Genomic DNA, 72,089 nt, shown 5'->3' on the forward strand with positions numbered 1-72,089 from the left:
TCACGATACTGGAATCCATTTTTAGGGCTTCATGCACCGTATGAAATATGCAATGCCTCTTCCAAGAAGAGTCAAGTCCTCATTGAGCACTTTCATAAGTCTTCTCTCAACTATGAATTCTTGATGTAAAGGAAGAGAAGATCTCTAGCTGTGGACCTTCCCAACTGAGTCCTAAGAGGCCTTGCTCAGAAGGTGAAATTTCTTTTATTTAATCAGATGCTTTATTAACTTCTAATTTACATCATTCATTTCCACAAGATTTTGAGTTACAAATTTTCTCCATTTTTCCCCTACCCACTACCCCCTAACAGCAATCCCACAGGATATCCCCTCCTCCAATCTGCTCTCTCCCATATCTTCTCCCATACCCCCTCCGAATTTCCAGTAGGGCATGGTGGATCTCTGTGCCCCAGTGGCCTGTGTATCTTATTTACCAGTTACATGTAAAATATTAATAGTATATATATATATATATATATGTATATATATATATATAGTAAAAGACTGACTATTTCCCTCCCTCCTATCCCACCCCCAACTTGTTCTATTCTCTACTTTGATCCTGTCCATTTTCAAAAGTGGGTGCTTCCAAATTCCCTCCCCCCCCACCCTGCCCCCCCTTCCATCCTCCCCCCCCCCATCCCCTTTCCCCCTAGTCTCCTGTAGGGTGAAATACCCTATTTAGTGTGTATGTCATTCCCTCCCTAAGACAAATTCAATGAGAATAAGGTTGAACCATTCCCTTTTGCCTTCCTGTTCTTCCCTACCATTGTGACCATTTTTTCTTGCCTCTTCTATATGACATAGTTTACCCCATTCTCTTTCCCCATCTCCTCTCATTATATTCCCCTCTCACCTCTTAATTTCACCTTTTAAGTATCATCCCTTCCCATTAAATTGGTCCTGTGCCCTCTATCTATATATACCTGTACACACATTCACATATGTATTAATTCACCCATATACCCTCCTCCACACACACACACACACACACACACACACACACACACACACACACACTTCTATTCCCGTCAACTATTCTCATACTGAAAAAAGTTTCATCAGTTACAATTATCGTTTTTCCATGTAGGAATGTAAATAGTTCAACTTTGATAAGTTCCTTATGATTTCTTTTCCCTGTTTATCTTCTGATGCTTCTTTTGCTTCTTGTATCTGAATGTCAAATTTTCTATTCAACTCTGGTTTTTTCATCAAGAATGCTTGAAAGTCCTCTATTCCACTGAATGATCATATTTTCCCCTGAAACCTAATACTCAGTTTTGCTGGGTAGGAGATTCTTAGTTTTAATCCCAGCTCCTTTGCCCTCTGGAATATCATATTCCAAGCCCTTCGATCCCTCAGTGTAGAAGCTGCCAGATCCTGTGTTATACTGATTATGTTTCCACAATATTCAAATTGTTTCTTGCTGGCTGCTTGTAATATTCTCTCCTTGATCTGGGAATTCTGGAACCTGGCTATAATATTCCTAGGAGTTTTCTTTTTGGGATTTTTTCAGGAGGTGATTGGTGGATTCTTTCAACCTCTATTTTGCCCTCTGGTTCTAAACATCAGGGCAATTTTCCTTGAGAATTTCCTGAAGGATGATTTCTGGGTTCTTTTTTTTGATCATGGCTTTCAGGTAGTCCAATACTTTGTTGCTCTGCTTGCTTTGCCTGCTCATGTTGCCACTCAATTACTTGACTTTTGGTTTTGTTTTGTTTTGTTTTGTTTTGTTTTGCCACAGTAGGACTCTGTCACCAGACAGGGGAACTTTGTCCCAATCGCTGGGGTTTTCTCAGCTACCAAAGGTATTAGTTGGGTGCCCTCTCTGAAGCCTCCACACGCTATGGCAAGCTAGTTGCACACCGCAGAACCTCTACCTTAGACAGCAATCCAGATCCAAGCAGGTTAAAGCAAGAGAGATTGACACTCAGACTGGTTGATTTGTCCCCCAACAATCTGCAGGCCAGGAGCTGAAGAAGCCACGTGGCTGGAGCTGCACAGCCACTGCGCCTCAGCCGCTTCTTGACCTGGGGGCAAAGGCTAACCCCACTCACAACTACTGGATCCCAAAGTCCACGCTGCACTGACCTCTCACTTTGTCCTTAGCATCTATGTGTTGATAATTCTGGAAACCGCCACAGCTGCTGGTGATCTGAAGTCCCTCCAGCTAGTCAGACCCACCGTGAGGCTAAAACCTCTGGTTTGCTCGGGGCTGGTCTGGGCTCCCAGAGTGCTGCGCTGGCCACTTCTTGCCAGCCTGCTAGGCTGTCTTCAGTGGGAGATTACCTTCTGTCATTTTGTGGGTTCTATAGATCTAAAGTTTCTTCAGAGTCACCTTTTACATGAATTGGAGGATGTGGAAGCTGGAGCCGTGCGGAAGTGCTGTTTCTACTCCACCATCTTGATTCTACCCCAGAAGGTGAAATTTCTAATGTCTAACTATCCCTATAGTCCATTTGAATGTCTTTCCACATTCATTACAGGATTATGGTTTCTATATCATGTAAATTCTGATGGGAAATAAGGAATGAGTTTAGTCTTCACATGTTTCATATTGATTATATTAATGAAGTATGTCCTCTAGAATGGATTCCCTGATGAGAAAGTGATTGTCTTATAATAATAACCAATTATTGGGGTGGCTAGGTGGCACAGTGAATAGAGCATTGGCCCTGGAGTCAGGAGGACCTGAGTTCAAATCTGGCCTCAGACACTTAACACTAATCATGTGACCCTGGGCAAGTCACTTAACCCCAACTGTCCTCCCTTCCCCCTCCAAAAAGAATAAAAAATTACCAATTATTCAATAAGGACTAAGATTTTCCCCCTTCCTATTTCCTCAATTCAGAAATCAACCCCTAAGAAAATTAGGGACCAATTTCCCTAATGAATACAGATGAAAAAATTTTAAATAAAATATTAGAAAAAGATTACAGCAACTTATCACAAGAATAATATACTTTGATCAAGAAGGATTTATACCAGGAATGTAGGGCTGGTTCAGTATAGGAAAAATCAGCATAATTGATCATATCAACAACAAACCTAACAGAAACTTTATGATTATCTCAACTGATGCACAAAAAGCTTTTGACAAAATACAACACCTATTCCTATTAAAAAACATTACAAGGGGTGGCTAGGTAGCGAAGTGAATAGAGCACCACCCTAAAGTCAGGAAAGAGTATCTGAGTTCAAATCCAACCTCAGACACTTGACACTTACTAGCTGTGTGACCTTGGGCAAGTCACTTAACTCCAACTGACCTGCTTCAAAAAAAAAACACAGCAAAACACTAAGAGAGCATAGGAAAAAATAGAGCCTTCCTTAAAATGATAAGCAGCATCTACCTAAAACCATCAGCAAATATTATATGTAATGGGAATAAGCTAGATGCATTTCCAATAAGATTAGAGGTGAAACAAGGATGTCCATTATCACCGCTATTATTCAATATGGTACCGAAATGTTTGCTTCAGCAACAAGAAAAAGAAATTGAAGGAATTAGAATAGGCAAAGAAGAAACTATGATATGATGATATACTTTGAGAATCCTAGAGAATCAAGTAAAAAACTACTTGAAATAAATGATTTTAGCAAAGTTGCAGGATATAAAATAAACCAACACAAATCATCAGCATGTCTATATATTACTAGCAAAGCCTAACAGGAAAAGATAGAAAGAGAAATTCCACTTAAAGTTACTATAGACATTAAAAAATATTTGGGAGCCCACCTGACAAAACAAACCCAGGAACTATATGAACATAATTGCAATCACTTTTCCCAAAAATAAAGACATCTAAATAACTGGAAAAATACCAGTTGCTTGTGGTTAGTCTGAGCTAATATAATAAAAATGACAATTCTACCTAAATTTACTTATTCCATGATATCCATGAATCAAACTACCAAAATTATAGTGCTACAAAAAATAGTTATCAAAATTCATCTAGAAGAACAAAAGGTCCAGAATATCTAGGGAATTAATGAAAAGAAATGCCAGGGAAGGTGGCCTAGCCATACAAGATCTTAAATTGTTTTTTTGAAGCAGCAATCATCAAAACTACTTGGTACTCACTATGGATAAAAGATCAAATCAGTGGAACATGTTACAAACAAAAGACACAGTAGTTAATGATAACAGCTATCTACTCTTTGGTAAACCCAAAGACCCCAGCTTCTGGGATAAAAACTCACTGATAAAAACTGCTGGGAAATGTGGATAATAGTATGGCAGAAACTGGGAATAAAACAAGGTCTGACACTATAAACAACTTAGGGGAGCAAACAATCCTTTATCTGTTAGATTTATAGAGAATGGAGGAATTTATGACCAAACAAGAGAGAGAACATTATGAAATGTAAAATCAATAATTTTCATTATATTAAATATTAAAATTTTTGGACAAAGCCGATGCAACCAAGATTAGGAGGGAAGCAAAAAAACAGGAAAAGAATTTTACAACTAGTGTCTCTGGTAAATGCCTCATTTCTAAAATATATAGAGAACTGACTCATTTGCAAGAATACAAGTCATTCCCCAATTGATAAATGGCCAAAGGATGTGAGCAAGCAGTTTTCAGAGGAAGAAATTAGAGGTATCCATAGTCATGCAAAAAAAAAAAATGCTCTAAATCACTGACTGGAGAAATGCAAGGCAAAACAACTCTGAGGTACCATATCACACCTATCAGATTGGCTAATATGGCAAAACAGAAAATGTTAAATGTGGAGAGGATGTGGGAAAGTTACAACACTAATGCATTGTTGGTGGAGTTGTGAACTGATCCAACCATTCTAGAAAGCAATTTGAAACTATGCCCAAAGGACTATAAAAATGTGTATACCCCTTGAGCCAGAAATACCACTTCTATAGGTCTGTATTCCAAAGAGATCATAAAAATGGGAAAAGGACCCATGCACAAAAATATTTATACCAGCTTTTTGTCAGGGCCAAGAACTGGAAATCAAGGGGATGCCCATCAACTGGGGAATGGCTAAACAAGCTGTGCCATATGAATATGAGAAATTATATATGTGTGTGTGTGTGTGTGTGTGTGTGTATAAAATAATACAGACTTCAGAAAAAACTAGAAAGACTTCAATGAACTAATGCTGAGTGAAGGGAGCAGAACCAGGAGAACATTGTACACTGTAAAAGCTAGTGTATGAGGACTGATTTTGATAGACTTAGCCCTTCCATCAAGGCAAGGACCTGAAACAATTCCAAAGGACACACATCATGGAAAATGCCCTCCACATCCAGAGAAAGAACCATAGAATCAGAATGCAGAGCAAAGCAGAATATTTTCTTTTTTGTTTTATTTTGTTATTTTTTTCCTTCTCATGGTTTTTCCCATTTGTTACAATTCTCCTATGCAACATGCCTCATGAAAAATTGTGTTTAATAGGAATGTATGTGTAGAGCCCATATCAGATTGCTAGCCATCTTGGGGGAGGGGGTGAAAATTTAAAACTTATGGAAGTAAATGTTGAAAGCAAAAAATAAATGGGGGAAAGGGCGCAGAGGGGGAAGAAATCAGCCCTCTAGGTGATTCAACCAGTCTTTGAAGGGCAGGGATGATGATATGAAATCTTGGGCAAGAATTAGACAACTGGGAAAATTTAGATCTGACCAAAAAGTAAAGTGCCTAGAAGAATTCTGGCCCATTGTATTTTAGTCAGGTCTGAGAGGAAGTGGATTTCCCATCTAGATTGCCCCCAGACAATGGTGATCTGGATAGAGATAAGTCTCTCTGTCCAAAATTGAGTCCGAAATCATGTCCTCCAGCTCCTCATTAGAACAAGTCCACCTCTCATAATATTCATTCTCATAAATTTTTAACCAATTAGAGTTGAACTATGCCTATTGGTAACACCTTTTTATCTAAGGGTACATAAAACTGTTAAGAGACCTCCATGATTCATCATTGGTTTATAAGAGATAGCTAAATGACTGTTCTTTTATTAATTACTCACTAGACATAATTAATTAAATGATTACCCAGAAATTATGTGTCTTGGATTGTTTTCAACAGATTTGCATAGTAATGTGAGAGTGTACATAAAAGGTTTTATCACATTAGGTTTCTCTCCAGTGTGGATTCTCTCATGTGCAGCAAGACTGGAGCTTTGTGTAAAAGCCTTTTCCACATTTATCACATTCATAAGATGTGGATTCTCTGATGTACAGCAAGATCAAAGGTCCTTTAAAAAGCTTTTCCAAAATGATTACATTTATAAGGTAAATGTAATCCCTCCACTGTGAATTCTCTGATGTACAGCAAGTCTGGAGTTCTCACTAAGTCTTTCCACATTGATAATGTTCTTATGGTTTCTCCCCAGTGTGGATTTTCTGATGTCGAACAAGTTTTGAGTTCAGACTGAAACCCTTTCCACATTGACTGCATTCATAAGGTTTCTCACCAGTGTGGATACTCCGATGTACAGCAAGTTGGGATTTTAGTCTGAAAGTCTTTCCACATTGATTACATTCATAAGGTTTCTCTCCAGTGTGGATTCTCTGATGTACAGCAAGATGAGAGTTCCTTCTAAAAGCCTTTCCACATTGATGACATTCATAAGGCTTTTCCCCACTGTGGATTCTCTGATGTACAAAAAGATTAGAGCTACTTCTAAAAGCCTTTCCACACTGATCACATTCATATGGTTTTTCCCCAGTATGTATTCTCTGATGTTCAGCTAAAGCATAGGTTAGTCTGAAAGTCTTTCCACACTGATAACATTCATATGGTTTCTCTCCAGTGTGGATTCTCTCATGGGCAGCAAGTTTGGAGTTTTCTCTGAAAGCCTTTCCACACTGATCACATTTATAAGGTTTCTCTCCAGTGTGGATTCTCTCATGGGCAGCAAGTTTGGAGTTCTCTCTGAAAGCCTTTCCACATTGATCACATTTATAAGGTTTTTCTCCAGTGTGGATTCTCTCATGTGCAGCAAGACTGGAAATCTCTCCAAAAGCCTTTCCACATTGATCGCATTCATAAAGTTTTTCAACAGTGTGAATTCTCTGATGTAAACCAAGTCTGGAGTTCTCTCTGAAAGCCTTTCCACATTGATTACATTTGTAAGGTTTCTCTCCTGTGTGTATTCTCTGATGTGCAGTAAGTTTGGAGCTGGAACTAAGAGTCTTTCCACATTGATTGCATTCATAAGTTTTCTTTCCTGGGTGGATACTCTGATGTCCAGCAAGTTGGGATTTTAGACTGAAAGTCTTTCCACATTGATTACATTCGTAAGGCTTCTCTCTCGTGTGGATTCTCTCATGTGCAGCAAGATTGGAGATCTTTCCAAAAGTCTTTCCACACTGATCACATTTATAAAGTTTCTTTCCAGTGTGGATTCTCTGATGTACAGCAAGATCAGAGGTCCTTCTAAAAGCCTTTCCACACTGATTACATTCATAAGGTTTCTCACCAGTGTGGATTCTCTGATGTATGACAAGATCAGAGGTCAATCTAAAAGCCTTTCCACATTGATTACATTCATAATGTTTCTCACCAGTGTGGATTTTCTGATGTACAAGAAGTTGGGAGTTTAGTCTGAAAGTCTTTCCACAATGATTACATTTATAAGATTTCTCTCCAGTGTGGATTCTCTGATGTGCAGCAAGATCAGAGGTAATTCTAAAAGCCTTTCCACATTGATTACATTCATAAGGTTTCTCTCCAGTGTGGATTCTCTGATGTACAGCAAGAATGTACCTAGAACTGAAAGCTTTTCCATCTAGATTACATTCATAAAGTTTCTTGCCAGTGGGGGTGCTTTCATGCTGAGTAAGGCTGGAGCTTTCTGTGAAAGTCTTTCTGCATTTATCACTTTCATAAGGTTTCTCTCCACTTTGGATGCTCTGATATACAGCAAGACTGCAGCTGCAACTCCAAGCCTTCCCACACTGATTACATTCATAAGGTTTCTTGTCACTGTGAATACTGTGATGAATAATGAATGATGAGTCTTTACCACATTCATGACACTCATGTGGTTTCTCTCCAGCATCAATTTTTTGATGGTAACTCAAGGATGATTGTTGACTCAAGTCTTTCCCAAAATGATGACAAGCATTAAGTTTCTCTCCTGTGTGGATTCTATGAAACACAGCACAGATTTGTCTCCCTGTGAAGTCACAAGGACCATCCCTCATGAAGATTTCCTGGTGAGTTTCTTTCATAGAAATGCTTAGCTTTTCAGTAGTCTCTTTCCTGTCAGGTCTAATCTCTCCTTCTGAAAGAAACAATAAAACATATACAGAGACACATGTACACACAGATAGAATTATCATCCCTTCCCTCCATTGTGAGAAAGTAAACTAACTGATATATATCCTACTTCCCCAGGCTAAGAAAAGTCTTTGAAGTTAAAAGGACAGAATCAATCACTTGAAACTGCCATTAGCCCACATCTGCAGGACAGCTTGTCTTACAAAGAACTTCACACACAATCACATCACATCTTCACAAACACCTGTGACACTGGCAGACCCAGCATTCTCAAGTCAGGCCATGACCTCAGAATGGCTGAGGGAGCTGAGTCCCAGCAGCTGAGACCAGAACTCCAACCCTGCAAGTGGACATGTTCTGTCCATGGAACTAGATGGCCTTTCTGTATTGTATTTACCTTTGTCTTGTTTTGTTTTTTTAGAAAAAAAAATTTTATTATTGGATGTTGACCTGTTCTCTCTCTAATTCAGTCTTCCTACTCCCTGAGACACACAATCTTGAAATAAGGCCAATCAATAACCCTACAGTGGGGCTTTAAGTTCAAGGGAAAAGAACGATCAATGTGGAAAACTTAACTGTTGGCTTATTTTAAGATATTGCCACAGCCACCACCAACCTTTAACAACCACTACCATGATCAGTCAGCAGCTATAACCATTGGGCCAGAGCCTCCACCAGTTAGAAGATTAAGACCCACTAAAGGCCAAGTTGATAGTTTCCTTTTATTAGCAATAAAACACTTTTATTGTTTTTTGTTAGTGATAAAACATTTTTAAATTACAGTATGTACATTTTTAAGACATAATAGTGTTCTACATGTAACAGACAACAGTATATTGTAGAAATAACTTATATTCACTGAGGTACCAAAAATTCAAGGGATTCCCTTGATATTCATGTTACTGCAGAGCTCTGGAACTGAACCTGCAATATCTCGGGGGTGTGCCTGGAATTCTCCTCTTTCTTGTTTTGACTCTGTCCTCCCTGATTCTACTCTCCCTCTTAAACTGTTACCAGCCTCACTCCTTGAGTTCCCTTATATCCTACTGAACTAGATTAAACACTCTGCTTTCCCTTTGCTCCTACTTCGATATGCCGAATGGAGAGAGAAAAGAAATCATAAAAACAGGCTGCCTGGGTCCACTACAAATTGAGGGTACATAATTTCAGTGTGGACCCCACTGTGGCAAGGCTATCCTTTGACATCTCCCTGACTCCCTTGGGGTAACTAGGTTGTGCAATGGATAAGAGTACTGGTTAGCAAGACTCAGGATGAACCCCCAACCTCAGACACTTACTAGCTGTGTCACCCTGGGCAAGTCACTTAGACCTCCTGCCCTTGGTTTCTTCATTTGTGAAATGAGCTTGAGATCTTTGCCAAGAAAATCTCCAATTGGATCATGAAGATTCAGAACTGACTGAAAACCACATAACTGACTCCCTTTCACATTCTCCAGAGGAGCTTTTCCAATTCTTTTGATTCTTTCCCTTATTGCTTGCTCCCATTGTCCAGCACCACACAACTTCTCAGCAGAGAAATGTGACTTCGATTTTTTCACTGAAAAAATTATCTCCTCATCTCCCATACATCAAGTGCCTTTTTTTTTCTTTTTGATACCACTACCAGATGAAATGGTCCTCATGCTGCTAGCCAAAGCAAAATCTGTTCCATGTGTAAATCATCCCATTCCAGGACGGCATCTTCCTCAGTACACTGCTTCTACAGCATCCCCCTCTTCACTACTTTCTAGTCTCTCCCACACTGATGACTCCTTCTCCACTGCCACAAATAAAACCATTGCTCTCTAATCCTCAAAACAGTCACTTGATCCATTCCATTGGAGATATTTTCTATTATCATTCTTCAATTTCAGGGCTAAACAGCTGGAAAAACCCATTTACAACAGGTGTCTCCAATTCCTTTCCTCTCCTTTCTCTGAAATTCTCTGCAGTCCAGGCTCCTGATTTCATTGTTCAACTGAAATTCCTCTCTCCAACATTACCAGAAATCTCAGAGTTGCTAAATCCACTGGTCATTTCTTCATCCTCATCCTTCTTGTCTTCTTTGACAGTCAATCACCCATCTCCAGCTCCTTCTCTCTCTCTCTCTCTCTCTCTCTCTCTCTCTCTCTCTCTCCCTCTCTGTCTCTCTCTCTCTCTGTCTGTCTCTCTCTCTCTGTCTCTCTCTCTCCCTCTCCCTTTGTTTTAGTGACACTCCTCTCATTGAGCCCCAAACCCAAATCATTCTCTTTCCCCCAACCCTCGCATTTTCCTACTTTGCTAATGTTCTCCAAGGCATCCTCCCAATAGTACGGACTCACAAATGTCATGCACTCCTCACTGACTTTCACACTCCTGATGCCCATATTCAATCTGCTGCAAAGTCCTGTGATAGGTGTACCTAGGTCACATGTCTCCCATCCACCCCCTTCTCTCCCAACACAGCCCCTGCCTTGGTTCAGGCCCCAAACACCTCACATCTGAGGTATTGCTAGAACCTGCCACTGGCTCCATTTGCCTCAAGTCTCCCCCCACTCCAGTCATTCCTCCACCCACTTATCAAAGATCATCTTCCTAAAGTCCTTGACTGACCATGTTACCATGAACTCAACAACCTCCTGAGGCTCCCTAGGAAAAGGACCAAATAGAAAATCCTCTCTAGGGCTATTAATCACCTATTCCTTCTTTACCTACCCCTCCCCTATCTTCTAATTGCCCCTCACCTCATATCCCCACTAACCATGCTATAATCCAGGGGCATGGGCCTCCCTTCTGCTCTGTGAACAGGGCACTCCACCTCCTGACTCTCTGGGCTCTCTATGCCATCTCCATGCCTACAGTGTTCACGCTGGCTTCCCTGAAGCCACAGCTACAGCACACCTTCCTCAATAAATCTTTCCAGTCCTGCTTCACTTTACTGCCTTCACACTCTCAATGAGCTCCCATTGTCTTGTCCATCACAGGTTTCTACATTGTTATTGACATGTCATCTACCAAGAAAGACATCTGCTAAGAAAGAGCCCATATTGGAAAGCTTAATTCCCTTTTGCACTTTCTATACCCTCAAATTCCAAACAATGACTTCTTTTAGCATCACAAATGTATCACTGGGAGGCTTAATTGCCATGGTGTCCAATTTCCTCATGTTACAGAAGGGGAAACTGAGACTCCATGGGGTTTGCTGACTTGTCCATGGACCCACTGCTAAAAGTGTCTAAAAGAGAATTCCAAGTCAGGGGTTCCTGTCCCCAAATCTAGCACCTGCTTTGCCACAAGGCCAAGAATCACAGCTCTCATATACCTGCTTTCACCTCACTCACCTGGACAGCTGATCCTCAGGTCTTCTTGTTCCAGTATACATGGTGCTTCCCTTTCCTCAAAATAAGAAATTGAATATTCTCTGGGAACTGGAAGCCCTGAGCATGGGGAATCAGGGATGAGCATGGAGAAAAACATGGAATTTAGTTCTCTTTAGGGGAAACAGTATACATATAAAGCTACTCCATTTTGAGAATCACTCCATCATGTTCACACAAAGCTGGTTTATTCTCCCATTAATGGTTGTAATGTAAGTACCAAATTGGGATATGCCAGATCAGCCTTGAGTTCCAGCAAATTAGACCTTGACAAATCAGCTTTGGCTCTTGTCTCCCACCTGACTCCTCGCTCCCTGAAACCTATAAAAACCTTGTTATTGTTCATTCAGGGAGTCATTGACTTTCTGGTGAGATTCTCCTGCTGGGGGACTCAATATAGCTGAGTTAGTCAAATTCTCATTCTTGGTTAGTCTGTTATTCCTGCCACTGATAGCGCATGCAAGCAAGGAGCACAGGATGGTTCCCAGAATCCTTAAGCATGGTTTCCATAACGTTTCTTTTGGGGAACTTTGGAGAGAGGTGGGGGAGAAGATCATGGAGCCAATTTGGAATCAGAAAACTTAATCTCAGTGCACCTTTTTCATAGGAGAATGAACTCATTGCAGAGTTTCTATTATCTAGAAATTAGAGGCAGCTGGTAGTGCAGTGGAGAGAGCCCTGGGCCTAGAGTCAGGAATGCCAGGGTTTAAATCTAGCCTCAGACAGTTTACTAGATGTGTACCTCTGGAAAAGTCAGTTAATCTGTTTCCTGCAGTTTTCTCAAATGTCAAACAGGGATAATAATATCACCTAAAAACATAATATTGTAAAGAAAGCACTTAGCACAGCAGCGAATGGAAAGCCTTATTCCCATTCTTCCTTTCCTACAATCTGTGCTGGAATGTGGAGGCAAAATGAAGGAAGATTAAGGACAAATGTGTCGCACCAGGCACAACTAAGAACTGTACATTATAAATGGATGTTTCAGGAAAATTAGAACATTCTAAATACTTAGCCCTTCCCAAAGAGGAAGGGGGTTACAAGGAAAGTAAAAGTTTTTTTTTTTTTTTAAAAAAAAAAAAACTGACTGAGCAGTTTTCAGAGATTTGGCAGAAGTAATTCATGTCCAGGGAGAGGCTGAACTAAATAATCCATGGGATTAGTTCTGTATCTGAGATGTTTCAACACTGATCTCATCTTTGACCTCAAGCTGCCTAGCATTGGCAAGAGACAGCTTCAGGCGTAACAAGGAAACCTTCATATTATCTTCACACAATGTACTGACCTTATACAGGAAAACCATGCAGTAGGAGGGACCCTGTCTCTTGGAAACAGGAACCCTGAACTTTTCATTTTCTATTAACTGATAAATACTCTAAAGCCAGCACACTGAGGCATCAGGATATTCCCTTTGATAGCAGACTTAGAGTGGCCAGGGGAAATGTCCTTACCCAAGGAGAAAAGGTTCCAGGCATTCTCCAGCATGACCTCCTTGTACAACTTCTTCTGGTGATGGTCTAAGAGGCTCCACTCCTCTGGGGTGAAGTCCATAGACACATCCTGGAATGTCACCAACTCCTAAACCATCAAGAGTCACAAGATTTAGGCCTGGAAAAAGAACTCCAGAATTCATGCTGTCTAACCCTCATCAAGGGAGAAGAGGAAACTAAAGCACAGAAAGGGGATTTACCCAACAGTCATATCCTTGTTGAGTATCAGAGTCAACACTTGAAACCATACTCATTAAGAGCTTGATGAAATATTGAGAAAAGTATTTGATATGATCAGTTGGAATCAAGTTGAGGAATGTCTTACTATGGAATGTGTCTCTCTGTGGAATCTGGGACAAAGTATGTGTTTTATCTGTGAGGTAGAAGGATCTCTGGAGTAGAAAGAAGATAATGTGATATCTCTTACTTATCAGAACTGGTAAAAGCAATATGGAATAAATAAAATTCTGTGAATTTTGTGAGAAGCTGGCAAGTACAGAGTATGGAGGAGGCAGGAGGGGTGGAATGGTTGATTACAGAAATAAGAAGAAACAATCTAGTTAATTTCCTGAGAGTCTGAAACAAAGTCTTATCTAGACAAAGCAGGAAAGGGATTCATGAGACACTATTAATGACAATCTGCACTGAACTGAGGGATGTGACACTTTCTGGCCAAGTGAAGAAGAGTTATCTCTGGTTACACTGAGGGCTTGAGTCTGCCTGGGATATGATGTGTCATGGTCAAAACATCTCCTGCCTTTTCTTCATGACTGCTTTCATTTGGCAGTAACACCTATGTCCTTAGTTACATCGTTGGTCATTTCTGCTGTTCTTTGTGCTCAAAGCAGACAAAACGACATCACTATGTCAGGGTTAATGTGTCTGACCAGGGATGACCAGAAGGCTCCACAACAGGTTGGTAACAAATAATCCAGGTGAATGTTTGGGGTGGAGATGGCTCTGAATTTGCACATCTCATCATTCTTTTGAGCTACTGCACTTCTGCCTTGCTAGCACAGCACGTTCTTGGATGAGGCCAAGCTATGCTGGGTGGTCCTTTCCTGCATCTCCCATGTCCCACAATTGACTACAAAATTCTCCAGAGACCTTGGGAATGTCCTTGTATCCCTTCTTCTGACCACCTGGTGAGTGCCTTCTTTGCATGTGTTTTCTCTCAAACAGTCTTTTAGGCTTTCGAATTTCTGGCATTTGAATAGCATGGCCAGTCCATCAGGGTTGGGCTCTCTGCAGTAGAATGTGAATGCTTGTCGATCTAACTTGAGAAAGGACCTCAATGTCCAGTACCTAATCTTGCCAGGTGACCTTCAGAATCCTCCTAAGACAATTCAAATGGAAGTGATCCTGTTTTCTGGCATGGGGCTGGTAGACTGTTCAGCTTTCACAGGCACATAACAATGAGGTCAGCTCAATAGCTCAGTGGATCTTCAGCTTGGTGTGCAGCCTACAACCTCTTCTCTCCCATACTTTCCTTGGGAGCCTCTCAAACACTGAACTATCTCTGGCAGAGCAGTGTCAACTGTTCAGATTAGTTATCTGAAATTGAAAATAATCTCAGCTACAAAATTAGCTGGTAAACAATGATTTAATTTTAACAGTTGACAGCTTATCTTTAAATAAGGTCAAGTGATTTCTCAGTAGTTTCTGACAAAAGGGTGATTTACAGGGCTTATTTTTATAACAGACGAGGAAGAAAAAACTTACAATAATCTTAAGGAATACGTTTTGAGCATAATTCAATGGGACAAGGCAGGGTATAGAAATCTATTTCATCCTATAGGGAAGTAAAAAGTGACAGGGATAAGGGGAGGGTACTAATAGAAGGGCAGGTTGGGGGAGGCACTGTCAGAAGCAAAAGAGGTGAGGGGAAAGGAAGAGGAAGCAAGAAATAAGGGGAAATAGGATGGAGGGAAATACAGTTAACATAACTAAATATGGATGAAACGAACTTACCCATAAACTGCATTACTAGACATAAAATGGGTAATTTGGATTTTATTAAATTAAAAAGGTTTTTTGCAGAAACAAAATCAATGCAACCAAGATTAGAAGGAAAGCTGACAACCAGGAAAAAATTTACAAATATCTGATGAGGCCTCATTTCTCAAATATGTAGAGCTCTGAGTCAAATTTATAAGAATAAAAATCACAACTCAATTGATAAATGGTCAAATGATATAAATAGGCAGTCTTCAAAGAAATCAAAGCTATTTATAGTCATAAATATTCTCTAAATCACTACTGATTAGAGAAATGCACATTAAAACGACTCTAGGTTACCACTACCTCATGCCTATCGAATTGACTAATAAAAAGGAAAATGATAAATATTGGAGGGAAATAGGAAAACTGGGCACTAATGCACTATTCTTGGATTTGTGAACTGATTCTGCCATTATGAAGAGCAATATGGAACTACGTTCAAAAAGTTATAAAACTATGCATGTCCTCTGACCCAGCAATAACACTACTAAGTCAGTATTCACAAAAGATTTTTTTCAAAAACAGAGAAAAGGGCCTATGTATATGAGGGAACTTATAGCACACAAGAATGTGGTGGCAAAGAATTGGAAATTGAGGAGATGCCCATTAATAGGGGAATGCCTTCACAAGTTGTGGTATATGAATTCAATGGAATACTATTGTGGTATAGGAAATGAAAAGTTGGATGTTATTTCACCTAGAAAGACTTACATGAACTGATGCAGACTGACATGAGCAGAACCAGAAGAACATTGCACAAAGTAACAGTAATATTGTATGATGAATAACAATGACTAACTTAGCTCTTCTCAGCAATAACATGATCTAAGATAATCCCATAGAAATAATGATGAAAAATGCTATTCCCCCCCTCCATAGAAAGAACTGATTCAGAACATAGAGTTAAACCTACTATTTTTCACTTTCTTTCTTTTTGGTTCAAGTTTTCTTTCACAAAATGACTAATATGGAAATGCTTTACATGATTATATATATATACCCTGTTTCTGGTTGCTGACTATATGCAGGAGGGCTAAGAGGAAAGGGGGAGGTAGAGAACTGTGACCTCGAAATTTAGGAATAAAAAATGTTTTTATATGTAATTGGGGAAAAATGAACTTATCTTTAAAAAGTCTAATAGTCAATGGCAGCTTGGTGGCACAGTAGATAGAGCCGAGCACCAGGCCTGGAGTCAGGAGGCTCTGAGTTCAAATTCAGCCTCAGACACTAACTAGCAATGTGACCCTGGGCAAATCACCTCATCCTGTTTGCCTCAGTTCCTCCTATGTAAAATGTGCTAGAGAAAGAAATGACAAATCACTGCAATATCTCTGCCAAGAAAACCCCAATGGATGACAGTCAGACATGCCTGAAACAACTAAAAAAAAACAACAAAGAGCCGTTCCCAATAGATAGTCAAAGGATATAAACAAAAAATTATCAGAAAGAACTGCTAAGTATCCCCCACCATATGCAAAAATGCTCCAGACCATTAATAAGAGTAAAACAAAGCAAAACAATACTGAGGTTTCATCTCATACTTTACAAAATTGCCCAAAATGACAAAAAATAGCACCAGTCAACGTTGGAAGAGTTGAGGGAAGATGGGCACACTAATACAATGTTGATGGAGCTATGAAATGGTGTAAGATCATGAGGCTCTGAGTTCAAATCCAGCCTCAGACATTTACTATGTGACCCTGGTTGGTAAGTCAATGAACCTCTGTTTGGTTCAGTTTCCTGAACTGTGAAATAAAGAAAATAAGAACACCTACCCAATAGGGTTGTTGTGAAGATGGTCAAAAGTGGATTTGGGGGAGAAAGTCACTCCACTATATCTTTGCACAAAGGGCCTGAGGCCTCTTTGACAAAACTGAGTGTCTCCTTGAGTACCCCTCTTTCACCCATTTGAAAAGAAAATACCCAGAAGTTTGAATAGTTCCCCAAACTCAGCCCTTTCCCTACATCCCCTCTAACAAGGGAAGTACTAGGCCCTTAACAAATGCTAATTAACAAACAGCTAAAGAAGGTACTCTTTTCTTTGGCCTGGTCCAGATAGCTCTGGTAAGAGCCTTTGAACATGTGAATGTGACCCAGAAACCAGCTTAGTCTATTTTCTTCAGTGACCATATTTTCTAGAAGCACAGGACTAAAATATGTAGGAGGCCAGGAACACCCCCAACCTCTGCTCATAGTATTTGCTCCTTTCACCCATCACTGGCCCCTCAGTGCGCCCTCGGGAGCCAAACCAGCTACAACACAAGGGCCAGTCAGTGTGCACCAGACAAAGCTAATTTGTGCAGCTCAGACCCTGGAGGATAAACAGAGCATCCTGTCTTCTAGGTCTGGCAGGGAGAGCTTGGTCAAAGAGGCAAAGGGGAGAGGGGAGCAATTCTACGGATATGTGAGGAAGGGGTGCCAGGCATAGATAAAGGAGGAAACACAAGACCTCTACAGAGCAGAGAGAAAACAGTAAGTGGTCTTCCTTGTGACTCAGGATTCATGAGGGAAAACTTAGAAAATGCACAGGAGAGGGCAGCAATTGGGGCAGGGGCAGGAGGTAGTTAGTGATTGTGATGTCAAAGTACCATGAATCAATTCAAAGTACAGAGAACAGGGTGGTACTGTCACTACTGTTTGCAATTTCCTGCCTATATTTTCAACGAAACAGTTCATAGGTAGGGGATTTCAAGCCTCATAGACAATCCTCTTTGTCTATGGAAATGCCTCTTCAGTTAATGTTGGTCGTCTGTAGACAAAGTGCACTCACCTGGGATGGGGGTCTACAGCTCCCAGGGGCCATTCCCTCTGGCTTTAGGTTCCTGGCGGGGACCAGACCTTAGTCTTCTGTAGACTCAGCAGGAGAGAGAAAAGGATCCCAGGGCAAGAGGCTGGCCTACAGAAATTTACAGGGGGTGAGGTCCTGCCCTGAGGACAGAGAATGAAACCCAGAGGTAGGGTCCAGCTGGGAAAAGAAGATGGTCCCACCCTTTCTTACTACTCTCTTTCCCCTTCCTTTCCCCTACTGTCCTTCAGAGAACCCAGAGTCAGAAGGGGTTTGGGATCCCAGATGGGATGAGACCAGTCACAGCCTCAATGGCTCCTGAATCAGAGATCGCCCTCTGACTGGGTATGGGACCTGGACCCCAAAAGATCAACCCAGCTCCTGAACTTTTCTACACATCCCCACCTACTCAATCCTTTCAATTCTCCTGGTATTGTGGCAGCCTAAGGAGCCCAGGAGCCCAGCCCTTCCATTGTCAGTTACCTCTGAACCACTCCAGGCTACTTCCAACCCTCCTGTAATCCCATTTAAACTCCTAGGTTACCTCCAGAACACCCTATTTGGCCCCCTCAATCCTATCCCAAATCTTCCCACAATATATTCCCTTATATAAAAAAGTCAGCTGTCACTTCCAAATGCACAGATCCGTAAAAAATTGCTTCTATTGGCAACACAATAAACCTTGTCTCTGACTAAAAGAAAGCTTGAGTAACCAAATTCTTCTGAGGCACACCCCAGTACCTTTACCCTTGCATTTCAAGATTCACTTAAGTCTCTCACTTGGCTTTCAATTAAGAGGGGATTCCTGGGTGTCTATGTGTAAGGTCTGAATTTTAGGAAAAGGTGACCCAATCTTAAATGTGGGGAGAGTGACCCTGGATTTTCGGGAAGAGAGTGGGAGTCTGGAAAAGTGTTAGCAGCAGGAAGCTTGTCCAGTAGCCAGGCTAGGGAGGGAGGACTGCTCCAGGTGCACCTAGAGCTGGACTCACCACATGGTCAGGAGGAGAAGGACACCCAATGGTATGGACAGCCAGCAGAAGCCAGCAGGTCTGTGAGAGGCTGGCTCAGACCTACCTGGGACCTGCACCCACAGAGCTGGCATCCACAAGGTAGAGATCTCAGGTCCAAATGAAAGCAGTGGGATCTCAGATCTGAAGGAAGAAGGCAGAGAGAGCTCAGCTGCAAGGGGAGAGGGCAGAGCAATCATAGCACAAAGTTCTAGTTTTCAGCCAGCCCACTCTGGGAGGGTCCTCCCACTCTCTGAGGCCCCCAGGAAGGGCTGTTTCCTCCAATCACACCTAGGGCCAGGTACTCAGGATCCTTTCTGCCTTTTCTCCCCAAGTCCTGCCCCCTATCACCCAGAATGCCTTGGCCACTGGGATGACCCCTCTTCTGCCCTACACACTCCTGCAGGGCCTCCTAACTCTACCCCAGTGGAGCTCCTATTCCACCTGGGCCACCACCCACCAGGCTGGTCATCTCTGAGGGCTCCTCCTCCTCGTGTGTGTGTGTGTGTGTGTGTGTGTGTATGTGTGTGTGTGTGTGTGTGTGTGTGTGTGTGTGTGTGTGTGTGTGTGTGTGAGAGAGAGGTCCCATTAGGGAATACACAAGTCCCCTTCTATGGAGAAGGATCTCTTCTCTCACTCCACAAACTGCAATCTTAATACTTTATAACAATTTATTCTTTGAGAAAAGTACAAAGGACCTGGTAAATTCTCCATTCAGGCTTTCACCCTGATTAAAAAGGCAAAACTTGGGACAAGAAGAATTAAAAGGAGTCTATCATACTATGTCAAGGTAACAACATATTGAGGGGTTGATCACCTTATGTCAGCAAGGGATTGTAATGCCAAGCACAAGCAACTTCCAGGGTTAAGATTACAAGCATAGTAAACCCCATTTATTCAGTGTCAGATTAAGGCAAAACATACACAGAAAATCAAAATACAGCATTCACCACGTGTAAGTCAATAATTTAATAAGTCCTCAATTCAATCACAAAATATTAAGGTCTAAGTACTCCACCCATGGAAAGTATATTCATTTAGTCGGTCATAAAGTCTTCTCCCTATTCAGCTGGAGATTAGTTTCCAACATAAACAAAGTACATTCATTTGGTCAGTCACAAAGCACAAAAAAATCAAAATACTCCACCCTTGGATCACAACTGAATTACAACTATCATCAGTTACCACCAAACTCCTTCTCATAGGGACATTGGAGAACATAAAGGCCATCTACCCCTAAGCCATAACAAGGTTATCCTCACAGCATTCAATACACAAGGAGCAGTCTTTACTTCATCTTGACCAGAGGCAAGTTCCCAGCAATCTCTGTTCCTGGAAAGGCAAAGCTTAACAAAGCCACGATATACATTGCCAGCATCCTCATCAATTCACTCTCTGCCTGCAGAACAAGTCTCAGGAGCCCTGAAAACATCAGCAAGATCCTCCTTCAGGGCTTCTGAACCAACAGCAAAGTGCCAGGACTTCTGCAACAACAGCAAAGTCCTCCATCAGGACAATTTGGCAAAGTAACATCAAAACAGACAGACCAAATACTGGCACCACAGTCATGCTTTCTCCCAGTGCAAGTCCTCAGTTCTCATTTCTCTCTCTCCAGCTATAACAGCAGCGTCCAGATGCTGGCTCCCAGAAGTTCTTCTGGCCTCTCTCTCTGCTTGGGACTCTCTATCCATGGCACCCGCTCCTCCCAGTTCAGCCCCTTCTCATCATGTCAACAAGTCCATCCCATTTGGGGGTTCAAATTCCATTACCATTACAGGAATTCATGATGGAACTGATGGTGTGCTCGGGTGGCTATGTTTGGATTCCAATTGCAAAATCACATCTGTCCCTAGCCTCAAAACACTGTCTCAGGCAGTTTCACTCCAGTCCAAGGACTGTATGCCCTAGTAAAACATTTCTCTTTCTGATACAATTGCCAGTTGCACCTAGAGAACTTACCAGTTTGAATCAATGTGTACTGCCTGAAAGGGCTGCATAGTGGGTCATAAAGGTATTTACTACTTACTGACCTATCAAATGTATCCTACACTTAGATATAATGTATACTCCCTTACTTTTATCAACCTACCAAGACACTGATGGAGGCAGCCTGAGTATTTCTCATTAAATCCTGACCCTTAGTTGACTTACTGACGTTTCACTCCTTACCCAGTCCCTAATCCTGCCCTGACTCACCTAGTTAGCATGAGAAAGGATTTTCCATTAGCATGATTAGGAGAATTAATAAAAGCCTGAGTCTGAAGATTCCATCCCTGGATATCAACAATGAAAGTCCCATTACAATAGATCTAATCCTCATTCATTGTGAATGAGATCTAGCCTAGCAGGCCTCTTTTTATACCCAAAAAGGCCTTCTCAGAATAAAGGAAAGTGGTAGATATGCTGATTTTGCAGGCACCAGCATCCCCCACTGCCCCCTACAGGCAGTTTTTTCTCTGACTTTAGCCATCAGTATGACTTCAAATCAGATTTCATATCATTTCTGTTCTTACCGGTATATACTTTCTGTGGAAATAAAATTCAGTCATACCTTATACGTTCTTGACATCCCAAGAGCCTATAAAGTGCTTGGTTCATACGAAGAGGTTACTCATAAAGAGGGTTAGGGTTGCTCTGAAGATCCCAAAATACCAACATGCCGGGTCCTGCCGAATGAATTCAACTCAAGTCTTTTCAACCAAAGAAAAGTAAAGTTCATTAAAAGTTCACTTGTATTAGACACAGTAAGTCTGTGCTAGGTCATTTTATGGCCCTCTCACACAAATGGAGGGAAGATGGGATCTTAAATACAGAAAGTTGTGGGAGGAATCTAGGGGTGGTCTAGAGGAGGAGTTTGGGGAAGATTTTCAGAAGTCAGATGATGTCAATGACAACTCAGATTATGGTTGGGAAGTTGCTGGAGGCTACCTGGAGACTACAAGACAATGGTGGGCTAGGCCAATTCAAGGGTGGACTGATATTTTGATAGGCTCAAAGGGTGGGAAGTCTAGTAACAGAGGTCTGGGACCAGCCACAAAGTAAGGCTTATGGCCTCAAATGGGATGATTTAATCAGAGTTCAAGGGGGGTTCCCAGAGCCTGTACCTCAAGGACTCAAGGAGAGGCCAAGGGGGCCTCCCAGAGTCCTTACCTTATCATTAGGGAAATTGTCTTTCCTCTATTCTTTTTTTGGTGCCTGTTTGGTCTTTGTTTGCTTAACCTCCTTGCCAGGTTTGTCTCCTCCAGGGTTCAAGCCATCAACCTCTGGATGACCACTAAATCTGTGCAAATCTCCAACTGAATCCAAGTTCTCCAGCCCACTGGACCTGTCATCATCCATCCGGAATCTTACCCCTTGGATGTGAAGTCTGACCCCCTTGAAAGGGACCTAGAGAGGAAGGGACAGCTCTATATCCCTTGTCAGCAGGAAGCACTTTCAGAAGCAGAGACCTTTGCCCTTTACCCCAAAGGAATTTGGGTCCCATTTGTTTGAGTGGGGAATGATAAGGTGCAGGCTCTGGGAATCCCCTTGAATCTTTGAGGTATAGGCTCTGGGAATCCCCCTTGAACTCTTGATTAAATTGTCCCATTTTCCCTCCATGTGTGTGAGAATGCCATAGAATGACCTAGCACAGACTTACTCTAACACAAGCGAACTTTTAATAAACTTTGTTTTTCTTTGGCTGAGAGAAGACTTGAGTTGAATTCAATCGCAGGACGTGGAATGTTAGTATTTTGGGGTCTCCAGAGCAACCCTAACCCTCTTTATGGGTAACCTCTTCAATATCAGATTCTTAATAAAGCTTGTTGACCTGTTACCTTGATTAAACCAATGAGATCAGTTTAGAAAGTGAGCTCTTTGAGGGCAGGGGCTGTTTCACCCCACTTTGCACCCGCAGCACTAAGCACAATGCCTGCCAAATAATCAATGCTTGTTTTACCACTGAATTACCATGAGTGAGTCCCAAGATCATAGGGATTGGGGGCATTTTCTTATTTTCTACATTCTAATATATGACAGTATCAATTGTATTCAAACAAGAGGTCCCAATTTTTTTTTTTTAATCAAAGCTGGGATCTCCTAAGACTGAGATGACTCAGTGTAACAGCAAGCACCCTAGCATACACAGGATGGCTGCTAGCATAGGTTCTTAGATCTGCTTTTCTAAAGGAAAGTAACTCAAAATGGGTTAGACAATCTTACTTTAATCAAACATATATCATTTACCTAGTTCAGGGGAAAAAGTCAGCACCCTGAACTTCAGAGAATACAAACAGAAGTTATAACAGAAAATAACACAACTCAGCAGACAGGGCTTCCAGCTGTCTGACCATTACACCCATACCTAGTCAGTTACCAGAAAGCACCAACATCTAGGTTTTCAAAGCTGGGGGAGGCTCAATGGCTGCCCATAGTCTCAACTGGCCAAATCACAAAACTCTTCCCAAAGTGAGCCCCAAAACAAAATCTCACATCAGGGTATATACAGCCTTCTCCTGGGTCAGAGAATGTCACAACCCTCTTGACCCACTGCCCAATCACAAAGTAACAAGATGTGGGCATTCCTGTAAAACAAGCATCCCACCACAGGCTTCATGTGACCTCATTCAGCCTATTAGGAGGAAGAGTGTATTTTCAAATCAGGGAAGGTTCTCAGAGTCACTTAAGCCTATCAAAGGCAGGGAAGATCTTCAGATTTCCATTCCTACAACAAACATGCAGCTGCCATGTGATATTCCAGGTGGAATTTAATGATTTTCCTATATCACTTCATTATTTTTTAGGTAATTTCTTTTCAAGGCTGATAAGATTTTCTGGCCTTGCCCCAAAAAATATCCCAGGGCACATGCCTTCTGAGTCCCCAAAGAACTTTCCAGATAAGGAGAATTTACAGGCTCCTTTTATCCTTTTCCCAAACAGAAAGTTCTTATTATTAATATTATTGATTTTGAAGCAAAACATACCTAACTGTATACATAAGGTTTTTTTTATTTATTTATTTTAAAGCAATCGGGGTTAAGTAACTTGCTCAAGGTTACATGGCCAGGTGTTTATGGGTGGGTGCTAAGTGTCTGAGCCAGGATTTGATCCCAGGTCATCCAGACACTGGAGCCAGTGCTCTTACTTGATGTGCTACCTGGCCGCCCCCTATACATAAGTTTTTAAACACTGTAGCCACATACTCTATCATCTTAATTCATGATTTAGCAGCATTGAGTTCAATAAAGGAATCAATTTCCTAAGGATATAATTGGATCAGCCTCCAGGAATTATTTTTCTAATTAGGAAATAATTACAATAAAAGAAACATGAGAAGCATAATACTAATATAAATAGTATAAACATCTATAACTCACTCCTGGAGTGTGTCCCACTATTGCGTGGATAAATAAACCACAGTTGACTGTCTGTACCCTATGCTCTCTTATTCTGGCTGGCCTTAGCAAGAACCCTGACAATTCTCACAATAGGACCAAATAAGATAATATTTATATGGCTCCTGGCACATAGCAGACACCATAAAACCAGGCCCTTAACCTTTCCATTCTTCTTACAACTTGGTCCTCTTCCCTCTGACCAGGGAAACTGACATCCTGGCCAGTATCCTTGACCTTTGGTCTTTCTGAAGAGGTTACCCATAAAGAGGGTTAGGGTTGCTCTGGAGACCACAAAATACCAACACGCCAGGTCCTGCTGAATGAATTTGACTCAAGTCTTCTCTCAGCCAAAGTGCTAGATCATTCTATGGTGCTCTCACAAAAATGGAAGGAAAATGGAGGGTCTTCAGGAAAAGTCAGATGAGATCAATGAGTGATTAAGGGTGGGAAGTTGCTGGAAGCTACCTGGAGACTACAAATAATGGTGGGTTAGGCCAGTTCAAGGGTGGATTGATTTTTTTTTTTTTTAAGCAATCAGGGTTAAGTAACTTGCTCAAAGTTACAAGGCCAGTTATTTCTGGGTGTGGTGCTGAGTGTCTGAGCCCGGGATTCGGATCTCCAGGTCTTCTTAACACTGGAGCCGGTGCTCACACTCGCTGTGCTACCTGGCCGCCCCGGTGGATTGATATTTTGATAGGCTCAAGAGTGGGAAGTAGATGGACAATGGAGCTAGGCTAGTAACAGAGGTCTGGGCTCAGCCACAATGTAAGCCACAATTATGGCCTCATGCAAATTCATCATCAAATGGGATGATTTAATCAGAGTTCAAGGAGGGGGGGCGGGGATTCCCAGAGCCTGCACTTAATCACTTCAAATGGCTGTCTCTCATGCTTAGAATGTTCTCTTCCCCTAGGTCTGCTGGCTTCCTTCCTTCACATCTCAGCTAAAATCTCACCTTCTGAAAACAAGCTTTTCCTGGTTCATGATAAAGTGCTAGAGCCGTCCATCTCAGGGTAGATAAGTAGCAGGGGCAATCCTGGGAGGCAGGGCTTGGAGGAAGGTCCACTCCTGGCCAAGCTGGAGGACACTCACCAAGAGGTCAGAGGGGGAAGAAGAGTTCTATGGAAATGGCAGCCAGCAGAAGAGAGGGAAGGGGAGGGGTCTTTGTTCAGACCAACCTGGCACCTGCATGTGCAGAGCTGGCTGCCAGAAGGCAGAGAGCTCTCAGCTCCTAGGGCTTCTGCTTCTGCTTCCAGCCAGACTGCTCAGGGTCCTCCTAATCCTAAGAGTCCCACCCTGCCCTGCCCTCCACCTTCTGGAATGACCTTTCTTCTCCCCTGTCCTCCTTCCAGGCTTCCAATCTTTTTTTTTTTACTTTAGTTTTTCATTTCTTTTCTTTTGGGGAGGAAAGGGGAGCTTTTGGAGGGCAGTTGGGATTAAGTGACTTGCCCAAGGTCACATGGCTAGTTTTTGTGTTAAGTGTCTGAGGCCACATTTGAACTCAGGTCCTCCTGACTCTAGGGTCGGTGCTCTATTCACTGCACCATCTAGCCACCCCTGAGTTTCTAATCTTGACCCCAGGGACAGAATTCCACCAGGACTGCCAGCCATCAGCCTAAGAATCTTTGAGAGCTCCCCTCCCCCATTGCTGTACCACCTCTCTCACTCCATACCTTACTCTGCTCTGAGACTTCCAAACCTCCTCAGCAGAATCTCCTGGTCTTTCATCTCTCCCCCTGCCACACTCATCTTCCCCACAACACTATGTCCATCCTACATCCCTCCAAATTCTCCCACCCCTTCCCCTTTCTGGATCCCCTTTCCCTTCAGCCCCCTCTTTCTTCTCTACAGCCTGGGCTCCAGACTTGCCCACTCCCACTTAATTCTCCTCCAAACTGAAGGCATTTACTACCTTTGCCCATCTCCTTTCTTGACCTTCCATACCCCAGTCATTACAATGAGGGGGTGTTTCCCTCTGCCTTGTTTTCATTTCTGAATAGATGTTCTCTTTCTCGAAGACAGCTGATTCTTAACGAGAGCTGAGATCAGGACACCAGGACATCTGGTTCCCAAATCCTAGGTTATAGGACATGTTATAAACCTTCTCTACCCACTTACATAAACCTTCACATCTGCCTCTAAGTCTAGAGGTTTAGCTGACACCTGAGTAAGCAACTGAAATCCATCCCCTGGGAGGTCCCACTATTTCCCTCTGCACCCCTCAAAACCCAGGTTCTAAGGGGAAGGGGAGATTGCAGAAAGCAGGACATGTTGGGCCTGGGGCACAAGAATAGCAGGAAATTAGACAAGAGGCCAGAGAAGGACTGAATGTGAGACTGCTGTTGGAGATGCAGGGAGCTCAATACCCCAGCACAGAATCCTTCAAGATCCTTCTGGCTTTGTTTAGAACAAAAGTAAGGACAGTCCCCACCCTCCTGGACCTTATCTGGCAATAGGCAGCGGTGGGCAGGGAGGGGCTCAAAGCCTGAAAAAGACACTGGGCTGGGTTATTGTAGCCCCAGTGCAATATCTACAGTGCCCAGGACCACGGGAAAGACCGTGACCATGAGTATCACATGACGTTCGATCACAAAATGTGCCAAACTTTCCAGGTAGGAAACGGAACTGAAACACTTCTTTAGACACCAGTAAACCCAGCCCCAAAACCAGTAAGCCGATTCCATCAGAGGACCAACGATATTCGGAAGCTATAATAACGCTGACAGCCACAGATCCTTCAGCCTTCCCACAAACCAATACAAGATCAATATTTACTCACCAACGTCTCCCTCCTTAACGAGCGAACTCTATCCCCCACCTTTCTCTGCCTCTGAACCAGCTTCCTGTGGGCTCAGCTTCCCTTCAGCAAAACTCCTCCCACAAAGGCTCCATGTGATTACATTCAGCCTATCAGGGGAAAGAGATTACTTCAGAGCAGAGAAGCTTCCTGTGTGCTCTGCTTCCCTCAGCAAAACTCTTCCCACCACAGGCTCCATGTGACCACATTCAGCCTATCAGAGGAAAGAGATTATCTTCGTCTCAGAGTAGCTTCCTGTGGGCCCGGCTTCCCTTCAGCAAACTCCGCCCAACACAGGTTCCATGTGACTCCATTCAGCCTATCAGGAGGAAGAGTTTATCTTCACCGTAGGAAAGCTTCAAACTCGTCTATTCAGGGGCAGGGGAGATCTTCAAATTCCCATTCCCATTCCCTGTATGGAGCCTCGGTCACAGGTTGACCCTCATCCTCCAAGTACTGGAGCAGAGTGAGATATCGCCTTGGTTCTTGTTACCCCGACTGGAGAGGAAAGGGCCTCTGGGAGTGTCTGCGTGTGTGTCTGTGTCTGCGTCTCTATGTGTGTGTCTGTGTGTCTGTGTGTGTACTTATACATCTGCTTGGCTTGGTGGTAAAGCTCCCTGCTCAGCTGAGAATTAAGAGCTTTCTTCGGGCTTTCCGGGGTAACTCAGAGATGCTAAGAGAGGGTGGCGTTCTGTCCATGGCAACAATCATGTGGGTCCTCTCCACCTCCACCAAGCAGAATGCCCAGCTTCTTTTGAAACCCAGCTCAGGTTCCGTCCCGTTGGTAAAGCCTCTGCTCCCCTCCTGTCTAAGTCTGTGACCTTTGAAGAATTACCCGCTCCCCAGAGCTGAGGGGCTGAGCAGCCCAGGGAGGCTTTTATTCGGGCTGCAGCACCGTGGGAGAGCAGCTGGCCTCCACAGCACTGATAGCACTCCCCACTTCGAGGGCACCAGGCAGGGTCCCCAGAATGCAGGTGAGAAGCTTCAGAGATCAGGAGTTTGGGCGACTGTCCTGGTTCTGCTGCTACCACGTTATCCCATCCTAACAGGGACTCTCTCCTGGCACCACAGACAGCAAGGCTGGAGACCGGGTCACCACGTTTAATACATGCTTTTTCTATCCTTTCATAATAAAATCTGCTTTGCCACTACTCCGCCCCAATACCCCCACTTACCATCCCCAAAGTGCTCTGCCTGAGCACCTATTAGTGCTATCTCCCTTCATTAGAATGGAAGCTTCTTGAGGGTATGAACTCTCTTTGCATCTGTATTTATATTTCCAAGACTTTGCACACTTTTTGACACATAGTAAACACTTAATAAAAGCAGCTAGGTGACACAGTGGGTAGACCGCTGGGCCTGGAATCAGAATCAGTTCAAATTTGACTTCAGATACTTGCTAACTTTGTGACCCTGGGCAAGTCACTTAACCTTATTTGACTTGGTTTCCTCATCTGTAAAATGAACTGGCAAAGGAAAGGACAAACCACTCCAATATCTTTGCCAGGAACATTCAGAGGTTAATTGATGACCTGCCCAGTGTCACAAGGCCAGTATCTGAGGCTAGATTTGAACTTGGGTCCCCTGACTCTGAGGTAAGTACACTTTCCACTATGCTACCTAATTGCCAGATATGGAAGCTACTTTCAATGTGCTTTCAAGCAAAATAGAAATTAGACTTGTTCTTCCTCTGGAAGGCAGAACTTGGAACAGAGGATTTAAATTGATAAAAAAAAAAAAAAGTATTTAGGTTTGATTCCAGGAAAAATTCCTAACAATTAGATCAAAAGTGTAATGGAATTGGAAGCACAAACATTTTCAAGCAGAGTCTTTATGATCATTACTGGCAAAATGTAAAAGCAAAAAAATAAAATTCTTATTCAAGAATGGATTAGAAAAAATTATCTCTGAGGTCCCTTTCTCCTTTGAAACCCTTTGCTTCTGTGAAATACTTGAAGACAGTTATCATATCTCCTGCTCTGCCACTGCCACTATTCTCTGGGCTAAACTTGTTCATTCACTAAAAAAGGCACTTTACAAACTCTGTGCCTCAGTTTCCTCATCTACAAAATAAGGGAATTGTGTGCTATGGCCTCAAAGTTCCCTTCCAGTTTTACATCTAGAATCCTATGGTCCTGCTCATATTACTAATGGTTTTAATTGATTTTGTCATTTGATGTCTAGGATTCTCTAAGTAAGCCATGTTATCATCAACAAAGATAATTTTGTCCATTTCCTTCATTTACTCCCTCATTTTTCTTGTCTTGTTGCTATAACTAGAGTTTCTAGAAGTGTATCAAATTACAGCCACAATAATGGACATTCTTGCCTTTCTTCAGTGTTTACTGGAGTTTCTCCATGTCAGCTCTTGGTTTTAGATAGCTATGGTTCACCATACCAAGGAAAGATTCATTTATCACTATGATTTTAAGACTGTTTTAACATGAAGGAATGCCATAGTTTTCAATGGCTCCTTCTGCATTTCTCTAATTGTCTCTTTTTTCCCTCCTTACCCTATTCCCAACAGGACCATGTTGAGCAGCAGCCAACTAGCCAGACTCCTCTGACAGGAGATACAATCTCGAAGAGCATTTGAAAGGAAAGGTCAGAATGTATCACTCAAGGATGAATGGCAACTCCACACCAAGGGAGTTCCATTGACCTCCAGTACCTTGGTGCTGCACTTATAATGGACAATGAAAGTTCACCTCTCTCCTCTTTTTCTGCTCAGGATTAGAACCAATACAATGGTAGATCCTAATTCCTGGAGCAGCCTGTAAAGATGAGACCTTTGAGGGTTTTCACATTCAGGACTTGCCCCAGCCCGGCTGTCCTAGAGAAGCTCTGGCTGATATATTGTCACTTGATCAAGCAGACAGATGTAAGTGGCAATGCAGAACATTGCAAAGTTATCAACACAGACAACCATGTATCTTTTTCAGGCAAAATTGTGACAGCTTAGTTTTATATGATGCTTAATAGATACAAAACACTTTCACATTCATTCTTTCATTTGATCCTTACAAGAATCCTAGGTGGCCCTGGAGTCAGGAGGACCTGAGTTCAAATCCAGCCTCAGACACTTAACACTTACTAGCTGTGTGACTTCGGGCAAGTCACTTAGCCCCAGTTGCCCTCAAAAAAAAAGAATCCTGTAAGATTGTTAGGGAACTCCCTTTTTCACCCATCCAGACATCATGGTGGAAGCTCGGCTGTCATCCCATCATCATGTCCTCTCATAAAACATTTAGAATCAAGAGGCTGTTGGCCAAGAAACAGAAGCAGAATCGTCCCATCCCTCAATGGATTCGAATGAAAACTGGTAACAAGATCAGGTACAATTCAAAAAGAAGACACTGGAGAAGGACCAAGCTCAGATTATAAAGAACTGCCAGCGCAATGAAAGACATTCAGCACCAAGACCACCTCCCCCCCCCCCCCCTTACCATGACATCCTTCCATTCATCAATCCATCTACCCATCATTCATCCATCAATCACTCAGTCACCTCATTGTCCCCAATAAGAAGAAAATGCCACTGTTGCCCTCCATTTGGGAAACCCTCTGCCAAGATGCAGACATCAAAAAAAGGCCCCAACAAACCATTAAAATTGTGTTGCCCTTAAATGTTTTCATAAATTTCATCCATGAGTTTGGGTATCATGTGTGTTGTGATATAGTTTAAATTAATGTTATATGCATCTCTGTAGCATTTGTATGTTTGAGGTTATGCTTAAAAGGCAGAGATCATAATGAAACAAGTTACTCCTGTCAAAAAGAACCAAGCTCTAGCCCTGCCTTGAACAAGCCATCACAATAACCTCTCTGTGTTTTGTTTTGTGTTTTAAGGAGTTATAAGACAGCACGTACCTCACAGGGTTGTGGGGGATCTTAAGATTTGCAAGCCTTCAGTGTAAGCCACCAGTGCTGCTAATCCTGAGCTGTCTCAGCCAAATTATGCTCAGTTGACTGTGTTAGATTATCAAACTCACAGTCAGAGAAGTAACCTTTTGACCCTCTGCTTATTTCATACAATAAGCCGTCTTTGTTCCTTGTTGGGAGGTGGTAAATTTAAGTATTGGCAACTTCTCAGTTGTCAGTTATTTGTGTGTTCGGGAAAGCCCAACCTTTTGTTAGGAACTAGACCTGGTCTGGGTGAATGGCTTCACAGTTTTCTGAAGATGCAATTCTGCTAATAAAGGGCTTCTACAAAAAAAAAAAAGATTGTTAGGGAAGTATCTTTGGCTTGAGACTTGTCCATACACAAGGGAACTATCAAGCTGGCTATAGCTCTTTTTAGTAATTATATCTCTTTAATGAGCACAGTTCAGTGGGCAGTTGGAGGAGCAGTATAAGTGAAAGTAGATGTGGTAAGCTGTAGCCTTTCCTATCATAGGCATGAAAAAGGTCAAGGAGAGGGGAGAATTTTCTGAAGGATCTGGATGATTCCTCCCTTAAGAGTCAGGTAGGCTGGTCTGGCAAAGCACGAAGTTCAAGGGAGCTCCCTTAATAATAGCCAGGTGGCAAAAAAGCTAAATACTCAGAAAGTATCCAAAAATTAGAAAATGGCTAGACAAATTGTCATATGTGAATACAGTGGAATACTAATGAATCACAAGAAGTCATAGGCATAGTTTCAGAGAAGCCTGGGAAGAATTTGTGAACTGATTCAGAGTGAAATGAGCAAAACCAGAAGTCACACAAATATTGTAAAGTGGAGGGAGGAGGTTGGGTTTTTTGACCTGTAATGTCCTCTTGAGTTCTAAATCTGTGATCCTATGATTTCCTCTAGACTCGACTGTCCTGAGGATTAACACTAGTAATAACAAAAAGTATATCAATCTTATCTCCCCGAGAAATGACATTAGCATCATGTCTTACTTAGCTGGCCTTCCAATAGGCTCAGAGACATCAGGGGAGCACAACAGAATTTTTATGTCCCTGGGATGGGATGCTGGAAGAGGGACTAATACTTTTGGAAAGACACATTGGGACACTGAGCACAGAAATTCACGTGAGCCACCAAGGAGCACAAGGGTTACAGTTGGTGAGGTAATTCTGGGTAAGTCAAACAGAAGCTAGAAAGGATGTTTTGTTCATAAGTTTAATCAAGACATGGATATAAACAGAATATGCCAGACTTTTTTTCCCTTTCTGTCATGGTCCCTAAGCTGATACATTAAGTATTACAGAATTTACCTAGAATTCAGAAAAGCATTGAGTTAAGCTTCTCACACTATTCTCATGGAGAAGTTGGAGAGCTGTGAGCTAAGAAGTTTCTTGAAAGGAAAAATTTAGTACCATATTCTGTATTTTAGATACAAGTCTGCCAGAAATGGTTTTTATTCAGTTAATATTATTTAAAATCTAAACATTTCTACTTAGAAAGAGAAATGTGCAAACCAGAAAAGTCATCTCAGGCATGTTTCTAATACAAGAGACATTTTGAGGCAACAATTATGGGAATGTGAAACTGGAAAAATTTCACTCTGTGACAAAGTTCAGGGATAAAATGCTTTTTCAGCTGGTAGAACAAGAGTCTTTGTTGTTCAAGGACTATTTCCATCACAGCATGTTGCTTCTTGATCAACGGGGTAAATACTAGTAAGGGGACCTAAGAACTCTCTCTTGAACATAGAACAGTGGCTGCTGTGAGTCTAGGCCTCTGAGCTGAGGGGCTGAATGTTTTTGTACAGGGCTGGAGACTGTGTAGGAGGTCAGTGAGTATCCTGTCTGCAATAGTACTCTGCAACATCCTCAGGTTCCACCTTGCTGATTGTAAGGGAGAAATTTGTCCCAGATTCACTGCCACTGAGTTGAGGACCCCAGAGAATAGACTGGAAACTATGAATCAGGATATTAACAGCTTGTCCTGATTTTTGTTGGTACCAGCATAAGTAAGTGTACCCACTGTATAAGAGTCTCTGACTGGTCTTTCAGTTGATAGTGACTCTCTCTCCCAGAACCACAGACAGGGAGGCTGGGGACTGACTCAGAATAACTAACTTCCTCTTGTGAACCTGAAATTAATCAAGAGATATCTGAGAACCAACATTATAGAACCAACATTGTTTGCTTTCCTTTCCCAAAATCTCCTATGTTCAATCTCTGATCACAAAAGTTGATTAATGCTTCTCACAAAAGGAATTTTTTTATAACTCTGATATCATATCTTAAAGACTTTTCTCATTGAGACAGAGAATGTTCATATTGCAAGTGACTTCTCCTGATGAGGTTTGAGAGGGGGATTCAGGGACCCCTCAAGGACTAGAGTGGCCTCAAGCATTCTTTAAGTCAAGTTGGCAAAGGTTTCTTGTAACACTAATATAGTGGGCAGAGCTCCTTAGGTGACTTGAGTTTATTAAGGAACTTACAACTTAACAGGAATGATACTAAAGCTTATGGAGGAAAAGTAGTGGATTATCTGGCAGATATGCTAATTAGGAGATAACTTACAACCTTTGTCACAGGCATCATTCCCTACTGGAAACCAGGGGAAGGGATTTCTCAGGGGTGTATTTTTGCTCTGTTATGTCTGTAGCAAGATAGCTTTGAAAGTCGAGGTCTGTAACTTGACCCCTGGATTGAATATGATAGCTTTGGGAATCAATATAAGATAACTCTGTGGTTACAAGATTGTCCTGTTTTTACAAGATAATTTTTTCGGAGGTGAACTTGTTCTTGTCGTGGGGAAACATAGTTTGTTTTACTGGGCCCACTCATGAGTTATTGATAGGCATAGTGTCCTTGGGCTAGGGAGAAAACTATGAGAGTGTTTTGAAGCTAGGGAGAAATGTGATCTTGCAATTGGGATCCAAGTACAAGCACCCAAGCACCTACCCATCACTCCCAGCCTCCTATCCTTCTGCATAATCTCCTCCCCACATTTTCCTTCCTCATGTGGGAGCCACAGGAGCAGAAGGCAGAGTATCTGAGCTGGGGACTCTATCTAAAGACTGAGCTCTGTCCAGTGCTGATCCCTTCCCCAGCAAAAAAGATGAGCCTATGGATAAAGACTTTGAGCAGCATGGAGGAGTTTGGGGGAAAGAGGAGTGCAAAACACCTGGTTGATGGGACAATCCTATAAAATCCACATCTCTGAACATATTCCACAGTTCTTCTCTGTGTCACCTGTCAGAAATCAGAGACACTTGCAGCCTTCAAACAGTGAGCCTCACTCAGGCGGTCAAATGACACAATCACTACATGATGAAGACTGCTTTTCCACTGGAACACTGCCTTCCACCAGCCCCTTCCATTCATTCCCTGAAAAACTGTCCCCTCCCTGTGTGACCCCAAGACATAGATTATAGAATCTCACTACACCTTCTTTTGTTTACTACACCTTCTTTTGACTTTGTTATTGGCCAGTTATGTAGCCTTTTGGTTTCCTAATCTGTGAAATGGAAAGGAAAATAATGTACAATGTACATAAGATAATTTGAAGGTAAGACTACTTTGTAAACTTTTAAGAACTATTAAAATAGGAGTGATCCTACTTGGCATTACTCTCATTTTTCTTATCTTGTTCTAATTAGTTCAGATAGAAATAGTCACAAGGCACATCACTATCCCACTGTTAATCCTTTCTACTTAGTGTTTTGAAGGTATACAAAATAATTGCCTTTTCTAGTTGAAATAAAGTGTTAAGATATAACATCCTCTGATCTACTGACATTGTCTTCTGGCAATAATAAGAATAGCTAACATTTATACAGCCATTTTAAATTTGCAAAAGTGATTAATATATTAGCTTATTAGCTTATTTGATCCTCACAATCTACCTGTTGTTATCCTCATTTTACAAATTAAGGAACTGAGTCTGTAAAAGATTTTACCCATCCCCGAAACAAGGGACCACTCTCAGCTCTGGCCACAGGTTCAGTCTCATGAGAAGATGGCCCCTCAATAGAAGAATTAAGCTCTTTCTTCAGTATCTGGTTCTTCACACACACACACACACACACACACACACACACACACACACAGAGTCCCTTAAAACTTAGGTTGAACTCACTTCTTGCATCTTCCCAACAGGGAACATGGAAACCTACTCAAGGTGCCATGTAAATCAGTTCTATGACAGTGATTGGATTACTATACCTAAAAGATGTGCTTAAAAGGAAAAATGCCCATGTCTGTTGATAAGAGACTTGAACAAGGAATAGCAGTAACACATCTACTATAGTACTCTCCCAAGGTAGTGGGAATTAAACATCAAAATATGAAAGAATTTGCAGGAAAAGGAATTCAACATTTGATCCCAGCACTGTACTCTGCAAACAATTCCTTTGAGGTCTATAGTTTTGGGCAAGCCTGACAGGTAGTTGGGCTGGCCCTCCCACTGGGTAGTTATCTTCTCCAAATGCAAGAGTTACAAAGCTCTCCTGCTACCAGTCAGCATTGTCTGAGGAAACCAGTGTCCCTTCTCAAATCCGAAGCCTACCTCAAAGGTTGAGAAATCTATCACAAGATTCCACTTCAGTTATCTATGCTCAGAAAAGAAAAAAAAACACCCATATTCAGACCACATAGGCAAGCTGTGTGTTTCGCCTGCAAATACAGAGTTGGTAAACTGCTAGGGTGAGGAAAAGGCCTCAACTTTTCCCCCTTTCCCTACAAGGAGGGGTCAAATAGGAACTTGCTGGATAGGTGGTGGGCAGAGAGTGAGAGTCAGGGGGATAGCAATTTCATGTACAAATTACAACATCCCTTCATCTCATGTTTTTACAGATGAATCAAATAAGAGTCAAGGAGCTTATTGAGTGGCTCCCCAAGATAACAGAGCTATTACATGACCAAGATAAGAGCTCTCTGGATTATAGTTGAGTAGCTTCATGCAGAGTTCAATCTTGCTACCAAAACCCATCTTTTTAATACCTATAATCTCCCAGAAATCCCAAGTGGTCATGGATCATGGAACACAGAAGTCTCAAAAAAAAAGACAAATTATACTTTACCCAAAGCAATGGAGAGAAACCCAAGATGCTTAAGATTAGCTGACATAAGTAGCCAATGGATCAGACTCCACTGAACTTCCAAAGTCATCTTTCCAAAATATCCCACTCTGCTACTGACTCCTCCAATATATTCCAACACAGTTCACCTCATTCCACAGTGCTCTGCCACACTCCTACATTGGAAGTCTCATGGGAGTCAGTGATGGTCATTCTCAATTATGATAGTCCTGTGCTCTGAAGAGATAAAATGAAGTATCCTAAAGAATGACAGAAATAGGAATGTAATCTTTATTGTAAACCTATAGGCAACTCCTCAGACAGGGGAATTGTTGGATGAACACAAAAGAATAAGCTGTCCCTCTGTATCCAGGCATTGATCCCCTATTGAGCATATGGCTAAGAGAGGAAGTCATGAGCCAATATTTGTATGAAACCAGGGAGCAGCATCCAGCAGTAATTAGCCCAGCATCTTTCTCTAAAATTTTTAGTCTTAATTCACTCCATGAGGTTCAGTCATTGGGTCAATCCCACAGCAGGAGGATGGAGATGGGAAGATTTGTCAATGGAACCAGTTTTATCGATTAGCATGCCTGGCAGGTTGATGATCTGAGGTTTGAATGTTAGACGCAAAATATTCCCCTTCTTTTTAATTTACAAAGTCAGGGAGATGAATTTCCATGAAGGATCACATACAGGTACAGAGAATATAATTCCACTGACTGAGGGTGTTATGGCCATGTCTGAGATGTCAGTCCCAGTGGATATACAGGACACTCATACACATACCACCTATCTGAAACATGTTTCTAGGGAAGGAAGCTTTTTTGCTCTGTAAAGAAGTATTAGCCTTTGAGGTGCCTAGATCTAGACAATGGGGTGTTGGACCAGGTAATGGATAGTAGACTGATGAAGACCAGTTTGGCTGCTGGAGTTTTAGCCCTCTACCACCATTTCAGCATCTTGCTGGGATGGTACCATTAGAATCAAGATTCCTAGTTCCTGATTCTTTCTTCTTCCCTCACTCTTCCTCATTGCTTCCTCCTTATTAGGTAATTTAGAAAATACTTTCATCTTACTAGACCAATAGATAACAGGGCAGTTCCCCCTCCCCCCACCACATCCTGCCTTAGAAAGTATCTATGTTTCAAATGGTATATAGAGTCAAGCCCTGAGGGTCTCTGGTCCTTTACCTCGAGCAGACATCTGACCATAGAACTCCCCAACACACCGTCCAGCACATAGAAGGTGCTTAATAAATGGTTTCTTTGGGTCTTTAGGATAAAATACAAACCACTGTGTCATTTAAAGCCTTTGTCATCAAGCTCAACATCCCTTTCCTTATTTCTTCTACAATCCAAAGAGTTGTCTTGCTCTCCATCACAAATGATATTTCACCTCCTGTCTCCATGCCTTTGCCTAGGCTGTGCCCTATTCCTGAAATACATTCTACATACCTCTGACTCTGAGAATCCCTAATCTTTTTTTAAATTTATTTTTAGTTTTCAACATTCATTTCCACAAGATTTTGAGTTACAAATCTTCTCCCTGTCTCTCCCCTACTCCCCACCCCAAGATAGTGAGCCTACTGAATATCCCTTCCCCCAATCTATTCTCTCATATCATTTCCTATCCCCCACTAACTTTCTTGTAGGGCTAGATAGATTACTATACCCCATTGTCTGTCTATGTTATTTCCTTGTTGCATGTAAAAGACAACTTTTTAACATTTGTTTTTAAAACTTTGAGTTCCAAATTCTTTCCCTTCTTCCCTCCTCACCCACCCACCTTAGGAAGACAAGCAATTCAATAGAGGTTGTACATGTGTACATGTGTACGCAAACATTTCCATAATAGTCATATTGTGAAAGACTAACTATATTTCCCTTCATCCTATCCCAGCCCCCATGTATTCTATTTTCTCCTTTGATACTGTCCCTTTTCAAAAGTGTGTGCTTCTAACTACCCTCCATCCCAAACTGCCCTCCCCTTCATCATCCCCCCTCTTATCCCCTTCCTCCTACTATCCTGTAGGGTAAGAACCCAATTTAGTGTATATGGTATTCCCTCATTAAGCCAAATTCAATGAGAGTAAGGTTGACCCCTTCCCTTTCACCTCCCTGTTCTTCCCCTCCATTGTAACAGATTTCTCTTGCCTCTTTTATACGAGATAAATTACCTTATTCTGTCTTTCCCTTTCTCCCTTAATATTCTTTAAAGTTGAACTCAAGTGCCTCCTCTTAGAGGAAATCTGATTTTTCCCTGACTGTTCATGTCTGACTTTCTTTATCAACTGAAATTACCTTTCTATAGACTTTACTGTGGCTTCATTTCATGTAAGAAAACTTTTAAATGTAAGAAAATTCATGTAAAGAAATTCAGTGTGGGCAAATGCTTGTACTTCATGCAAACTCCTGGGATTGTGTGCATGAGAGTGAATGAGTCTGGGAACATTGTGAGGATGGGGACCCAAGACCCCATTGAGATGAATCTAGGAGCAGAGACAATCCCCTCTTCTTATCAGGGAAAAAGGCAGGCTAGAAAGCCCTCAAGTAGTAGTAAAAACATTCCTGTGGTCTTGGTCCTAAAGAGAATGGATAGGGCCTTGAGCCCTCATACCACCAATAGATACTTTGGGTCAGAGGAAAGAGTCATAGACACCCAGCAGAAATGGGTGTGACCCTGCCACCTACTCTCCTAGGAACTCCCCTACTGGAGGTGCACCCCAACCCACACAGGTGCACACATTAGCCTGAGTCAGCTAATAAAGCCATTGTCCTCCAGATGCAAGAAGTGATGAGTGTCTAACTGGGCAGTGGCTGGGTGAGTCAGGGCATTCACCTTGACCCTTGACCAGGCCCAGGTCATAAGGAGCCCAGCCCTGTGAATCCAGTGTGAACAGGACTAGAGAAAAAGGAATCTAGTGTACATCATGGCAGGTAGGGGGCTCAGGGGATGGAGCACTGGGTCTGGAATCCAAAAGACTCATGTGCCAGAATTCAAATCTGACCTTAGACACTCACTGTATGACCCTGGGCATATCACTTAACCCTGTTTGCCTCAGTTTCCTCATCTGTGAAATGAGCTGGAGAAGGAAATGAAAAACCCCTCCAGGAACTCTGCCAAGAAAACCCCAGTGGGATCATGAAGAGTCAGCCACAACTGAACATTGGCAATCAACAAGTTTCTATCCTTTGCTACAGAGAACTAGAGTAAAGTCTCCTCAGCATGAACTTGGGCTCCCGCAAGAGAAACATTTTATGTCAAGGCAAAGAGATCGAGTGGACCTGAAGTGTCAGCATTTCCCCATTTTTTATTTCCCCCTTGCTTCCCGGGGGGCTGAGCCACCTCCACTTTGCCTCAGCTGGGCAGACAGGGTTTGTGATTGACAAAGTTTTCTAGGAGGGGACCTGGGGGAGCAGCAAAGGGAAGCCCTGGGAGATGAGAGGCTGCCCAGAGAGCAGGGGCTGCTCTGCCCAGGGGACCAGAGAGGAAGCAGCTGCTGCTCTGAGCTGACTCCCCTGAACAGCCTGGAGAGGTTTTTGTTCAGGGCTGAAGCACTGTGGGAGGCCAGTCATGACCCTGCTAACAGTAATAATCTCCAGCATTCTCAGGCTCCAGGCTGCTGCTGATGAGAGTGAAGTCTGTCCCAGACCCACTGCCACTGAACCAGACAGGCAATCCAGATGCCAGCCTGGTAGCTTGACTGGTTTCTCTGCTGGTACCAATGTAACAAGCTAGTACCGTGGCTATCTTTTATCTCTCACTGGCCTTGCAGATGATGGTGACTCTCTCTTCTGGAGATTTGGACAAGAAGGCTGGAGACTGAAGAGTGTCATTCATTTCTATATAATTGCTTCTGTCCTGGAAGATTGCAAGAACCCCCATTTGGTCCACCTGCCTCCAGCCTGTCCTCCCTCCATTCAAACAAATTTGAATACACATGTGAAAAGATTGCTTCTTAAGCTGGGTACAAAACAGAATACTAAATTCTGGCGACACAAGTTAAAAAGCAGAAGTCTATCCTCCCTAGGTGTTCTTATTCTAATGGAGATTGCAATCAAATAATAAAAATGATGATGATGATGATGATATAGATATCATTTATTGGTGCCTGCAAAGTTTACAAAGCACATTAAGATGCTATCTCATTTTGTGATTATAGTGGCACTAAGAGGTAGGTGCTATTGGGTAATAGCACTGATGGGGGTACTAAACCCATTTTACAGATGAGGAAATGGAGACTGAGGTAAAGTGACATGGTCAGGGCTTCACAGCTGGTAAAGATCTGAGGCAGGATTTGAAATCTGGTCTTCCTGACCAGGACTAGATTTTCTGTTCCTAGTGGAGAGCCTTAAGCCCTGGAGAGGGAAAAGATGGGGAGCAGAATCTCACACCTTGTAGGCTTTGAAGGTGCTTCACCAGACTCTGCTCATGCACTTGCCCCACTACCTCCCCCTACTGGAAAAGGGATGAATTCAAGGACACAGACAAGAGGACCTAGCTGAGGCTAGAAAGCCCCTACTTGGAGTCTTTGAGAAAAATGTAGGTGAATGGATCCAGTCAGTCACTAGAAGAGGTTACTGTAATTATTCTGAGCACTGGGGAGGAAAATTGTATGCCCACTCAAGTCCCCATTATGAAACATAATTTTTTTTAAAAATATTGAATATTGAGAATCAAATTGATTTGAGTGAAATTTTTCTGCCCAAGGTCTGATCAGTCAGGGGAACATGAGATAGCAAGATCTCTAGAGATTTCCAGTAGCCAAATGGAGAACAGCAATGCTTAGGTGAAGTTTGTCAGTGTGTTTAGGTATCAACATCCCTTTAATTGGTTAAAGAAATGAGAGAGAACAGCACAGGAGGTTATTTACCAGACAAGGAGAAGTCAATTTGAGAAGGTTGGTACCTGAAGCCTTTAAAGCTAGTGCCAGCAAGGAAACAGTGCAGTCACTGCCTCACAACTGTGTGTTTCTTTGATCCCTGCATCTATGTATTTGTGATTTTGTACCTTAAATATTTTGTGGCTGTTCCAACAAATCTCTCGGTATATCATCTGAACTATACTTTTTAGTTGTCTAAGTTTTCAGAATAATTCTCCCCTTTTCTTTACATTCCTGAGCTCAGGCTAAGTTTGGGAGTGCAGAGGGAAAGAGAGATAAGAAAAGGAATCTATTCCCTCAGATCATACAATTTTATGACATCATAAGCTAATTAGAAACATAAGCCAATCACAAACTGAGTTTGTGACTGCAATGTAAGATTTCTACTGTGAACCTCTAAATTGTAGTTTGAGAGGTTTTATAAATGCTGAAATAGTATAGTGAATTTGGAGTTAATTTTGGAATTTGTTTTCAAGAAATTAGGAACAAAACTGAATATTATAGACAGATTTACTGTCTTACAGCTAAGAGAGGAAGAACAATTCAATGATTAAAAAGAACCTAGTTTGAAAGTGGTATCAGTTGGGGCAGCTAGGTGGCGAAGTGAATAGAGCACCAGCCCTGGAGTCAGGAGGACCTGAGTTCAAATATGACCTCAGACACTTAACACTTACTAGCTGTGTGACCTTGGGCAAGTCAGTTAACCCCAATTGCCCTGCCTTCCCCTCTTCAAAAAGAAAAAAAAAAAGAAAGTAGTATCAGTGAAGTTTCAAAGTGAAGAAGAAATTTCTTATTACTTTCATTTTAAATAGCTGTGCCATTTAGGATTATCAGCCCTTTTCTGATTCTCCCCAAAAGAGAAGAGTTTGCGTTAATCATGGGAAAAGTAAGTAAGTTTGATTAGATCATGTAATTAGATACTTAGAAGCTTTATAAGTCTAATTTAATACTAATAAGTTTGGAGAGAAATTTTCAAATTTGTGTGTTTTGTCATTTGCCAAATTTTGCTAGAAGTTATATCATAAGCCCCACTTTGGCTGTGGATATTAATTCAAGAAGATGCTGAACAACCTATCAAGAAAAAAATAAAACTCCTATCCATTTTATTGTATTTTATGTAGAAGTGCTAGGCAGAATTGGGGGTAGGTCCACTCAAAAAATGATATAAAGAAATTATTAACTCTATTTTTGTTAATAAGTCCCTGAAAGGAATTAATATGTATATGTATACATGTATCTATATATACATAGACATACAGACATGTATAGATATACATATAGATATGTATGTGTTTTCTGGCCTAGATGGCACAAGAATAGCATGCATAAAGCATCATCATTCATATATGTAAGAGAAAGAGCAAAGGAAGGGAAAATCTGAGTCAACATCTCCACCTCGAGCCCCAGGGGAATTAGTCCTTTCCAACACCTTCCTATTGAAGTGGACAACCAAGAAACAGGACAGCCAAGTCAATTATAATTTGATAGGAGTGTTTATTAACCAGCTGGTGACTGCCTCCCCAGTAGGGAAGACAGCCTTGAGTCTCCTGGAAGATGCATTTTTATAGTGTAATATGTTGCTAACAACAAAATGTGGTTCCTGGGGGGGGGAGGGCGGTACCATTTCTAGTAAAGTCTTGGGTACCTAACAAGAACAGACTTGTATCTGGGGCATGTTTCTAGTAACACAGGTAAAACGTTCCCTCACTATTATGACCTGTTAGGAGGTTTCCAGGGACCCTGGTAGGGGTTCCCTTCTAGCAGGTTTAGGGGGCTTTGGTGTATAATTTCTGGTGGGCACTTCACTATTGCTGGTCACTTTTCCCCAGTATGGATTCCGCCCCTAAGTGCCCCAAATGCAATCAGACCTCTTACAGTCACACCACATGACAAAACCATAGGTTTAAAGAATCTTTTTATTGTCATAAGAAGAGTCGCTTCGCTTGAGAATGTAGAGAGCTATTAGGAAAGAGAAAAATCAATAATGATAGCACATCTCTCAGGGCTGTTGTGAGGAGCAAACATGATGTGGTGATTGTGCAGTGCCCAAGACAGAACCTGGCATGTGGAAGCACTGGGCTCCATTATTTCTTGGATGAAATGCAGGTATTCCATACTGGATAACTCTGAGTTGATTTTTAAATATGATTTCTACAAAGTGTTAAAGGGGTTAAAGTTAATGATTTTCTATATAAGTTAGTTTGGAAGTGTGTTTGTCTAATTCAGTGTCATCTGACTAGTACAGTAATGTTTCATTCACATCTTCACTTACAGATACGAATGTTATTATTGTGCCCCTAAATTTTCTTGTATTGTAGCTTCAGAGAAACTGTTATATGAGGAATGCTATTAGGAGGAAGATGAGATTGTGTCACTGGAAAACTTAAATCTTTTTGACACCAGATACTGTAAAATTGCTATGAAATTAGCAATTACGTTATTAGAGGCTATTGTCATAATGTTGAAATTGATAAAGCATCTACTTGGGTATCTTTTAAAAGGGAAAAATAAGTTATTTGTGAAAAAGAAAAAGTGAGTGAGTGGAAAATAGACTTCTGAAAATCTCCTTGTTTGAAAGTCTCCCAAGTTCCTTGGGACCATCTGATTGAGCAAGGTCACATTATATTATCAACCCTGTGAAAGAACTTGCTGAGAGTTGCAAGGTTCCTAGACAATTAATTGGTTGTTTATATACATGGGACACCTGCTTTCACTCCTTGTAAAGCAAAGGGAGAAGAATTGAAATTTTTGTTTATAATATGAGTATTTATGTGATGATTATGTGTGATCATGAAAATTATAAAGTTATACCTATAATAGTATATATTCAAGTTATATCTTAAATCAGCTAGGACTTAACAGACTTCATTCTTTTTTTTTCTTTTTGGAGGGGGGAATGCAGGGCAGTTGGGATTAAGTGACTTGCTCAAGGTCACACAACTAGTAAGTGTTAAGTGTCTGAGGTCGGATTTCAACTCAGGTCCTCCTGACTCCAGGGCCAGTGCTCTATTCACCACCTAACTGCCTCAGTCTTAAGGATTTAATTTTGCTTAAAAGGTTGGTATACAGTACCTTCAGAGATGAATGTCTGTCAGTCTGGAGATAATTATCAGTATTTCCTAAGGAATTCTTTTCGAGGAAACAATCATATTTATGTGGAATTACAGAATATATGTGTTTTTTTTTGGTTTCTAATGATTTATTTATACCAGGATGAGTGGAAAATGAAGTAGGAGAATAAGCAAAAGTAAAGGAAGTTAAATGATTTTTGGAAGTCCTGGTATCCTTTTCATGGCAAACTAATTTCCTTCAAAAACATAAGAATAAGAAGAATTGTGTTTAGCCCTAAGTTCTGAGTAGTGCAAATTCCTATTTGAGGTAAAATCTCATAGGACTGTAATCTGATATTATTCTAAGTTTTGATTTCAGGCGTGATTGTCTGATTGCTCAGAAAGTTGGTAATCCACCATTCATGGAAAATCCCACTAGTTGTTCAAAGAGTCTGGGAACTACTACAGATGAATGTCTATTTCTGGGAAAGGTTGAAGGGATGACTTTTATATGGTCTAAGATAGGATCGTTTTGACTTGGTTTCTCCATTGTGTTAATTAAAAAAAGGAAATCTGCTAACCTTGAGAAATAAAGGTGAACACCAGGGTGTCTAGTCCAGTAATTCCAACAAGTTATCCTTCATGGATGTCTGGTCCAATACAAATTACCTCTAAAATGTGGACTCAGACTTTCTTAGTCACAGGAAATAAGGAGAGGGTTGCGGCTAGCTGCTCATTCCAACTTCCAACCAATCATATTTTCCCCTATGCCTCATTTGTGTAACCAATCAAGATTCATCTTCCCTTTGATGTCACCAATCCAATAACAATTATATTTCTCCTCATCTACTCTGTCCTGTTCTTCCTTCTATGCTTATAAAAACAAGCTGAACCTTGACATAAGGATCTTTAGCTTAAACTGAGTGTGCCATTGACCTCCTTTATTAACAGGTAGTACTCCCCCTAATAAACTATTAGCTCACTCAGAGAAAATGTACCTCAGTCTATATTTGTTAAATTTCACTCATGACAGAGGTTAAGCATTTGTTTAGGAAATCACCTAGCATGGATCAGAAACAGGGTTTGATCCTGGCTTTCTTGTCTCTCGGGTCACCTCTCTGTCCATCCTTCCATATGGCTTCATTTTGATCATATATATTAATAACATTGATATCTATAAAATCTATTTATATCATCTCTATCACCTATATGATCCATATCACTACATACCTATACTAAGAGAGGGAATGAGCACAGAAAGAAAAGAGTAAGGACTGTGCATCACTTGTCCTATTTTTTTTTGAAAGACAGGCCTTAGATGCACCATGAGACTTGGGGAAAGAATGTCAGCCTTGGGGGTTGGCCTGGCTAAATTTCAGTTAACCATTTATTAGCTGTGGGATTTTGTTCAGACTATGAGACCCCTCTGAGTTGGCTGCTTTTACTTCATGTAAGCCGTCTCTTGGAATTGAGTGCATGACATAGAAGGACAGAGAGTTTACAAACATTGTAAGGATAGGGTCCAATGTGATTCAGCTCAACCTTGGAGGTTAGACTATCCCTTCTTTTTCAGTGAAAAAGGCTATGCAGAGATCCCTTTAACTAGTTGTAAAAATTTATGTTCACTCTTAGTCCTAAAGGAAAATGGGCAGGGCCTTGGACCTTCATAACATCTAGAGATCTCCTGGGGAAGAAAAATAGAGTCAGAGACACCTAGCAGTGATGGCCAGTGAATGGGTGTGACCCTGATAACCACAGTCCTAGGAACTCCCCTCTGCCTGTTGGGAGGTACGCCATAAACCACATAGGTGCACACATTAGCCTTGGTCAGGCATTAAGGCCATTGTCTTCCCAGAAGCAGGAAATAATGAGTTCCTGACTAGGGGTTGGATAAGCAGGTGAAAGGATTCATCATGGCTCTTGGCCTGGCCCAGCCATAAAGAACCTAACTCTGTGAGACCAGTGTGGCCAGAGCTGGAGAAAAATGAATCTAATATGTATCATTGCTGAACAGAACTGGAGCAAAACCTCCTCAACATGGACTAGAGTTCCCAACAAGAAAACATTTTATGTCAAGGCCAAGATTTTAAGAGGACTTGAGATGTCAGCATTTCCCTGTTTGCATTGTCCCATTCTTTTACCCAAAGGGGGCTGAGCCACCTCCACTCTGCCTGGGCTGTGCAGGCAGGGTCTGTGATTGACAAGAAGGAGGGGACCTGTGGGAGCAGAAAGAGGAAGCCCTGGGAGAGGTGAGTCTGCCCAGAGAACAGGGGCTGCCCTGCCCTGGGGAGCCTCAAGGAAGCAGCTGCTGCTCTGAGCTGACTCCCCTGAACAGCCTGGGGAGATTTTTGTTCAGGGCTGGAGCACTGTGGGAGGCCAGTTATAAGACTGCATACAGTAATAAACTCCAGTATCCTCAGGCTCCAGGCTGCTGATGGTGAGAGTGAAATCTGTCCTAGACCCACTGCCCCTGAACCGGGCAGGCACTCCAGATGCCAGCTTGGTAGCATAGTAGATGAGGAGTCTGGGGGCTTGGCCTGGTTTCTGCTGGTACCAATGCAAGCCATCATCACCATCACCATATGTTAGACTCTCACTGGCCTTGCAGCTAATAGTGACTCTCTCTCCTAGAGACTGGGACAAGGAGGCTGGAGACTGGGTCAGCACAATGGCTCCTTGGGAATCTAGGAAACCAACAAAATTAGAGGAAGACAGAAATGGGTGAATGTCCAAATTGAAGTTCAGGAACAAGACGCTGAAAACCAAAATGACTAACAAGTAGTTGTATTTGCTATCAACATAAACCAAAAATCATCTTTCCCACAGATTTCACAAGGTATATATGTAATCTGGGGCCTGGTCATTCTAATAAGCCACTGTCAGCCTTATGCTGTGCCTGAGTTTCCTCACCTACTGGAAGTAGGGGTCATCAAATTTTTAATCCCTTCACTGCTCTGTTGTGTCTTACCCTGAGCCCAGAGCACCAAGAGCCAGAGGAGCTGCCATGGGGACACCATCCTGCCCTTCAGACACCTGCACAGAGAGCACTCAGAGCCCTGGGAGGGCAGCAAGGAAGGAGGAAGCTTTTATATCCTGAGCAGGGCTCCCTGCAGGGCTCTTGGGTCTCCATATGCAAAAGAGCCCCAGGTCTCCAGGAGCCTCTCCTCAGGGACCCTGTGAGCCACACTGAGTCACACTGGCTGGGGCTGCCTCTGGGGGAGGAGCCTCACTCTTTTCTGTCCCCAAATGTGTGACCTCCAGAGCAAAGGCAAGATCATGGTTAGTGACTGATAAAGGAATGGCTGCAGCTGGTTGTGGGTAAATGGAGGGGGGCTTCTCTCTGTACTCCAGGACTAGATTCCTCATAACCAGGAGGGAGCTCCAAGCCCTGGGGAGCTGGCACAGAAGGAAGGAGCTCACAGCTTGTAGGATTGGGGGGTGCCTCCCCTTGACTCTGCTCATGGACCTGCCTCACTGCCTCCCTCTTCTAGAGAAGGGAAGAATTCAAGGAGGCAGCAAGGAGGGTCTGGCTCATGGACAGATCCCAACCTGGGCCCCTGGGAAAAGCCTAGGAGAGCCTCATTAATATGTGAATGGGTTCTGTCAGTCACTAGATGACATCACAGTAGTTGTTCTGAGCATCATGGATGAAAAGGTTATGTCTGCCCTTGTCTCCATTTTCCCATTGCAAACATGCCATAAAGATGAGAACCCATTCTGTGATCCATTCCATATCCTACTTGTGACTCTTTCCAGAAGTGTGGATCTGGGTAACTCTGTGTGCCAAACGTGAGGATGACTGTCTAAGAGGCAAGGAGACTGGAGAGAGTCACCGATTTCGGGATAATTGCTGCCAAGAGCCCCCTCTTTGGCATTCCTGCCTCCAGCCTCTCCTTTCTTTAATCAATCAACAGTGAATGACTACATGAAAAAGCATTTATGCTTTTAAATTTTTCCCAATTACATCTAACAGCTATTTTAACCTTAAAGAAATTGTTTTGATTTCCAAATTTTCTGCCTCCACCTCCTTTTCCCTCATTGAGAAGGCAAGCAATCTGACACATGTTATACATGTGCAGTCAGGCAAAACATGTTTCCAGATTAGTCGTGTTGTAAAAGAAAAAAACATAGACCAAAAAACCCAAAGAAAAATAGTGTTCTAAAGAAGTGCGCTTTGATCTGCATTCAAAATTCATCAGTTAAAAGAGCATTTTTTAAGTTTAAAAAAAACAGACTGTTAAAAGCTGGGGAGAAATATGGAAAAGTAGAATAGTTCATCCTCCCAAAGTGTTCATATTCTAATGGAGGATGCAGTAGTATTAATATTAATTGTTAGTACAAATATATGGTTTTGATTGCCTTCAAGTTGGCAAAGTACATTGAGATTTTATCTCCTTTTATCCTTATAATTGCACTAAGGGGGAGGTACTATTAACAAATAGCACTAATAGAGGGGACTAAAACCATTTTACAGATGAGGAAACTGAGGCAGTCAAAGCTGAAGTGACATGGTCAGGGTTTAACACCAAGTAAATTGGTGGCAAGATTTGAACTTGTATATTCCTGAATCTGGGACCTGCTTTCCATACATTCTACCACCTCGTTATATGCAGTGTATCCATAGAGGCATTGATTTATCCAGAAGTGACTCAGTATGATAAATTCTCAAAGACAAACATCCACTTGTGCATCTTGGACTCTTCTCTACAAAGGAGAGTCCTGGGAGTTGTCACTACTAAGAGGTTAAGTAGTTTCCAGGAACAACCAGCATGGGTGAGAATTAGGACCTGATACTCAAATTCTTGACTCTCAGGTCACCTCCCTATCCATCATTCCATGTGGCCTCATCTTTAACGAGTATATTTATGTAGCATCAACACAATATTCACAGCACTGACAATGACTATGAATATGGTGGCATAGTTCTGAATCACAAAATATAACAGACTCTCAATATTTAAGACAGAGTAAAACATTTATTCAGTCACCAGAAAGCCAAATTCATGATAGCAACAAAGAAGTTAATACACCTTATCACTGCAGGAAGGAACACCATGCTGTCTCCTTGTCTGCATCCTCTCCTCCCTCCTTTCTAACTGCTCTGACTCCCAACTTCCTCTGGGCTCTGCTTCACCCTTTCAGCAAGTTCTTCCCACCACAGGTTCCATGTGATTACTTACATTCGACCTATTAAGGGGCAGGGAAGATCTTCAATTTCCCATCACCATTACAGTTTATATCATTGATATCTATAACCATGTTATCTATCTATATCACCTATATCATTCATATCTGTATCTACCTATACTGGAAGAGGAAATGAGAACAGAGAGAGGAGAGGGAGGACTGAGGATCCCTTTTTTTGGGAAGGATGGGCCTGAGCCCACCAAGGATATTTGGGGAAAGACTGTCAGCCTTGGGCTGTAGCCTGGTGTAATAGTGATGAAATTTGAAGGTCCCCCTGTATTGGCTTGGTTTTTGGTTTGATTGTGTTAAAACCCAGACCTTGTTAATCCCACTTGTGGGATGGACTTGTTGACGTGAAAAGAGAGGGCTGAACTTGGAGGAGCTGGTGAGTAGATTTGGAGAGACACAAGAGAGAGGCAGAAGAACTTTTTTTGGAAGCAGCACCTTTGGAGGCAGAGAGAGACTGAGGGGATTGCTGAGGGCCACTTTGAATTGCCCAGGACTTTGAGAGCTGCCACCCAGAGCTGCCAAGGACTGAGGAGACATGGCTGTTATGCTGGTACTTTGTCTGTCTGTTTTGATGTTGTTCTGCCAGTTTTGTCCACTGGTGAAAGACAGTCCTGTTGTTGCAGAAGTCTTGGAACCTTGCTGTTGGTTCAGAAGCCCTGAAGAAGGATTTTCTTGTTGTATGTTTACAGAAATCCTGGAAGAGAGTTTTGTTAATGTTTTCAGGGGTCCTAGGACTGTTCTGCAGACAAAGAATAAATTAATGAAGAGACTGGCAATGTATCTTGTGGCCTTGCTAAGCTTTGTCTCCCCAGGAACAAAGATTGCTGAAAACTTGCCTCTTGTCAAGATGAAAAAAAAACCCTCCATTTGGGTATTAAGTGCTGTGCTTAAGCTTGTTGTAACTCTGGGGTAGATTCAATTGTGATCCAAGGGTGGGGAACTTTTGACCTTTTTGTGCTCTGTGATTAAACAAATGAATGTACTTTACTTATGATTGGAAACTAATCTCCATTTGAGAAGAGGGGCCTTGTGATGGAATAAATTAATGTACAGCCTAGGGGTGGAGTAGTATTTAGAAGAGGGACTTTGTAATTGATTAAATGAATGTAATGTCCTGGGGTGGGGTAGTACTTGGAGATTATTGAATCACACTTAGTAAATGCTATATTTTGAATGATGTCACATTTTGATCTTCTCTGTTCTTAATTTTTCACTGAATAAAAATGGAGAGCACCTATGCTGGTATTCTGAACCTTGGGAAATTGCCTTGGCTTTACATTACACCTGGTAGCTGTGTGACTTGGATGAGATTCCTAAGCCTCTCTGAGCTGGCAACTTGGGGGTGAGAGGAAAGGGAAAACCCTTGTGAGAGGAAAGGGAAAACCCTTGTAAGAGGAAAGGAATCTGTAAGTGGGAAGGACTTGTTGAAGGCATCTAATCTAACACTTTCTCTAAGGTATGAGTGAACACACAAGATTTAAGCAATGACTAAGTACACAGAAGGTGAACTAAAGAATGAAAGTCTAGGATGGATAGAAAGGGAAGAGAAAGAAGAACAAGAACAACATTAAGGAATTCTTCTTAGAGCAAAAAAATGTAGAAAAAGAAAAGAACCGAGTTGGAGAGGAGTAGGGGTTTTGAATGAAAGACTTCACTTGGAGAAAAGAAGGGATCAATGAAGGGGTATTATTTAACTAAACAAAGGATCAAAAGATATATCAGAAAGTTAAATAAAACTCTAAAACCAGTGATATGGTGTTCAATTGGGAGAGAAGGTGGAGGTTGAGGTGAAAAGAGCTGGTGGGAAGATGATTGCCTTAAAATAGATAAAAGAAAGCTAATTATGTGAATGAAGTAGTGCCTTAAGAGTGGAAGAGGAAAAACAGTCATAAAACTGAGTTCAGAAAAAAAAATCCCAAAGACATAAATGCTGCTGATTGAAGGTGGAGAAAATCCTGCCACCCTGCTGACCTGGTCCACTCCAGACTAATGCTCCATTACCTCACCTAGGGTTTCAGCTTCATTCTGAGAGGTGATCCTTCTACTCCTCAGTCAGCTCATTCTCTCACTCACCACCTTTGTTCTTCAGGATGTTTTGATCCTTCATTTTCAAAGAGGACCATGACATCAGGGAAATGATGACATGACTTATAGCTGATTTTGGGTGAGGGAGAGCTGTGCAGGGTCACCAGCCTCACTTTCTCCTCCAGAGCCATCTGGGTCCAGTAGTCAGATATACATCAGGATAACTGGAGATGACCCAGGATACAGTGGGAGTCCCTGACCCTTTTAGGTTAAGACCTTTTCATGCATTCACTTAAAGGGAGGTAACACCCATTCAGTGAGTAGGCCCTTTTAAGAAGTGACTCAAGGGATGGCCCCTTTAATTAGAAAAAAAGGAAAAAAAAATCAAGCTGGGAGAGGAATATACTCAGGCTTGCTGTTCCAAAAAGAAACAAGTTACCATTGACATGCACTCTAAGGCGGGGGACCCCAAAATGCAGCCATTAAGTGGAGCTTGGGCAAGGACCTATTGTGGGTCCATGTATTCAAAGTGAAATGGGTTTAAGGTTTGGTCTTTGAGAAAAGAGAAAGAAAAAGGAAGGAAGGAAGGAAAGAAGGGAGGGAGGGAGGGAGGGAGGAAGGAAGGAAGGGAGGAAGGAAGGAAGGAAGGAAGGAAGGAAGGAAGGAAGGAAGGAAGGAATGAAGGAATCTACCTACTAACCCCCAAGTTAACTGGGCAGTTTCCAGCCATCAAAATTTATCTTCCTTTGGAGAGGAAAAGAACCCAGCCAGCTGGATAATTTAGCTCATCCTCTCCATCTCCCTTTCCATTTCCTTCTCCACTGTGCCTTGACTGTAGGTAGAAAGAGGAAAGCTCTTATATCCTATTTGGAATCTGTGAAAACCCCCTTGAGTCTCCATATACAAAAGACAACCCAGGGCTCATATGAGGCTTATCTCAGGGACCAATAAACCAGATTAAGGCATTCTGGCTAAATCTTTGTAAACCATCAGCAAGCATTATATATAATGGGGATAAGCTAGATGCATTTCCAATAAGATTGGGGGTGAAACAAGGATGTCCATTATCACTGTTATTCAATATGGTTTTAGGAATGTTAGCTTTAGTAATAAGAGAAGAAAAAGAAATTGAAGAAATTAGAATAGTCAAAGAAGAAACTAAGTTATCACTCTTTGCAGATGATATGATGATAGAGAATCAAGTAAAAACTACTTAAAATAATAAACAACTTTAGCAATGTTGAAGAGTATTAAATAAACCCACATAAATCATTGGCATTTCTATATAATACTAAACAAAACCCAACAGCAAGAGATAGAAAGATAAATTCCATTTAAAGTTACTGTAATCATTATAAAATATTTGGGAGTTCACCTGCCAAAACAAACCCAGGAACTTTAAGAACACAATTATAAAACACTTTTCACACAAATAAAGTGAGATCTAAATAACTGGAAAAACATCAGTTGCTCATGGCTAGGTCGAACTAATATAATAACAATGACAATTCTACCTAAATTAATTTATATATTCAGTGTCATGCCAATAAATTAACAGAAACTTGTTTTATAGAGCTATCAAAATTCATCTGGAAGAAAAAAGTTCCAGAATATCTAGGGAATTAATGAAAAGAAATGCTAGGGAAGGTGGCCTAACCATACCAGATTTTAAACTGTATTATAAAGTGGCAATCATCAAAACTACTTGGTACTGGCTAAGAAATGGAGAGGTAGATCAGTGAAATAGGTTAGGTACACAAGACACAGTCGTCAATGATTATAGCAATATACTGTTTGATAAACTGAAAGACCCCAGCTTCTGTGATAAGAACTCATTTTCTGACAAAAACTGCTGGGAAAACTGGAAAATAGTACAGCAGAAAGTGGGCATAGACCAACATCTGACTCTGTATACCAAAATAAAGTCCAAATGGGTATACAATTTAGATACAAAGGCTGATACTATAAACAAATTAAAGGAGCAAGGAATAGTTTATCTATCAGATTTATGGAGAATGGAGGAATTGATGACCAAACAAGAGAAAGAGAACATTATGACATGCAAAATAATTTTGATTACACTAAATTGAGAATTTTTTGCACAAACAAAACCAATGCAAACCAAGCTTAACAGGGAAGTAGAAAAATGGGAAAGAATTTTTCTAACTAGTGTCTCTGATAAAGGCCTCATTTCTAAAGTATATGGAGAACTAAGTCAAATTTACAAGAATTCAAGTCATTCCCCAATTGATAAATGGTCAAAGGATATGAACAAGCAGTTTTCAGAGGAAGAAATTAAAGCTATCTATACTCATATGAAAAAATGCTCTAAATAACTATTGATTAGAGAAATGCAAATCAAAACAATTCTGAGCTACCACATCACACCTATCAGACTGGCTAACATGACAAAACAGGAAAATGATAAATATTGGAGAAGATGTGGGAAAGTTGGAATACTAATGCATTGTTGATGGAGTTGTAAGCTGATCCAACCATTCTGGAAAGCAATTTGAAACTATGCCCAAAGAACTATAAAAATGTGCATACCCTTTGACCCAGCAATACCACTTCTAGGGCTCTCCCTCCCAAAGAGATCATAAAAATAGGAAAAGGACCCACATGTACAAAAATATTTATAGCATCTCTTTTTGTGGTGGCCAAGAACTGGAAATTGAGGGGATGTCCATCAATTGTGGAATGGCTGAGCAAGTTGTGGTATATGAATGTAATGGAATACTATTGTGCTATAAGAAATGATGAAGAGAGAGACTTCAGAAAAGCCTGGAAAGACTTTTATGAACTGGTGCTGAGTGAAGTGAGCAGAACCAGGAGAACATCATACATAGTAACAGTCACAGAATATGAGGACTGATTTTGATAGACTTAGCCCTTCTCATCAATGCAAGAACCTAAAACAATTCCAAAGGACTCATGATGGAGTCATCCATATCCAGAGAAAGAATTATGGAGTCTGAATGCAGAGCAAAGCAGACCATTTTCTCTTTTGTTATGCTTTGTTTTCTTTCCCATGGTTTCTCCCATTCATTATAATTCTTCTATGCAACATGATTAATGTGAAAATGTGTTGAAAAGGAATGTATGTGTAGAGTCCATATCAAATTGCATGCTGCCTTGGGGTGGGCAGGGGGGAGGCAAGAGGAAAAATTTAAAAGTTATGGAAGTGATTGTTGAAAACTGAAAACAAATAAATTAATAAATTGAAAAAAATATACATGTATGAAGTGAGCAGAACTAGAAGAACACTACAGGGGCGGCCAGGTGGCTCAGCGAATAAGAGCACCGGCTCCAGTGTCGGGATGACCTGGGGATCAATTCTGGGCTCAGATACTCAGCACCACATCCAGAAATTACTGGCCGTGTAACCTTAAGCAAGTTACTTAACCCCGATTACTTGAAAAAAAAAATAGAACACTATACACAGTAACAGCCACAGTGTGTGAGGAACAATTGGGATAGACTTAGCCCTTCTCAGCAATGCAGGGACCTAAAAAAATTCCAATGGACTCACAATGGAAAATGCCTTCCACATCTGGAAAAAAAAATATGGAGTCTGAATGCAGAGTGAAGCAGAAAATTATCTTTTTTGTTTTTGTTTTGTTTTGTTTCTCATGGTTTCTCCCATTCGTTATAATGCTTCTACACAACATGACTAGTGTGAAAATAGGAATTTTTAATAAGAATGAATATGGAGAGTCTATATCAGATTGCATGCCATCTTCGAGGGGAGGAGGGGAGGGGAGAAGATTAAAAACTTATGGAAGTGAATGTTGAAAACTAAAAAAAATTTAACTTAAAAAAAAGACATTCCTGCTAAGATGAACCCTGGGGACTGAGTTTTCCTGTTTTATGAATTTTAAGTTGGGACCTCAGAAACGTAGAAAAGTTCGTATTTAGTGACTGACAGGAATAGCTACGTTTGGTTATAGATAACTAGGAGGGTCTTCTGTCTGTTCCCCACAACTAGACTCCCTGAAGCCGTGAGAAAGGCCTGGGGAGGTGGCAGATCTGGCAGAACTCACATCTTGAAGACTTTGGAAGTTTCTTGCCTTACACTGCTCCTGTATGTGCCTCACAAGTCTCTGGAGAAGGGGTGATTTCAATCAGGCAATGAGGAGGGTCTGGTTGAGACTGAACAGGTCTTCAACAGGGCCCATGAGAAAAACCTAGGAAAATATCATTTCTAGGAGAATGTGTCCTGTCATTCACTAGATAAGGTTACTATGGTTGTCCTGAGCATTGGAGAGGCAAAGATTACATCCACCATGGTCTCCATTGCCCCATTCCAGAGATGCCTCATAAGGGAGAAAATATGGACCAACAGCTATATTCATCCTATGCCTGACTGTACCTTTACTTGGAAGGTGGATATGGGTCAATCATTGTGCCCAAAGGGAGACCATGAAGGGGAGGGAGAAAGGCTTAGAGGAAGAGACAGAGGGGCTGGAGGCTGAGTCCTTCACTTCTGGCTAATCGTTCCTTTCCTGGAGGATGGCAATGGCCCCATGTTTGTTCCACTGTCTCCAGTCTCTCCTTTTTCCAATCCATTCATCAAGGTTGAATGAATGAATGAATGGGTGAATGAGACAGGGAGTGACCAGACAGTGACATTGATGTGACCGGGTTAGAAGAAGTGTCAGTGCCAAGGAACGGCAAGTCATGGAGGAAGGGTCTGATTCACCTTAACTCTTTAGTTCTCACTCAGGTAATAGGAAAACCAACTCTAGAAGAGAAGTTTGTAGGCTAGGCCAGGACTGAATGAAAAGGAAAGGAAAGGGAATATGCATTTATATGTCACCTAATATGTGCCAGGCTGTGTGCCAAGTGCTTTACCAATATTAAGTTATAAAAGCTTCACAACAGCCCTGAGAGAAAGGTGCTGCCATTGTGCCCATTTTACAGCTGAGGAAACAGAAGCAAACGGAGCATGAGGACATGTCCAGGGTCACACAGAAGCTCAGTAGGGCTCCCCAACAGAAACTTGAGCTCACAAGAGAGAAATTCTCTGGAAGTGACATTAAAGGTTTCAAATGAACTTGGTCTATCTTCAGATCCTTGCCACGGTGTTTCCCAGGGTGCTGTGCTATCTCCAACTTACTTTGGCTGCAAGAATGTGGTTTGTCAGGGCAGCTAGTGAACAGAGCACCAGCCCTCAGGCGGTGAACTGAGTTCAAATCTAGTCTCAGACACTTAACACTTACTAGCTGTGTGGCCTTGGGCAAGTCACTTAACCCCAAATTGCCCAGCCTTCCCCTTCAAAAAAAAAATGTGGTTTGTAAACGTGATGCTTCTGGTAGGAGAATGAGGAAGTGGGGCAGGGCGGAGGGGAACCGGAAGCCCCAGGTGATGTGGGCCTGCCCAGAGAGCAGGGGCTGCTCTGCCCTGGAGACTCTGGAGGAAGCAGCTGCTGCTCTGAGCTAAATCCCCAGAACAGCCTGGGGAGGTGTGTTCAGGGCTGAAGCACTGTGGGAGAGGAAAGCTATTCGATGCAGACAATAATAATCTCCAGCATCCTCAGGCTCCAGGCTGCTGATGGTGAGAGTGAAATCTGTCACAGATCCACTGCCGCTGAACTGGGCAGGCGCTCCAGAGGCCAGACTGGTAGCATCATAGATGAGGAGCCTGGGGGTTTAGCCTGGTTTCTGCCAGTACCAATGTAAGAGTTCATATGTTAAAACGTTATCAAATAGAAAAATCTCTCACTGGCCTAGCAGCTGTGGTGACTCTCTCTCCTGGAGACCTGGACAGGGAGCCTAGAGACTGGGTCAGGAAAATGGCCCCAGTGGAATCTAGGAAGAACCAAGAATGAGATGAAGACAGAAATGAGTGAATAACTTTGTTAAAAAGTAAACATAAGACAGTTTTGTGGAGAAAAATTTCCCAAATCTCTGACAATCAATTGTATTTGGATTTGGTTTTTTATTGTTGTTGTTGTTGCTTTTTGGAGGGGGGAGGGCAGGGTAATTGGGGTAAAGTGACTCGCCCAAGGTCATATGGCTCGTGTTATGTGTCTCAGGTTGGATATGAACTCAGGTCCTCCTGACTCAAGGGCACGTGCTTTATCCACTGTGTCATTTAGCTGCCACTTAAATGAACATTTTAAAGTAGATTATTGATGACCATTTACTGACAAGTTATAAAAGCCAAAAAAATTCTTATTCAAGAATGGATTAGAAAAAATAGCCTCTGAGGTCCCTTTCCACTCTGAAACTCTTTGATTCTGCTAAATAGTTGAAGATGGCTATTATGGCCCCTGATCTCCCACCACCACACATTGTTCTGTTCTCTGGGCTAAACTACTAAAAAAAAAAAGGCACTTAACCTCTCGGTGCCTCAGTTTCCTCATCTACAAAATAAGGGAATTGTGTGCTGTGACCTCAAAGTTCCCTTCCAGCTTTACATCTAGAATCCTATGGTTCTGTTCACATAACCAATTGTTTTAATTGATTTTTGTCACTGAATGTCTAGGATTCTCTACATAAGCTATCTTATCATCAACAAAGATCATTTTGCCTACATTTCCCCTGTTCATTCCCTCAGTTTTCTTGTCTTATTGCTATAGCTAGAGTTTCCAGAAGTATATCAAAGTATAACCATGATGATGGACATCCTTGCCTTTCTTCAGTGTTTACTGGAAAGATTTTTCCATCACATACAATGTAAGCTCTTGGTTTTGGATAGATATTGTTTACCATACCAAGGAAAGATTCATTTACTGCTATGATTTTAAGACTGTTTTAACATAAAGGAATGCCATATTTTTCAAAGGCTTCTTATGCATTTTTCTAAATGTCTCTTTTCCCCCTCTTTACCCTATTCCCAACAGGACAATTCTAAGCAGAAGCAAACTAGCCAGATTCCCCTGACAGGAGATACAGTCTTACAGAGCATTTGAAAGAAAAGTTCAGTGTATATCATTCTTAAGAATGAATGGCAACCCTACAGCAAGGGGTCATTCCACCGACCTCAGGTACCTTGGGGCTACACATATAATGGACAATGGAAGTTCACTCCTCTCCCCTTTTTCTGCTCAGGACTAGAATCAGCACAATGGTGAATCCTAATTCCTGGAGCGGCCTGAAGATAATCAATTGAGGCCTTTGAGGTTTTTTCAGACCAGGGCCTGCCCCAGCCCAGCTGTCCTAGAGAAGTCCTGGCTGATGTATCATCACTTGGCTGAGCAGATAGAGAGGTAAGTAGCAATGCAGAACAATGCAAACTTTTTAACACTGTCTACCACGTATCTTCTTCAGACAAAATCATGATAGCTTAGTTTTACATGATTCCAGATATAAAACATTTTCACATGCATTTTTTTTTGCCATTTTGGAGGGCAATTGGGGTTAAGTAACCTGCCCAAGGTTACATGGCTAGTTTTTGTGTGTGTGGGTGGGTGTTAAGTGTCTGAGGCTAGAACCAAACCAGGGTCCTCCTGACTCAGGGGCCAGTGCTTTACTCACTGAGCCACCTAGCCGTCCCTACATGCATTCTTTCACTTGATCCTTACAAGGATCCCATAAGGCTGTAAAGAAAGTATCTTTGGCTTAAGACTTGTGCCAGCACAAGAGGATTATCAAGCTGGCTACAGCTCTTCTTAGTAATGATATCTCTTTAATGAGCAGAGTCCAGTGGGGAGTTGGAGGAGCAGTATAAGTGAAAGTAGATGTGGTAAGCTGTAGCCTTGCCTGTCATAGGCATGAAAAAGGTCAAGGAGAGGGGAGAATTTTCTGAATGACCTGGACGGTTCCTGGTCTGGCCAAGCATTGGGTTCAAGAGAATCTCTCATAACATTAGGCAGGTGTCAAAAAAAAAACCTAAATATTTAGAAAGTATCCATAAATTAGAAAATGGCTATACAAATTGTCACATGTGAATGCTGTGGAATACTCCTGAATCACAAGAAGTCACGGGGATAGGTTCAGATAAGACTGGGAAGAATTTGTGCACGGATTCAGAGTAAAATGAGCAAAACCAGAGGAACAACTTCTACAATAACACAAACATTTTAAATGGGGGTAGCTGTATTCTTTGACCTGTAAGGACCTCTCGAGCACTTAGAGCTATGATCCTATGACTTCCTCTGGTCTCTAGACTGTCCCGAGGGCTAACTCCAGCAATGACAAAAAGCATCACAAGCTGTGTCCCTGAGAGATGGCATTGGCATCATGTCCAGCTTAGCTCCAACTGTCTGAGAGACATCAGGAGAGCACAATGGAATCTTTGTGTCCCTGGGATGAGATGCCAGAACAGGGACTCACCCTTTTGGAAAGAAACAATGGGATATTTTCAGCACAGACATCCCAGTGAACCACCAAGTGTGCAATGGTTTCAGTTGGTGAGGTAGGTCTGGGCACGTCAATGAGCAGCTAGAAGAGGGTGTTTTGTTCATAAGCTTAATCAGGACATGGATGTAAGCAGGACATGCCAATTTTCTTCCTTCCTGACATGGTAACTAAACTGATATGTTAAGTGTAATCCTGAATTACAGAATTAACATAGAATTTAGAAAAGCACTGGATTAAGTTTCTTATACTATTGTCATGGAAAAGGTGGGGAGGTGTGAGCTAAGGAGTGCTTCCATTAAAAAAAAAACACATTAATACCATACTCTGTACTTCAGGCACAAGTCTGTCAGAAATGGTTTTTATTCACTTAACATTATGTTAAATCTAAGCATTTCTACTCAGAGAAATGTGAAAACCAGAAAAGTCATCTCAGGTATGCATCTAACACAAGACATTTTGGGGGAACAATTGTGGGAATTTGAACTGGAAAGTTTCGCTCTATGACAAAGTTTAGAAATAAAATCTTATTCCAGCTGGTAGAACAAGAGTCCTTGTTGGTCAAGGGCTATTTCCATCATGGGAATGTTGCTTCTTGAGCACTGTGATGGATGGTTGTAATGGGATCTAAGAGGAGTCCTATTTTGGACATAGGATAGCAGCTGCTGTTAGTCTAGGCCTCTGGGGAGAGCAGCTCTTCCCCTGAGTTCAGGGCTGAATGATATGAGGAGGTATTTATACAGGGCTAGAGCACAGTGGGGAGACCAGTGAGTTCTCTGCAGCATCCTCAGGCTCCAGCCTGCTGATTGTGAGGGTGAAATCTGACCCAGACCCACGGCCACTGAATTGAGAGGGAACCCCAGAGGATAGACTGGAAACTCTGTAAATCAAGGGTTTAGTAGGTTGTCCTGGTTTCCATTGGTGCCAACATAGGTAAGTATACCCACTACTATGTAAGAGGCTCTGGCTGGCCTTGCAGCTGATGGTGACTCTCTCTCCCAGAGCCACAGACAGGGAGGCTGGGGACTGGGTCAGAACAACATCCCCTTGTGAACCTGAAATTATTCAAGAGACATTTGAGATTATAGAACCAACATTGTTTGGGCTCCTTTCCTAAACTCTCCCTTCAATCTCTGATCACAAAAATTGATGAATTCTTCTCACCAAAGCCCCTTCTTCTAACTCCTATATCATAGCTCAAAGATTTTTCTCATAGAGACAGTGAATGGAGCAAAGCTCAGCTTGCAAGAGGCCTCTCCCAGACTCCTGTGCTTTTCCATAATCCTCTCTCCATGTTCTCCTTCCTTACCTGGGATCCACAGGAGCAAGAGACAAAGCTGAACTGGGAACTCCATTGGCACACACTGAGCTCTGTCCAGTGCTGATCCCTTCCCCAGCAGAAAGACCTATTGATAAAGGATTTCAGCATCAGGGAGGAGTTTCAGGGAAAGAGTGAATGCAAAACACCTAGATGCTGGGGGCAGTCCTATCATCTCCACATCTCTAACCATATTGAGCAATTCTTTCCCAGATGTTCCCTTGTCAGAAATCAGTCACACTTGCAGCCTTCAAACAGTGTCTCCCTCAGATGATCAAATGACACAATTACTACATGATTAAGGCTCATTTTCCCCTGGGACACTGCCTTCCTTCCACCAGCCCCTTCCTTTCTTTTTCTCAAAAACTCTTCCTTCAGTATTTGACCCCAAGGCATAGATTATAGCATCTCACCACACCTCTGTTTATCCCCCCAAAAGGACATTTTAAAGCCATTGACTAGTAATGTAACCTTCTTCAAATCCACTTAATCTTGCCAAAACTCAGTTTCCTAATCTGTAAAATGGAAAGAAAAATAATATATAATTTACAGAAGATAATTTGGGAATAAGATTACTTTGTAAACTATTAAGAACTTTTGAAATGTGAGTGGTCTTCCTAAGCATTTGTTACTCTCATTTTTTTTCACGTTCTAATGAACTCAGATATAAGTAGCCTGGAAACAAGTTGCCATTCCACTGTTAATCCTTTTTATTTAATGTTCTGAAGGTGGACAAAATAATTATCTTTCTAGTTGAACTAAAGTATTGAGATATAAACTTTTCCTCTGGCCTACTGAAATTTACATCTTGAAATTATAACCATAACTAATATTTACACAGCCCTTTCAAGTTTTCAAAAGTGATTATTATATTAGCTTGTTTGATCCTTGGAATCCTCCAGTTCTTATCATCATTTTACAGGGAGTATCCCAGAGAGTAGGTTGGAAACTCCATAAATCAGGGGTTGAATAGGCTGTTGGTGCCAATGTAAGTCAGTGAGCCCATTGCTGTGTACAGGATCTGACTGGCCTTGTAGTTGATAGTGATTCTCTCTCCCAGAGCCACAGACCAAGAGGCTGGGGACTGGGTCAGAAGAACTTTCCCTTGTGAACCTGAAATTAATTGTGAGACATTTGAAATTTTAGAACCAACATTGTTTGCTCTCCTTTCCCAAACTCTCCCTTTAATATCTGGTCATAGAAATTGATTTATTCTTCTCTATGGGGGGTGGAGCCCAGATGGCAGAGAGAAACCAGGAAGCTCCCTGAGCTCTCAGTTGCCCTCAGAAACAACATTAAATCAAACATCTAAATAGATTCTGGAATGACAGAACCTACAAAAAGGAATGAAACAATTGTCCAGCTTAAGATAACTTAGAAGGATATCAGGAAAGGTCTGTCTCACTTGGATAAAAGTGGAGTGCAACCTAAGACAGACAGTGTTGTGATAGTAATGGAATATAAAGATTCCCCTGTATTGGCTTGGTTTTCAAACTGATTGTGTTAAAACCCAGAGCTTGTTAATCCCACCTGTGGGATGGACTTGTTGATGTGAAAAGAAAGTCCTGAACTGGGAGGAGCTGGTGAGTAGATTTGGAGAGACAAGAGAGAGGCAGAAGAACTTTTTGGAAGCAGCACCTCGTGGAGGCAGAGAGAGAGAGACTGAGAGAATTGTTGGGGGACTTTTGAGACCTGCCCCCTGAGCTGCCAAGGACTGAGGAGACATGGCTGTTTTGCTGGTACTTTGTCTGTCTGTTTTGATGTTGTTTTGCCAGATTTGTCCACTGGTGAAAGACAGTCCTTTTGTTGAAGAAGTCCTGGAACCTGGCTGCTGGCTAAGAGCTCCTGAGACTGTCCTGCAGACAGAGAGTGAATACTGTCCACTGGTGAAGGACAGTGCTGTTGTTGCAGGGGTCTGGGAACCTTTCTGTTGGTTCAGAAGCCCTGAAGAAGGATTTTCTTGTTGTATGTTTACAGAAATCCTGGGAGAGGGTTTTGCTAATGTTTTCAGGGGTTCTAGGACGGTTCTACAGACAGAGGATGAATTAATGAAGGGACTAGCAATGTATCTTGTGGCCTTGCTAAGCCTTGTCTCCCCAGGAACTAAGATTGCTGAGAACTTGCCTCGCCTCAAGATGAAGAAAAGACCTCCATTTGGGTATTAAGTGCTGTGCTTAAACTTGATGTAACTCTGGGGTAGATTCAATTGTGATCCAGGGGTGGGGAACTTTTGACCTTTTTGTGTTCTATGGTTGAGCAAATGAATGTACTTTACTTAGATTGGAAACTAATCTCCATTTGAGAAGAGGGACTTTGTGGTGGACTAAATGAAGGTACAGCCTAGGGGTGGAGTAGTATTTAGAACAGGGACTTTGTAATTGATTGAATGATTGGAAGGTCCTGGGGTGGGGTAGTACTTGGAGATTATTTAATCACACTTAGTAAATGCTGTATTTTGAATGATGTCATGTTTTGATCTTCTCTGTTTTTGGTTTGTCACTGAATAAAATGGAGAGCACCTATGCTGGTATTTTGAACCTTGGGAAGTTGCCTTTCCTTGGCATTACATTACAAGTGTCCAGGCCAGTCATTGGAAGGCTCTTAGCCACAACACAGGTCAACAACTGAGGCCCCTTAGTCATGGTGCGGCAGGCCAGCTGTGATGTCCGCAGCCCCAGTGCAGAAGGCAAATTGCCAGTCACAGAACACAGGCAATAACAGCCACAACTAGGCCAGGTCACCCCAGCACAGGAAACAAACCACCAGCACATGAATATTCAGTGCATAAAGCCAGGGACCAGCACAAGAAACTTGGGACAGTGTGCCCCCTATGCCCCAGGAGCAGAGTTTAACTTTAAAAGTAATGAAACAGGGGCGTCCAGGTGGCTCAGCGAGTAAGAGCACCAGCTCCAGTGTCGGGATGACCTGGGGATCAAATCCGGGCTCAGATACTCAGCACCACACCCAGTAATAACTGGCCGTGTAACCTTGAGCAAGTTACTTAACCCCGATTGCTTTAAAAAAAAAAAAAGTAATGAAACAGGTCCAAAAAAGTGGGCAAGAAACAAAAAATAGCCTTGATCATAGAAAACCACTCTCCTGACAAGGAAGATCAAGACAAAACTCAGAAGAGGACAACATTGTCAAAATACCTACATCCAAAACCTAAAAGGGGAATATGATTGGTCACAAGCCCCAAAAGCCTCCTTAGAAGAGCTTTAAAAGGATTTTAAAAGGCAAATAAGAGAAGTAAGAAAAATTGGGAAAAGAAATGAGAGAGGTATGCAAGAGAAGTCAACAGCTTGGAAAACGAAGGACAAAATTTGACTGAAGAAAATAATTCCTTAAAAAATTCAATTGGCCAAATAGAAAAAAAATTCCCCTGGTTAACAACTCTTTTTTTTTTTTGCTTTTTGGAGGGGGGAAGGCAGGGCAATTGGGGTTAAGTTACTTGCCCAAGATCACAAGTCTAGTAAGTGTTAAGTGTCTGAGGCCAGATATGAACTCAGGTCCTCCTGACTCAAGGGTTGCTGCTCTATTTACTACACCACCTAGCTGCCCCCTGAATCCTGTGGGTTTCAATGAAGGGATTGGATTTAATGATCTCTGTCTCCATTCTACCTCTAAACCTGTACTCCTTTCATCATTGTGGAAATAATGACCAAAATCCTAGAATTTAGCTTAACCTCTGAGCACTGCACTTGTCCTCTAATCTAGATGGGAAAACAGAAGAAAATTGGAGCCGAAAATCTGAGAAAACTCTAGACTTGTTTAGTAGGTATCTGGTCAGACCATCACTGATACTCTTAAAGTGCTTCCTATGTGCCAAGTACTGTGCTAAGTGCTGTAGATAGAAAGACCATACTAGGCCCTAAGGCCAAGGAACTAATGTTCTAATAGAAGAAACAATGTGTAAATAATTAGATATTTTAAAAGACACATACAGAACAGAGGGAGAAGAGAAGGAAATGAGCCTTCATATAGTTTCAAGCATCGTGCTACATGATTTTTACACATATCATTTCATTTGATCCTCACAGCAACCCTGTGAGGTACCTGCCATTATTATTCCTGTTTTACAGTTAAGGAAATTGAGGTAAACAAAGGTTATGGCTTACCCAGGGTCACTCAGCTAGTAAGCGTCTCAGGCAGTATTTTGAAATCAGATCTTCCAAACTCCAGGCCCAGTGTTCTATCCAGTGTGCCACCAGTTTCCTAAAAAGAATAGGGTTAGGGTTAATATCTCAGAAGGGAAGGAGAAACTGCTTCTTATGAATAAAGACCAGTAGTAAACTAGGTTTCAGAGATTAAAGTCAAGAAGTATATGGATTGCTGACTATAAGTTCATGTGTGGTATTTAACAGAATCCTGAGCTCTGGATCAGGAGCTTTAGTCCAAAAATATATAGACATATATAATATATATGTGTGATATATTCTATTTTTAATACATTTATATGAGAATTGGGAAGCTAAGAGGATTCTGCTCTGTGTTGGGAGGAGTTTGGTTCTTAGTGGAAAGAATCACCAGTTATAAATGAAATACTTTTTAGCAATCATCTGTGGAAGTATATGCACAGGTGACTATATAAAAAAAGGCATTTCCACATGCATACTACAAACCCCTGACTATTGCTGGCCCTGTGGCTGAGGACAGCTGCTTTCCTTAAGATACTATAAAAACCCCTCTGGCTTTTAAACAGAAAGAGAATCACAGAGCTCATTTATCTCACGAGGAAGAAGCCGCACAAAAGCTGAAAGCAGAAGGAAGCTCCCTCGCCATGTACATAATTATCCTGTATCTGGAGGATAAAAATGATTTTTCCCTCAAGGGATTTATTTGGTTCTCTCTATTGCCCAAGCTGTACTATTACCTTTTGTGTTGCTCCTCAGTCATTTTTCAGTCTTATCTGATTCTTCATCAACCCATTTGGGGTTTTCTTGGCAGAGACACTGGCATGGTTTGCCATTTCTTTCTTCACATTTTATAGATAAGGAAACTGAGACAAGTAGGGTTATGTGACTCACCCAAGGTCACACAGCTAACAAGTATCTGAGGCCATATTTGAATTTATGAATCTAGTCCCAGGGCTCTAGTCACTGTACCACCTGGCTGGTAATGTCTATAAAATGTTCTTGCCCACTCTTATAGATTATAAACTCTGTTAGGGTAGAAACTGTATCTGGGAAGTTTGCACATATAAAATATTAAGTAATTCAACAATTATTGGGTTGTTGACTTGCTAGTCAAGGGACTGACCTTCTCAACCTATGCAGGAAGCATCAGTATGCTCAGATGATGCAATTCCCCATGTGAAAGAGGTCAGGGAGCCTGCTCCAGGGAAAGTCCTGATAACGTATAATGGAAGTGCTTTGGAGAGACTTTGGACCATAGGTATACACTTAGTTACTGCTTCTGGATGGCTTAGGATGTGCTAAATGTCAAGCTCTTAGATTGGTTGTAATTACAAATCTACAACCAGGAATACCTTAAAAAGACCTTCCTGGTTCCTATCTCTTTCTCTTAGTTGGACCTGCTTCATTTCTTCCCTGACTTCTTCTAGATCATCATTTTGTAAAAGAATGCTACTGGATAAGTTTAGGAGGCCACAGACACTACCCACCAAGGCCAACATGTGTCTGTGAATCTAGGAATTGATTATTTGAGTACCTTCACATTTGTTTTTTCAAGTTAGAGGATGGAAGTCAGAGGTCACGACGCTGTGAATTGTGAAAAGTCAGAAGAGAGATATCAGAGAGTCCAGGAGACTCAGAGTTCAGGGATCAAGTCCATGTCAGGCTTTGTAGTGAGCAAAATATCAATGTCCTGAGAAGGAAGCAGTGACTTAGGGACCTAGCCCAGCAGTAGTGAAAGACAAAGATTCATCCAGCATCAATGACAAACTTGGACAAGAACTTGGTGGGTCCATTGCTATAAACTGAATTAAGTCTGAGACCACTCTCCTCAGAGCCCAAAATGGTGTAGGGGAGAACATTCCCTCATGGTGTTGGAGAGCAATACTTGTACTTCTGTGATGATGATATCTCCAAAGTAAATATCCCATTGTAAATGCTAAATGATGTCAATTGGTGGAATGGTTCTAGGATGCTAGTCACTGCCAATAAACAAGGGTACTAGGCAATAAGCCTAGAATTGGAGTTCAAGGCAAAGGTCTTAGAGGAAGAGATACCCCTAACCCTCAACAACAACCCTAGGATCCCGAAGGGGAGGTTGGGGAGGGGAATGGAACAACCTCGCTGTAGGATAGTGAGCCACAAGCATACTCCTGTGTAAAAAATAATTATGTTGTTCAAGAAACTGATTATTATACTGCTGAAATCCAACATTATATTATTAGAGGTGGTTTGTGCCCAGAATGTCAGTGACTCTCTAGGAATCCTGAGATAACTACAAGGAATTTTGTCCTAGGTCCTGAATCTAACCAAAATATTCTTGTTTTGCCTTATCGCTCCCAGGACTGGTTTGGAGTCCAGCCAAGCTGTGTTTTCAGTATAGGGTTTTGGATTTGTGTTTTTGTTCTGCCTAAATTTTATTTTTTTACATTTGTAGAAGGAGCTAGAGAAAGAAATGGCAAACCACTCCAGTATCTTTGCAAAGAAAACCTAAATAGGGTTACAAAGAGTCAGACAACTGATACAACTCAATAAAAATAAATCATAGCAATCTCAATATGTCTGACTTTTGAACAGACCTCACGGTGAAATTCCTTTACTGAAGACCATATGATTTATGTATGACTCATGTGTGGATATTTGCCAAAACCCTATATAATATAAACCTTCCAGAACCTGGCAGAGAGGGAGACATACCCTCTTTATAGCTGGCTCTCCTCTACCAAAAGATCAGATAAATTTCTTCCAAAACTATTTTGGATTTGGGATTTCTTCTTGCAAATAATACTCACTCAACTAGGAATGAGTAGGCAGGTGGAACTTGAAGAACAGAAATGAAAAAGGACATCAGTGTAAGGTTGTTGTTTTTTTAATACCTCTGAGACCTGGGAGACATTTACACAACCTGGGATGAAATTTGGTGGGGGTGTATAGGTGGGGTAATCATTTCACAAGTGTGTGTTTGGGCAATGGGGCTTCAGGGTGAGGTGACCACACACAGCTAATATATTTTGACTGATTTACAGACATAGCACCTAAGTGTCTCTATAGCAGTTCTGTTAAAGAGGAAGGAGTTGGGGTAGCTAAGTCCCAGTGACCAGCCTGCCCAAACCTGAGGAGTGACTGGAGCACTAAGGGAGGGAACTGAGTGATTTGTAGATAATAATAGTTTTCTGAATCCTCAACCTCCAACCTATTGATTATTGGAGTGAAGTCTGTCCTAGACCTACTCCTCCGGGACTAGGCAGGGTCCCAGGAATGAAAGAAGACATAATAAACAAAAAACTTGGGAACTTGTCCCTATTTTGTGACTGAATGTTGAGGAGAGTGTTTCCAACATTGGGTAGGAGACTTTCACTGACCCTCCATGTGGTGACCATGCATGCTGGCTGTTGGGGGAGGTCTGAACAAAGAAGAGAGAGTTGGTCCCCAGTACTCAGAACATCAAAAGTTTCTACCCATTTGGTCCCCATCCTGAAGAACAGATCTGTACTTTTATGCTGAGGGATGCTCTGTGTATGTGTGTGTGTGTGTGTGTGTGTGTGTGAGTCCCCTGATATAAAAAGGGAGGGAATTATCAATTTTCTCATAACCAGTAGCTGCTTAATTCCAAAAGATTTTCATTGCAAATTCAGTCCAAAATATGATTACAGAATGGCATTTTCTTCAAACCATAGGAAGTTGGACCCTAGTGAAGATACAGAGCACACCATAAACACACAGATGCCTAGACAATTTGTAGACACTGAGCCTCACCTACAAATACAGAATCACACCCTCAACCTGGAAGCTGCTGGGTTTTCATTCCCTTTACTCTTTAGCACTGTCCCTGATGTACACTCTGGCCTGATTTCTCACCCTTGAAATAATATTGAAGGGTCTACAGAGGGGCCCAAAATATGATAGAGATAGTTAGTGTGGCATAATGGGTAGATTGCTGGACCTGAAATCCAAAGAAGACTTGGTCCAAATTCGATTTCAAGCAAATAAGAATTGTGTGACTCTGGGCATGTCACCTGACCTCTCTGATCCTCAATTTCCTAATCTATTAAAGAAAAAGGGGGCATCAGATTGGTGAGGTTGACAAAGAAAAGAAAAGAACAAATGTGGGGGAGGGGCTGCAGGGAAAAGGCAAATTAATGCACTGTTAGTCTCACCATTTTGGAAGACAGTTGAGAACTCTGCCCCAAGAGTTACTAACTCAGCATACTTTTTGTACCATAAACAGCATTACTAAGCCTAAATACAGAAAAAAAAAGAAAGAGAAAAGGGTCCATACATATGAACATATTCAGAGAAGATCATTTTGTGGTGGCAACAAACTGGATACTGAGGGAGTATCCATAAATTGGAGAATGGTTAGACAGACCATCGTACATGAATGAAGTGGAATACTACTGAACCACCAGAAATGACAGCTGCAGTTTCAGAGAAACCTGGGAAGAGTTTGTGAACTGATTCAGAGTGAAGTAAGCAGAACCAAGAGAACAATTTTTACAGAAATACAAACATTATAAAATGACCTCTAAGGTCCTCTTGAGCTCTAAATCTATGAATCTATGGTTTGCCCTGGGCTCTAAACTGTCCTTAGGGCTAACTCTAATAATGGGGAGAAGCATATGAAGTTGCCTCCCTCAGAGATGGCATTGGCATCATATCCTGCTTAGCTAGCCTTCCCCTTGGCTAAGAGGCATTGAGGGAGTGCAATGGAATCTTTGTGTCCCTTGGACAAGATGCCAGAAGAGAGAATAGTCTCCTTCCTTTGGAAAGAGACACTGGGACACTTCGAGCATAGAAATCCAGGTGAGACTCCAAATAGCAGAGCGGTGATAAAGAGGTCTGAATCAGGTAATGAACATCTAGAAACAGACATTTTGTGACATGGCCATAAAAAAATGCCAGCCTAACTTTTTTTCTTTTTGATATAGTCACTAAACTGTTCCATTAAGTATAATGCTGTATTACTGAGTTTACCTAGAATTCAGAAAAACATTGGTTTAAGTGCCTCACGATACTATCACAGAAAAGGTGGTGGGCTGTGAGCTAAGTAGTACTTCAATAATAGGAAAATAATAATTCTGAGAGCCAATATGGCTTAAAAAGCAGGAAATTGCATGAACTCTTCCATATTCACCTCCAAATAACTATAAAATAGCACCTCAACATGAATTCTGGAATGGCAGAACAATAAAAAGATAAGTTGAAACAATTTTCTAGCCTAAGACAATTTGGAAGGTCAACAGAAAAGGTCTGTCTCACTCAGGTAAAAGTGCAATCCAGGACAGGCAATATCCTTGAGCAAGTTAGGGAGGTCCTGAGCCCCAGGGAAGGTCAATGACAGAGGTTCCACAGCAACACACACACACACACACACACACACACACACACACACACACACACCTCAGCACAACACCAGTCTAACAGGCAAATCCACATGTCACCAGTACAGCACCAACCCCCCACAATATCCCTCAGTGAAGCACCAGTTCAATGGGCAGACCCCAGTTTAGCACCTCACTCCCACTAATGCCTCAGAGCAAAACCAAATGAGTTACCAGATGCCTGAAACCCTGGGGCAGCACAAGGGTCTCACCTGCCTCATGGCAGCACCATTACAGCACAACACAAAGTCAAAGCCTCCAACCCCTGACACAAAAAGCTTGGAAGAGTTCCCCTTCAACCCAAGAAAGAGAGCTCAACTTTAAAAGTAATAAAATAGGCTAAAAACAGATGAGCAAAAAAAAAAGAAGAACCTGACCATAGAAGGTCATTTTGATGAAAGGGAAGATCAAGACACAAACTTAGAAGATGACAACAATTTCAAAATATTTAAATGCAAAGTCTCAAAGAAAAATGTGAATTGGTCTTGGAACATGTAGGGAGCAATGTTGAGGGTTAGCTCTTAAGGGTCTGCCATGTGCGGTGAATCCAGGCCAAGGACCCCCTTGAGCCTTTTCCACCCACCTGGGCCCATTATCTCAGGATGTTGACTTACCACCCTCCACTCATCAACCCTCCATGCAAGAGAGGCTTGGAACATTCTGGCCATCCCTGAAACCCTGGCCGCTTGAGTGATATAGATAAAGTAGTAATGCATGAGACGAGAGCAAGGGAGTGTCCCATAGGAATGGCCTTCTGAAGGTTGCAAGTTAGGTGCCTCATGTAGCAAACAATGTGAAGTTTGCCATGAGAAAGTATGATGTAAGTGCTTTAGCTATAGTATATAAACCTGAACCCTCAGATGCTTCTTTGAGATTTGATTAGCATGCATGCAATAAATGTATGACTGCTTTCAGTCTTCACCTGACCTACAAACTCATTATTCATGCTCTGAAGTTTTGATTGGTGCTGAGAGTGCAGGCAACAGAAACAAAAAAGAACTCCCAAAAAGGACATTATGACCAGGTGAGATTTATACCAGGAATGCAGGACTGGCTGAGTATTAGGAAAACTATCAATATAATTGACAATATCAATAACAAAACCAACAGAAATCATATAATTATCTCAATAGATGCAGAAAAAGCTTTTTGACACAGTACAGCACCAATTCCTATTTAAAAACTACTAAGGAGCATAGGAATAAATGCAGCTTTCCTGAAAATGAAAGTAGTAGCTACCCAAAAACCCCAGCAAATATTATCTGTTATGGGGATAAGCCAGAAGCATTCCCAGTAAGATCAGGGATGAAGCGTGGATGGCCAGTGTTACCACCATTATTCAGTATTATACTAGAAATGTTAGCTATAGCAAAAGAAATTAAAGGAATTAGAATAAACAATGAGGAAACAAAATTGTAACTTTGTAGATGATGTAATGAAATACATAGAGAATCCTAGAGAATTGTAATGGTAATGTAATTTTGAATTTGAAGATCCCTTTGTGTTGGCAAAAGTAGCAGGTACTTAACACTTAGTAACTGATCAAGCCTCTGATTGGGGGAACAGAAGGTATAAACTCATGCCCCTTGTTACTGATGTGACATAGGTACTACTCTAAAGAAAAGCCCCAGAGAGGCACAGTCCGAATTTCCTTGAGACTGAGATCTGGTGGCAGAACAGCTGCAGAAGAATGAAGAACTGAGTCCTGAAAACTTGTCTTGGTGGAGGTTCTTCTGAACAGGAGCCCAGAGCCAGGAGGCCAGGAGGCCAAGAACCAGGATGCT

At 41.8% G+C, this 72,089-nt stretch overlaps 2 protein-coding genes and 1 gene segment (V, D, J or C); 1 reads left to right on the forward strand and 2 right to left on the reverse strand.

Annotated features, from left to right (window-relative positions):
* Nucleotides 1-6,201: 6,201 nt before the first annotated feature.
* Nucleotides 6,202-27,167, reverse strand: LOC138160773 (zinc finger protein 665-like). Its single transcript, XM_069087501.1, has 6 exons — nucleotides 27,040-27,167; nucleotides 18,950-19,026; nucleotides 17,861-17,986; nucleotides 13,051-13,177; nucleotides 11,564-11,659; nucleotides 6,202-8,247 (listed from the first exon to the last, which is right to left on the reverse strand). The coding sequence occupies exons 3-6, from the start codon at nucleotides 17,891-17,893 to the stop codon at nucleotides 6,335-6,337; spliced, it is 2,169 nt and encodes a 722-aa protein (XP_068943602.1). The 5' UTR covers nucleotides 17,894-17,986; nucleotides 18,950-19,026; nucleotides 27,040-27,167; the 3' UTR covers nucleotides 6,202-6,334.
* A 3,117-nt stretch (nucleotides 27,168-30,284) lies between these two features.
* Nucleotides 30,285-30,684, forward strand: LOC138160775 (large ribosomal subunit protein eL39-like). The gene has a single exon (XM_069087502.1). It carries the CDS (start codon nucleotides 30,286-30,288, stop codon nucleotides 30,439-30,441), a length of 156 nt encoding a protein of 51 aa, XP_068943603.1. The 5' UTR covers nucleotide 30,285; the 3' UTR covers nucleotides 30,442-30,684.
* Nucleotides 30,685-46,301: 15,617 nt separating this feature from the next.
* LOC138160749 (immunoglobulin kappa variable 3-11-like) lies at nucleotides 46,302-46,966 on the reverse strand. The segment is given in 2 exon segments: nucleotides 46,302-46,633; nucleotides 46,918-46,966. Coding segments are annotated over 2 exon segments (381 nt in total).
* Between the last annotated feature and the right edge of the window lie 25,123 nt (nucleotides 46,967-72,089).

The sequence above is a fragment of the Petaurus breviceps genome, unplaced genomic scaffold, assembly GCF_028583685.1.
Source record: "Petaurus breviceps papuanus isolate PSGF00001 unplaced genomic scaffold, PetGlider_PUasm1.0 182, whole genome shotgun sequence".
Taxonomy (NCBI): Eukaryota; Metazoa; Chordata; class Mammalia; order Diprotodontia; family Petauridae; genus Petaurus; species Petaurus breviceps.

What these genes read in the sequence shown, in the direction of transcription:
- LOC138160775 (XM_069087502.1), top strand. Translation starts at nt 30,286, where the DNA reads ATGTCCTCTCATAAAACATTTAGAATCAAGAGGCTGTTGGCCAAGAAA.
- LOC138160773 (XM_069087501.1), bottom strand. Translation starts at nt 17,893, where the DNA reads ATGGCCCCTGGGAGCTGTAGACCCCCATCCCAG. An exon ending in CTGGAACCTTTTCTCCTTGG is followed by an intron (nt 11,660 to 13,050) that starts GTAAGGACATTT and finishes CCCCATGCTCAG; the next exon opens with GGCTTCCAGTTCCCAGAGAA. An exon ending in CCTGAGGATCAGCTGTCCAG is followed by an intron (nt 8,248 to 11,563) that starts GTGAGTGAGGTG and finishes TGTTTCTTTCAG; the next exon opens with AAGGAGAGATTAGACCTGAC.